This window comes from Colossoma macropomum, unplaced genomic scaffold (genome assembly GCF_904425465.1).
Source record: "Colossoma macropomum unplaced genomic scaffold, Colossoma_macropomum, whole genome shotgun sequence".
Lineage (NCBI taxonomy): Eukaryota > Metazoa > Chordata > Actinopteri > Characiformes > Serrasalmidae > Colossoma > Colossoma macropomum.
In genome coordinates, this window is record NW_023494786.1 from 15,323,571 (window position 1) to 15,395,659 (window position 72,089).

A 72,089-nucleotide genomic window follows, 5' to 3' on the forward strand; every position below is an offset into this window, starting at 1 on the left:
GTGGTTAGCAGTCAGGATTTAAGTGCCCAATTCTGTGAATCCTGTCAATCCGGTTAGGCTGAGGGATGCAGGACTGCTCTACAGAGTACTACATAACACAACCAAGAACACACTAAATGCTAGATTTAGGCCTGAAAGCCCATTTAAGTAATCAAGTAATCTACAGTACTATGACTACAAAGCTTAAGAAACATGTATAATTCCGGGAGGCCTTGAGTCATGAGATAAGGCTAATCATTTCTTGAGTACTGGCAACCCTGGGGGTCGGTGGGGGTATAGAGGGAGCGTCCAGATCACCCTTTGCTTTGCTGTTCCCAAGCTTCTCTGCCATGACTTGAGGCTCTTCTCCAGGCTCTAATGGAGCAATGATAACTTGATTGGAATGTTATTAGTCACTCCCAGCGCATACTGAAACTAAACGCTGTGGACCTCCGAGCCCAGTGACCCGCACAACTGTGAGAATACAGCAGAAAACATCCTTACAGCACAATCACACTCGTTACAGTGGCCTGCAGTGCACGTGCAGCAGACAGCACAGCAAATATTTGTGCAAACCCTCTACCCCCCCTCCCTTCTGTCTCTCACTCACTTTCTCTCTCACTTTTACAGACTCACAACATACACACAGGCCCATACAAATAAACAAGGGGAGGTGTGTTATTTAGGAGGTGAGGGCTGACTGTTAAGTGCCTGTAACTGTGCACAACCTGCCTGAACTCCAGCTGCTTCCCAGCAGCAGGCCACAAGGAAGTTGATCTGTGCTCTCGGCCATTATATTCCAGCATAATTTTCATACACTTAATCGAATCATGGCTTACACCATCAATTTGGAAGTGCCTAACTGTTGTCAGTTCATTAAGAGTTCAACGCCTCGCATCTGCCTTAACCCAGATTACATTAAACAGTGTTTTGACAAGTGAGAATTAAAGTCCAGCGGAGGCCTCGAGAGGGTGATTGATTAGTGCGATAAAGCTCGGCTGGGGATGTGGCTCAGCTGAAAAAAAGAAATAAGAATAGTGCATCTACATTAACTCTACACACTGGTTAAACAATCACCTTTTATTCCACCAGTTTATATGTTACCATGTTAATGTGTTCCTGTATTGGATTGTTGAAGTGCTACTTCCATCACTGTGGTTAAAAACAATAAAGATTGTTCATGAAAAAAGACTTTCTCACAATAACGACAGGCTGACTTCTGCTGTCACTATCTGAAAAGTCCTACAAATATGAACTGAAAATGTCCGTCCCAGACTGTGCGTCCTCCTCCATCGGTTAAATCCGAGGAAGAGTTATGGCCATTAAAGTAATAGCGGAGACTTTAAGAAAGTTTTGTGTATTCCAGTTTCAGTGCTCCTGCTTAGCGTATTCTTTCTAACTGAGCAAAAGCAATTAATAAAGCAATTAAGTTAAATTACAAAAGTAACTTTTAGTGGTAAGTTTAACAAAAGAATTGTTTGTCTTGGACACACAAGCCTCATATTGCCTCATACACCACGAGTGTTTGGAGTGGTTTACTCGTTGAAGGGGAATTCCACCAAGTTTTCAGAATTTCTGCATAATACTGTCAGTGAATTAAACAGTCTTTCAGAGTTTTGACCTAAAATGGTGCATTATAGAGGCATCAGCTCAGATATTCCTCATAATAATGGTGAGAGGGGTTGTAAAAACAAAAAAATAAATAAAACAGTGAACGCTCTCATGTCTTCTGAGCTTTTATATGTAATGTTGATAATGGCGAAACAGTGGTGATTCAAAACAATGCCCTGGATGTGCCTCCCCACCATGAATGGATTAAAAATATGTTTTAGGCCAACCCTATGTCCCAGGCATCAGGCAATGTATTCATATCCACTTCATGTAATAACTTGCTTTGTTGTAGCATTTAGAGGCAAGAAATACTTTAGACATCTGGTTCCTATCACTAGCACTGTAAATAATTCTGACCTGGCAAGTTTCTCTAGAATGTTGACTTTCACATCAAACCACTCTGAATGACTTTGTTTAGATCTTAACAAGAGAATTATGCAGGACTTTCAAAAAATCTGTGGAATTTCTCTTTAACTCATTCACTGTTCTTTTTTATAGTGTTTGACCTACGAACGACTGAAAGATCTGTCACTGAGAATTTGAACAAGTACAAAAATAACTGACCCAGTATGTAGTGCACTTTTTCTGTAATAGGGAGCAATACTGCCATTTAGAGTGAATTTGGATATTGAATGACATCTGGCAGAGAGGGTCAAGCAGCACAGCATCATACAGCACAGCATAGCTTTCTCCTCAGCTATTTTGAGCTACAGTGATCCAAAATGTATTTGGACACTTTACGCATTTAACCACTGGTAAACTTTAATGAAGTTCTTTAGGTTGCTGCACAAAATGTTCAACAAAATTAGTATAATTATTTGTTTCAGAGAAAAACATGTTTAGCACATTAAACTGATGGTTGAATCGCTGTTTGGAGAAAGCCTGGAGAAGATTTCCATCCAGATTACACTGAGGCTACTGTACAACACAAAGGTGGAAATATTTTAAACTCAGAAGTGTAAAAAGACATTATGGGGCAAACCTACAAAAAACTGCTCAAATATTACCACATTTGAGCATATTTGAATAATCACAAAGAAAAGTAATGACATAGAACGAAAATGACAGTCTTAGAAAGATCTGTTTAAAATAAATGCCACTTGGTTTGACATTTTGTTTCCTAACATTTTTAAGAATGGTACAAACACTTTCTGGGCCCGCTGTATCTCTAACCTCTGTTTCTGTCATGTATAGGCCTATGTACGGCTTACACCACACTTTTGACTTTAAAAGTGAACTGAAAAACAGCCAGGTGCTGGGGGGCGCGCATCTGTCCTTTGTATAGCTCTGCCTATCTGTGTCGCTGAGGTTATCAGCAGTTCATCAAGGGAAACTGGAAGTGAAAGACAATACCTCGCCTTCTCTTAAGCTGGACTGCTGTGACTTTGACCAGTCTAATGAAAGAACAGCATCTCTGTCTTGAGTAATTTGGAGGGAAAGGCCCTGGAACGGATATCAGTCAGCCGTTAAAGAGATCCAAAGGTCAGGGGCAAGCAGTGACAGGAAGAAGTGTCTGCCAAGGTGAGTCTCTCTCTCTCTCTCTCTCTCTCTCTCTCTCTCTTTCAGTGACCACTTTTATCTCAGTGCTGAACCACGAACTGTACACAGTTAAACCAAGGAAAAATGAAATTTCCACTACAAATGTGTGACAACTTCCACTGTACTGGACCACTTGGCTGGAATTGCAGAAGCCTGCCTGAAGTGCAGAGTTATCTGCATCACTAATAACTACACTACATTTCATCAGTAACACATATTAGTGTTATGTAGATGTACAGACTGATCTATGTGTTGGCTTATGTTGAAAAGTGCAGGTTCTTTTCGGTCAGGAAATAAGAGCGCTCAGTGCTACTCAGTGTGCAGGCCATCAGGACAATGTGTGTAGCTGATTCACAGCTCAGGTTCATTTAATAAGGGCAACATAGCTACATTAATGAGTTCTATAACAAAGACAGTTGGAATGTGTTACCCCATTTGTTGAAGATTACTACTTATTAATAAACATGCTTTCTGATACTGTCTCTTGATGACCACAGCATGCTAACTTAACGGTCCACCCTTTTATTTCAGACCACCAAAGAAGTGTCGCTTCAATGGATATAAAGCTCATAAATTGCCAGAACAGTAGCCAGAAGCCTGACTGCCAAATGTTTAAAAGCTCATAGTTTATAAGGTCACAATGTAGGTTACAGTGAAAAATAAACAAACAAACATATTAATCTGCAAAGTGTAGGACATTCCTCTTAGTTCTGGAAAGAAGTATTTACAAGGAATTCTATTTGTACGCAAATGTTCAATGTTTCGATACAACAAAGCTGATACCTTGAAAATAGTTGTACTGCACTAAATATGTTCATTATTTGGCAATAATAACCAGTTATGTTTAATATACCAGTTATATATAGCAGATAAAAGTTCATGTTTGCATATATGTTCAGTTATATATATATGATTTTTTTGTTTTGTTCCAAAACTCATTATAGACCACTTTCCAGATTTTTCAATACATTGCTGGAAGTGGGCTTTACACATATGAGAAATATCACTGCTATATTATGATAAATACAGATGGATATACATTACACACACACACACGTATTGTATGTATGTATGTGTGTGTATATATATATATATATATATATATATATATATATACACAAATGCATTTCTGGACTGTCTGTAGTGTGTAGTGGATCTATTCTCCTCCCCACAGGCCGTTTGTTCACCGGTAGGTGTCGCTGTCTGCGCGCTCTGCAGCTGCAGCTCCGGTTGGTAGCGCCGCGCGCTGCGTCCCAACACGAGCACGACCGACCAAGACGCGCTGTAGCACGCGCAGAGTAAAAGCTTATGAGGACAGAGAGGGGTGAGAGAGAGAGCGAGAGGGTGAGAGAGAGAGAGAGAGACACAGAGAGAGAGAGAGAGAGAGAGAGAGAGAGAGAGAGAGAGAGAGAAAGAGAGAGGCCCGGGGCTGGAGTTCAGGGGGACAGCGCGCGGACAGGCTCTAGGGCAGAGAGCTGTAAAGGAGGTGAGCTGGATGGGGGAGCCGCGCGGAGAGAGAACGGAGCAGAGCGCGCGGGACATCAGACATGAGTCCGAGGTGGGTAGAGCTCGGGGGGCGGGGTGTTTGAGGGGGGAGGCTGTTTTATTACCTGCGCCGTGTTCAGGTGCGCTCACACACTCACACACACACACGAACACTCGCGCGGCTCAACACACGAGACGATATGGACTGTTTATTATTTAATTGTTAGTTTGTTTGTTTCTTATTACACATTGTACAGTTACGTTTTTAGGCCTTAAGCTTTGTAACAAAAGTTTATTATTATTATTATTATTATTATTATTATTATTATTCATGAATCATTTTCACTACAAAAAAGCCAAAAATAAAAAATATCCAGTAAGCTGCTAGAGATGTTTTAATTATTATTGAATTACTTTAGTGTGGTAATAGCTGTTTGGTATAAATCAGACATAGTTATTATATCCTAAGGTAGGCCTCCTACAAAGCCAAAGTTGTGAAATTAAATTAGATAAAATTCACAGCCCCGATGAGTCCAGCTGTAGATGACAGGTAGACTCTTCAAAACAAGAAGAAACGGTGCACTAGAGTTACAGGATACTTCTTAATTGTCTTACTTACAGTACAGTGTATTAACACTGACTGTGCGTTCAGCACTACAAATCTACAGGATGAAGCAGTGGAGGTTCTCAAACTGAATATAAAACTACTGCAGGGGAAATGGATGGAGTGTCACAGCAGATGTGAAGAAAGGCCTTTATTTCACCAAAGCTCACCTTATTCATATTCATACTGTGCTTTCACAGCCCAGTATGTGTCAGACAAACACGTTAATTTATACGCCCAGCACTCATGAGTGCGTCTCCCTTTGGAAACGTACAACCGCTGTGGACATTCACTCGGCCAGTAGATGAGAGAAAGTCAGGTGAGTCAGAGACATAACCCTCCAAAACAAACGGACTCATTTTTAATAAGCTCACAGCAACAGCCAGACATTAATAAAATAATTTCCTTTGTTTATTATTATTATTATTATTATTATTATGAATGGTTATGAAGAACCTAATGTGGAGCAGAGACTAAAGAAGTTATTTCTGAACCTTAGTTAAGCTTAAAACCTCAGTTTGCTTAAGTTGTTTTTGTCTGAAATACAAGGAATGCAAATTTACCTCACACATGAATTACACAGCATTTTTGTTTTGTTCCCTCATGGAGCTCCTCTGTTTGATTTTCTGTTTAGAAGATATTCCCTGATGTCCTCCCACACAGATTTACAGCACCGCTTTGAGTTTAAGTAAACTTATTTTAATAGGCTTTTCTAACTCGTGTTAAATGAAGGATTTATTAATAAGCAGTAAACTCTAGGCTCCCTGGGAGCTTTGTCCCGGACAGGTGAACTGTCCCAGAAATTTATTCAGTGGCAGTGAAGAAGAAGAGGTCTCACCAGCACGGGGCTTTTATTTTTTTATTTGATATTTCTCCACGCTTTTCTGCGTTCCCCTTGTAAAACCTCAGGCCTGTGATATACACTAAAACGCCTGTCTCTTTAAGACGGAGCGACGTGTTGTGCAGTTCAAGTTGAGGTCACTGTAAGTTCCTGCCCTCGATTTTACCTTTTAGTTTTATTATAGCCTGACATCACACACAGGGGTTGAGTTATCATCATCTCCACTCGCCTCTTAGAGCTTCCACACCGACCAGCAGCCAAGCAAATCACAGATATATAGGAAGAAATCGAAGGAAACTGATGCTGGAGTAAGCACGGTTTTTTTAAAGGAGGAGTGAGAGCGGAGAGAGAGAGGTGGAGAGAGAGAAAGAGAGAGAGAGAGAGAGAGAGAGAGAGCGAGAGAGAGAGGAGGGAGGGAGGAGGAGGAGGAGGGCGAGCAACCAGAAATTCGTCGCAATTAATAATAAAAAAAGAGCTGGCAGTCGTGCTCGGAAAACTGGCATGGGTTTTTGGAGGCTGGCAGTTCAAAGTTGAGACGTCAGAAATGACTGCAGAAGAGAGCTGAGATGATCATGAAGGGAGACTTAGAGCGGATGGCAGAAGAGTTCGGGCATCCAGGTAAACTCCTGCAGCACTTCTAACACGGCTTACTGCGATACTTTACTACACTTTACATCACTTTTACGGACGCTTTATAGACGCTTTGGCTGAGAGGGATCTGCACTCCGCCGATAAACTCATATCTCAGCCTACACGTTCGTTTTCGACAATATCATGATTTTTTTCTGTGTAGCCTAAAACCAAGTAAGACGCACACAGCAGCCTGCTAGCTGTCATTCGATACGAATTACTCCTGTCCTAATTACTTTCTAAACGTTTTTAGATTAGTCTGCTTTTTAGGCTTTGCTTTTATGTCCAGACTGAACGCTATAGCTCGCTCTGTTCCAGACTAATGGTGTAACTAGTTTAAGTTTATGATTGGGTTAGTGGCCTCCAGCTAACCAAGGTGTTGGGAAAGCCTCTTTTGGAGCAGCTTTACTCCGCGGCGTCTGTCTGTAGTCTCATCTCTCCTCTTCAGCACTGGGTCAAGGAGCTGGAGCGGTAATGCATGAATTTTGCACATAAACATAAACGTACACATACATGTTCATGAGGAGTCTGGAGGGAAGCAGAGAGCTGAACGGCGCTTAGGATGCGAGCAGAACTGACCTGTTGATGTTCTCACAAAAATACATTTGGAGGAACAGAAGAATTTTTCCTTTTTGTTTTTAAGAGTGCACTGAGCTTATAAGACTACCTTTGTTTAATTAAACCTGTGTAAAATATAATAACTATTTTTGCTGCTTAAAGTTGGTCTTAAACCTTATTTTAGAGATTTGAGGCGTCTGGAGATGCGACACTTCGCTGAGATGTTAATCGCAGTCTTGGTGTAATAAATGTACAGTTTATGGGCCTACATGCAAAATTAAGATTATTAATGATTTTCCTGTCGTGGTAGTACATGTGTGGGATGTGAGGATGGTGCAAGCAGTTTAACTGCATTGACGAGAAACAGTTTTTTTAAAGAAGCGTACAGGCTGGTGAATCTTCTGTTTACCACAGTGAGTTTTTAATGGCTGAAATTAGCACGGAAATGTCCTCTGGTAGCACATCCATCTCCTCACGGGTGACTGGAGAGAAAGTGTGTGTGAATGACCCGGCTCTGCTCAGGGACAGTGTGTGTATGAGAGAGAAGAGACTGACGTTCTGCTCTCTCTTGCAGTCCGTGAGGGTAAGATTTGTTAGCTGGTTTTAGACGAAGACAGCACAGGATATAATGAGTTTGGGCTTTTATTTACTTTTTGCCCGAACCGGTTCGAGCCGCCATCGCTGACTGAATAGTTCAACCGTTTGTAGCACTTCTGCTTCACGTTTCGAGTAAATAAGCCTTCGTGGCTAAATAGTGTTTTACATTTCATTCACAAAAACCCTGAAGCTGTACTTTCAGGGAGTCAGGCAGGAGTTTCAGTGCAGATGAAGAGCCGAACACAGTCTGCTGTTGCTCTTAATGCTCAGACTACTTAATCGTTTCTGCAACACCACAGCCATTTTTCGTTAGAATGACAACGACTCATTTTTTCTGACGCCTCAGGGGAACAAATGAATTATTGACACAAGACTTGTCTAAAGAAACTGCACTTTTCGGGTAGACACGCTGTCACTGTGGTGCTGTCAAGGGCTCCTTTAGATAGAGAACATAACTGTACCATGCTACACTGAAGTAATATATTTTTTTTAAGTTGCCCCATATACCTAATCTCCGAGCTTTTCATTTTATTTTTCTACTTAAAAAGGTTATAAGTGTACAAAATGCTTATTTCATGAAAGTGTGAAAGAAGTGTACCTTTACAACTCACTGAAGGACCAATGTTATACTTGTGGGTACATTTACATTATTTGGAAGGCCAAAAAAATCCCCCCCTTTTCTGACAGTGTAGAAACCCAACACATGCAGCTGCGTTGGAAACACACTGTCATTATGTGCTGCATTTTTAATGAACTTTTTTTAACCCCATGACCTGTACTTGTGCTTATTTCCAAGATATTCATTTCTTATTAATAAGTAACTACAACAAATCACTCAGCAAGTGCCACGAAACTGACAGGTCAGGTCAGTGGTGTTGTTATGAGAGGGAGGAATCGAAGTGAGGAGCCACATGCGGGTGCACGCAGTGCAAAGGGTTTTAAATGCAGTGACTGAATCGTGAACTACACGAAATGTTATTTCCATAGGTCAGAGTTAGATATGACGCTGTGCGCGAGCGAATATGTCCCTCGGCGGCTCAGTAAAGTTAAAGCAGACTTAAAGAGTCTGAAGCTGAGAGGGAGGGAGGGGAAGAGAGAGGAAGTCCCAGCGCTGCTCCCCAAGACGAGCAGAGACCCCCGTTCGCCTTAAAGCAGCGAGGTGACAACGCAGACAAAACACAGGGCTAATGAGGAGCAGTCCGGCTTCAAAACGCGAGCCACGCTGCGCCTTAGAGCAAAGAGCCACGCAGCAGACCAAATATAGCAAAGCCACACTCACAGACAGCCGAGACATGGGCACTCGCATCTACACTCTCAGAAAAAAAGGGTCCCTGGGGTGGTACCCTGAAGGGTTCGTCTTCAGTACCTTGATTTGGGGAACACAATTGTAGTACAATCCATTGCAAGTATATATTTAAAGTTGTTTTGTTAATTTTACAGTTCTGTTTTAAAACATAAGGTTATGAAAAAAGGTGCAAATTTGGGTAAAAACTTAAGGTGCACAGTTGGACCTTGAAACCATTGTTGAGGATACATTCGTATTGTTTCTACCTTGATGAACGAGAAATCTATCTGCACAGTAGCTTTTTTCAGACACTGTAGGCTACTTCACTCTCGCCCTGATAGGACTTTATTATAGTTCTTAAATGAATGCAGCTCTATTAGATCTAACCTGCACAGCGAGAGCTGTTTTGTATAGACTTTGCGTTTAGATAAATGAAATGGAATGGTAAAGGTGACCTAGGAAGGGCTAATAAGGGATTATTGGGATTATTGTGTTTTAAATGCATTAGTGTTGGAAACGTGATTACTGATGCTTTGTTTATTTTAAGCCACAGAGGAGAGAGCAGTGTTTGGGTAAGACGTGGACAGAAGTGTTAAAGTAAAGCTTCTAACGTGATTTACTCGCGTTAGCGCAGCGTTAAAGTGAAATACACGCTTTTATTACTGCTGCTTTAAGCATCAGCAGATTTACTGCATTTATTTGAATCTTTGAATATACAGTATTTTATTTTTTTCTGTAAGCAGCAGAATAATCTGTATAGGCAAGAGTTTGGCTAAAACTCTGAGCAACACAAAGAGTAAGGCGACCGCTGTCCGTGCATGTGGAGATGATGAAGCTCAGACAGGAAGGTTTTGAGGCAGAAACGGTTCTTTCACCTTAAATCCACCTGCAGGTGCTGAGGCGTGTGCGCGTATGGTCAGTCCGGGGGGAAACACCGAGCTGCTCCTTGTTCTTTATACCGTCCTGCTGTGGGAAGCCTCCAGTGCAATAAATTTAACCAGAGCTGGTTGAGCACCGCGCATTCAGTTGTGTGCAATGATGTAGCCTCATTTGCTTAAATTATTCGGTATGCTTAAGCAACATATTACCTAAAAAATAACAGTAAAAAAGACTAGTCTGTAATGTGCACTCTCAGAAAAAGGAAATAACTATCATTAGGGCTTGTCACTGGCGTGGTACCCTCAAGGGTTCGTCTTCGTACCTTTAGTTGGGGAACGTAATAGTACCATGATCAATTGCAGTTATTTTTTTTTAAGTTGTTTTGACTCCACACACCCTGTCTCATCTCCATCCTTATACTGTTTTAAAACAATAGGTAAAAATATGCACTTTTCCTCTGGGAAAATTTGACTGTAACGCCATTATTGTACTTTTGAGGGTAAATTAAGATTGTTTGCACCTTAATGAACGAAAATGTACCTTTACAGTAGCTTTGTTTCTGACACAGTGGACTGATTTGGAGCTCTTTGGTGCAGGTGCATTACTAACTGTCTTCAGTCAGGATAGTGTGCGCTACTCCACCAAACAGAATTTCCACTGTTTTTTATGTGATGATTTTATAGTAGTGCTAAAAGAAACTTTGAGAAACTTTAAGAAGGCTGCGTAATACTTTTATAAATGTCTGTACTGTTTTCGCCTCAGAGTATTCCCGCTGCCTTGTAGTAATCTATAACGCTGGTGTAGTGTCCTGTAGTAAACTATTGTAATTGTCTGAATTTACAATGAATTCTTTTAGAAATCCTGTAGAAATTCCTGTAGGTCTTTTTCATTGGGGTATTACTATAATTAACATGACAGAATGAAATATAAAAATTTTTGTTCATTTGTATTTTTTATTTTTTTGTCGCCAGTTAGCTGTAATCTGAACGATCTCACCGCTCAGAGCGGACTGTAGTAAATCCTCTGCAGCAGCGTCTATAGTCCGGTTGTCGCGCGAGAGACACGAGAGCGAGCGCGACGTGCAGCAGCTCTCCGATCTGCAGAGAGAGAGAGAAAGAGAGAGAGACGAGTTTGTATAGGCACACTGCTGTTATATCGTTCTGTTCTTCATTTGACTTGCTTTCAGATCGACTAAATAAGTTAAATCCGTATTTCCTCATGTCCTACGACAGATGAACAGGGTTGTGGAGTGCCAGCATGAAATAGTGTTTGAACAATACATCCTGGTAAATTTGTACAGTTTGTTATGTTTGTGTTAGAGGGATTAGAACATCCGACTTGGAGCTGGAACCTTTGGGGCGTTTTTTTTTTCTTTTTTCTTTTTCTATTTTTTGTGGACATCCTGGGTAAGAGTCAGCATTTACATTTAACCATGATGGAAGATTGGTTTTCAAGTCACACTCCCGAGCCCCAGAGTTTTGATAAGATTTACAGTAAGTGTGTCTGTAGTTCCTTATTTGACCGAGCTGAAAGGGAGCTGAGTGTCCTATCTTTTATTGGACACATTTTTGTCCCCACTGGTTTATACCTGCTGTTCATCACACTTGCAAAACCTTCAGTCTGACTTTGTTTTAAAACTTCGCACACCACCTCTGGAATGCTTTATCAGGAAGACAGCAATATGAAAACACATTTATATTGCATTTTTTTTTTTTTTTACATTTTGCTCACTTCTTAGCGTGTCTTTTCAACATGGACTTAGGATTACAAAACTACTACTACTCGTGTTTAAAGAGCTGTTGCTGATGTGTATTTCGTTGAGCACACATCTGAATTCTTTCAAAGTTCCTCTTAATCTTATTCTGTAAAAACAAGGAAAGTAAACTGGGGCTGTGTTGGAGTTCAAGATGCAGTGTGTGTTTTTCACATCATTCTGCTGTGCCAACCAAAGACCCACAGTAGATCCTGGCTCAGGTGCTCCTATCCTTTTCCTGAGTAATGTTCATAGTTAGTCATTTGTTAGAACAACAGTTATTGAAGTGGACAGATTGGCACAACTTTACCTCCTGAACTCTAGTGTCAGTTTACTGTGCTGCTTTCCAGCTTTCCCTCAGGGTTCTGCAGGATTTCTACAAGGTTGTTTTGTAATGCGGGCAATTAAGCCCACCTGAAAACCCAGTGGTGGTCTTGAATTCACATAGAGATTGTTGCTTAATGTTTCCATTTCTCTTCCTGCTGTTTCAGGTGGTGGACTGAAGACGATGCTGGATGCCATGGAAGTCCCAAGTCATGCTAGGCACCTCCTCTTGCAACTGAACACGCAGCGCACCAAGGGCTTCTTGTGCGATGTAATCATAGTGGTGCAGAATGCTCTGTTTCGTGCTCATAAGAACATTTTGGCTGCCAGCAGTCTTTACCTTAAGTCCCTTGTTGTCCATGACAACCTCATCAACCTGGACCATGAGATGGTGAGTCCAGGCGTCTTCCGAGTCATCCTCGACTATATCTACACAGGACGTTTAAGCGAAGGTGACCCCACCTCTCCCACAGAGCCCAACATAGGGGCAGTGCTGGCAGCTGCCAGCTACTTGCAACTGCTGGACTTGGTGGCACTGTGCAAGAAAAAGCTGAAGAGAAATGGGAAATACCACTTACGACCCACACCTGGGTTTTTGCCTTACAGTAAAATGGGTCCCAGCGGGATGGTGGGGGGTCGGCTGCGGGTGTCCACCCCAGTGATCCAGCCCTGCTTTTCGAGTGGGGTGATGACTGCCCACGGACCACGAGGCCCACCGCTGGAGGATCTACCGCCCCACCCCATGGCCCACCATGCAGGAGAGCTTTATGCCCCAGGCTCTACCCAGGGCCCACAGCCCTACCCTCCCACACAAGCAGCTCTGCCCTCACAGCCAGGCCTACGAATGCCCTCTGCTGATAGGAACTGCTCACCAATATATGGACTGGACCTATCCAAGAAAAGCCCCTCCCAATCCCAGCAGCATTCTGCCCACCCTCATCTGAGCCACCATGATGAGGAGCCTGAGGGGGAACTGAGCCACCGCACAAGCCCCATGCTCAGCCCAAGCGAAGGTGCCGGGAAAATGGAGGCTGTACACCGAGGAGGCTCTCTCACCCCACACTCCTTCCCCCTTCTCAATCAGCCTCTTGCATCTCACCTCCCACACCTGCAGCGTTCCAACTCCCAGGGCCAGGAGCCATACCCGTGCCCATCCCAGCCCGGAGCCCTCCGAGGAGCCAGGAGAGCGCAGCAGGGACGGCCCCAGCATCTACCGCTGGGTGAAGAACGAACCAATGCCCTACAGTGTGGAGGATGAAGATGAGGATGATGATGAAGAAGATAGTGGGGGAATGGGGGAGCAGGAAAAAGAGGTGCACCAGCACATGAACCACCACAAGAATGGCGAGGAAAAGATGAACCTGAGTGAGGGAGGCTATGGTAGGGGAGTGACTTGCGATGGAGAGGATGAGAATGGGACGGGTAGTGAAGAGACAGGCAGCAGTGAGGGCCGGCCATCTCCCCCTGGAGCCCGCGGAAGGTATCATATGCCCTATGAGCCAGAGTCCTTTGGAGATAACCTGTATGTATGTATCCCCTGTGACAAGGGTTTTCCTAGCTCAGAGCAGCTTAATGCCCATGTTGAAACTCATGCAGAAGAAGAGCTCAACCCTGCGGGAGAGCTGGACAGCAGCAATAGCAACAGCACAGGCAAACCCGCCATTGCCAATGGTCCCGCAAGCTTGAACAGTACTGGCAGCCTCCACAGCCCTTTCTTGGAGAGCAAATCAGGGCAAAACCTGCATCCCATGGGCATTGGAGAAATGATCCGTCCATATCGTTGCTCCTCATGCGACAAGTCCTACAAAGACCCGGCCACCCTGCGGCAGCACGAGAAGACCCACTGGCTGACACGCCCATATCCCTGCAGCATCTGTGGCAAAAAGTTCACACAACGTGGCACCATGACCCGCCATATGCGCAGTCACCTTGGCCTGAAGCCCTTTGCCTGTGATGCTTGCGGAATGCGCTTCACACGGCAGTACCGGCTCACCGAGCACATGCGCATCCACTCCGGCGAGAAACCCTACGAGTGCCAGGTATGTGGTGGCAAGTTTGCCCAGCAGCGCAACCTCATCAGCCACATGAAGATGCACAGCAGCGGTGGGGCTGGTGGGGGGCTTGCAGCCGATGGCAAGCTGAAGATGGACTTCACTGAGGGCATCTACCCCCTGAGCAAGTATGCAGCTGAGCACTTGGGCCTGAAGCAGGAGAAGGCTTCAGAGCTTCTGGCGCAGGCCTCCCAGCATCTGTTGGCTGATGCCAAGGCCATGGAGAGCCTGTATCCACTGTCCAAACTGACTGCCGAGCACCTGGGCCTCACCCATGACAAGATGGACGTCCTGCCACTGCCACCCGTCCCCCAGCCTCTCCCCTGCAGAGTCCCGCACCATTGACCGCTACTCCCCCAGCTAGGCAGAGGAGACTGCCGACCCTGCCTTCAAATGCCACGGCTCAGCTGGCCCAGCTACGACACATCACTGTATGCTGCCCACAGTATTTCAACTCTCACCTCAACTTCATTTGAATCTGCACCTCAGACACAGGAGGCCAGAGACAGTTGGCCGTGAAAATGCACACAGACTGCATTGACTTCTAAAAGTGCCTTTCTCTGCACATTTTGCAGTACTTGCTTTTTTTAAAAAATATTTTCCTAAAAGGAGAACTGCGTTATTTATAATCCGCTCCAAGCCATGGACACACTCGTGTAACAGTGCAGTATTTATAAAAAAAAACAACTTCCTTTTTGTTCAGTCGCCGAGCCAAAGAATCAATCGAAAACCAAAAAGAGATGGTTTTTATTTATTTTCTTTGTTTTTGTATGTACGCAAAAGCCAAAGAAAAGAGGTTTCAAAAGAGAGTTGCAATCATACCCTAAACCTGTGTACTAAGTATTACTAGTGTATGTAGAATGAGAAAAAAAGCACATATGAACAATTTTCAGGGCTTCTGTCCAGGATGGAGAAGGGATTCTGGACTAGAGAAAAAGCCACATCTTTGGGATTTTATAGTGATTTGGAGGACTTTAAATACTTTTTGGAATACTGGATATCTCCTGTATCTCAGTTTCCTGCTTTGCTGAGTGGCCCAGCTTTTCCATACAAAAGGGAGCAACTAAGTGAAGACAGTGTTTGTTCCAGCACTTTGGTAAAGTGATCTAAGCTTTTCTATGCATTGATGCAGTGATTCCCATCAGTGTAGTGATGGATATCCAGAGTGTCTTATATAGACTGAATTATTTTTGCAGTCAGCGGCCTTCGACTCTTTTGTATTTTCCACTTCCCCCTCAACCCGACATATTACTTGATATCCAACCAAGTGTCTTGAAACTTGTTGTTCAGAAAGTAGCACAGCATAGCCCTGTGAGCTCACATCTGGGATATCATTGCACATACTCTGATCATGACACAGTAATCCGTGTCCACGACTTTCTGTCCATATGGTGCGCTAGACTAAGCATGGGTGTAGCCCAAAAATCGGGTAATATTTACAATGCAGCCCAAAAGTCTTCTCTGGGAAGACACAGTGAACGCATTAGAGAGAAAGCAGCCAATCTTCAATAGCACTCACAACCAAACAAATAGCAAGCGGAACAAAAGCGCCCTTTCTCCACATCTAGTGTATATAAACTCTTTCCAAGTAGCCCACATCATTTGATAAATGATTAATCTACCAGCGTTCACAGTACGTAAGCTTCCATATTCGTAGAAAAACGTCACAGAGAGCTGTGTAGATTCCACTGTGGTGCTGTACCATCCTTGTTAATGGCTAAAGAAGCGTCACTGCCCCATGCCCGCGCACACAGAGTTGTTAATGTGACAGCTATGAGGATTAGACGCGGGGCACTCTCTCTGACACTGAGAGCACAGATAGGGCTCGGCACGCTCACTGCAGCTGCTCCACTCAGGATAAGCTCTGTGAAATCCCTAATTCTCTCAGACTGTTCGCGCTGTCTGTCGGCCTGATCCTAGATTTCATGGCTGCTGAACGGTTGCTGTGATCTACATGCTGCCAGGATAAACCCCTCTCCACCTGCCCCATAAGCTACAAACAGCACACACCCAATTGTCCAAAGCCATATCATGGGATTCTGCTTTGCCACATTAGTGAAAATAATGCCCTAAAATAATGTCATTTTGTGATTATGTGGGCTGTATATTTTAAATGGCACCCTTAAGCTTATTTTTTTATACTCCCCAGAACATAATGGCCTTTCTTTTTTCCTATTTGCATCGGAGGGGAGTTTGTTGACCACTAGTGACGATTACAACCTCAGTAGGTGAATGTGAAGACTTTAAGCCATGAATGCACTGTGATAGGACTAATGACCCTTCCAGCCTTAGTGAATATACTGAACATGTTACAGATTTTGGAGGCTTTTGCAGAACTCCAGAGGCTTTATTCTGTAGCACATTGTCATATCAAGGTGTTCTTTTTTTATTATTTTATTTTGGTCACATTTGACTTTTTTAACCAAAGCAAAGTGAGACTGGTGCTTACCTCAGGACCTGACCCATCTTGGTATGGGGACACGAAGCTTCAGCAATAGGTTAGCACACACACACACGCACACACAAACACACTTGCACGCTCATACAAACACAGGCAATACACAAACACACACCTTCTGAAGGGAGAGTTGTCCTTTTTCGAACCTGTGGTTATTTCAAGAATATGAAAAATTATGTTCATGTTGTCATTTTTTTAAAATGGTTATGTGATTATTAACAGTGTTTCTTTCTGAGTAGCTTATTCAACTGTCTTCTGTTCATAAAGTAAAGAAATGACTGTGGTCAGGTTGTAATATGAGAAATTTATTTTACATAGTTCAATCGCCATCCAAGGCAAACTGAGTAATTAAACTGCTTTCTTGATAAAAATCACTATTTCTATAACATCCCTCTCTGTACACCTGTAAGTACTCCAGTGAACCCAGCACAGCTTTGAACTGACACACGCACACACACACTCCCAAGCAATGGCAGACGGCTACATCGGTCCTCGATGTTAATGTTATGCTGTATATAAAATGCTATGTGTTTATCAATAATTCCCCTGCAATGATAAACACTGGGTTGAGTTGGTAAGGGAGAAGCATAGTTTGGAAAGTTGATTGACCCGTTTGTTCAGGGTGTGGCTGAAGGAGCTTCAGCTGAGGCCTTGGCAGAGGAGCACTGAGGCTTTGTATACACTGACTATTAAACCACACACAAGGAACCAGCTTGTTTGGGGCCGAGACAGATGCTGCGATTTCCCAACACTCTTTAAGTGGATAGCAGAGATCCAGAAATTCCTCCCGACTTAATTTCGCAAAACACACACATGCGCACACAAAAACAGTCTGGGCACATGGGTTTGTTTGTATTCAGAAGAAACCCAGAGTGTAAACGGGATACAAATCTACAGCCTCGAGGCTCCGAACAATATTACCCCTATCATAACAGCGCAAGCGGCGACCGCAGACGTATTAATACACATCGAGGAGATGTGACAGTCTATTTGAAGTGGATTTCAGTGGTGGGAATATAAATCTCACACTCCCCTTCTCCGCCATTCATTAAGTCACTCTGGTGGAGAACCTCGCTCTCTCTTGCTCTCTCTCTCTCTCTCTCTCTTGCTTTCCTGCCTCCCTAAGACAAAACAAGATAGAAAGAGGGAGAGAGAGCGAGAGAGAGAAAAGAAGCAGCTAAAAAAATTTTCCACTTCTGTTCCAGATCTGTAGAGGAAAGAGTACGAGAGCTGTTTTGTATGCAGAGCAGTGATTTCTAATGCACCTGAGAATGTGCACAAAAGAATGTGGCATATGTTCGTATATGGAGGGTCTCATGCTTGTGTCTTTCTCTACATTCTTAAAAAATAAGGTTTCTAAATTGATCTTGACTTTTATGTACAGTTCTTGGAAAAAGCTTCACATTTTGTGGAGGTTCTTTAAATCTTTACATCTCATTTATAAAAATGGAACTTCGAAGAACCATCCACTGGAAAGTTCTTTGGAAAATCAAAAGTAGTTCTTCTACAGCAGAGGTCTTTAAATCTAGACCTTGAATCCAATTTCCGGTCCTGGAATTTGTAATAATTCGTGGGTATGACTCTACGCATTCAATTAGTTACAATAGTTCACTTAACTACCAGTGAATACAAAATCCAGGACTGGAAACTGGGTTCAACTCTGTTCTGTGGCATTGCTCCAAAGAACCCTTTCTGGTACCCTTTTTTAAGAGAGTATGGGAGCTGTTTGAGTGTGTAAAGAGCGCATGTGTTAACGTTGAGCTTGAGGGAAAGAGCGGACTTGAGCAGGGGAAGTGAATTTTTGGCTCAGTAGTAGCAGTCCGCAGGATGTGCGGTGTGGTTCTGCTCAAAGCCAGATAGGCAGATGAAGATAGGGAGTGAGTGAATGAGAGCGAGAGAGAGCTTAGCGGTGGGACTCCAACTGTTCTCCTGACTGTGGAAGATTGGTCTTAAGACTCCTCTCCATTCAGAAAAGGAATGCAATGCCTGGCCGCCTTATGCTAGCCCGTCATTACTGTTTTCTTCTTCTTTCGCTTCTTCTGCATCTTCTTCATGCCTTTTTCCTTTTTTGTGCTCGACAGAGACAATGTTTGACAGTTTACAGAGAGTTGTTAACCCTCTGGTCACCCTTTGCGTCCTCGGAGTGGGCCAAGTGAAGAAAAGCAAAGCTTGAGAGATGAAGTGAAATATGTGGAACAATATACTGTACTAACCATACTTCATGAACTGGTCCAAGGGAAATATTCCTCTCAGTCTGAGGAAGCTCCCTCAGTCAGAGCAGAAACCAAAGCTTACTGAAGCCAGCCTTAAAGTTTATATTGATGGAATCTACTCAGCGGAGAGTGTGTTCACAGAACATATAAACAGCCAAATCAAAAGCGTATTACTGCATTACTGCTGGTGTTAAAGGACGGCCATTGTGGTCCCACAAGTGGCTTGATTTCAGTTGGTTAGGGCTTCAGTGGTACAGATCTGAGGTGTCAGCTTGAGGATGAATGCTTGCATGCTGTTAAGATAGTTTTATCTTGTCCATAGCCTAGAGATTCTTCAGAAGTTTCTTATCCACAATCATGCCTCAAAACCACTCACTTCCTTGCAACAGTTGGTGCAATCTACGTTTCTGCTTGTTTTGCAAGCTCCTACCACGTATAGATATTATGTATAGATAATGAACTGTAAGTTTTGACTGTTTGAGGACTTTCTTAATTGAGTCTTCTGGGCCGGACGCGGTCTGGGCTTTGCCTGCATGAAGCTTGGCCATTTGGGAAATGACCTCTTATGCACCTGTCCATCTGCCTGTCTTTCCTTCTCCCAACTCAGAAGGAGAGAGCATGTACGAGAGAGCTTGCAAACCTTGACACACTCAGCGCCCTTTATTGCATTCAGCTGTTTCACATTGACTCATAAAGAGGGCACATTTCTGGAGAAATCATCGCCTCATGATTGCACTCTCCCTGCAGCCGTTGAGCTCTTACGGTCTCACTCTTCTTGCGCCGCTCCCTTTGCCTCTGCCCACTCGCCATCCCTCCTTCTCCCAGTCTAATTCAGCATTCTTTCTCGAGCTTCTCTGTAAGCATCCCCTGAGTGCCCCCTCCCACTAGCTGACCCACTGCTCTGACCACTAGCCCACAGCCGCGCCTTCTGATGAAGTGGTGTCCAGCTGTTCTTCATGCTGAAGAAGACAGTTGTCTAAATGTTTACGCGAACAACCACTTTCTTTCCCTTCACGCCCCGATCAAGTTCCACGGTGAACTCGAAGGCATGTGTTCCTATTCTCTATGGGGCAAGAGTGGCCAAATAAACAGCAGACAGGCCTATTGTCTCAGACTTAATAACTATAAAAATATACCAGAGCTAGAGATAAAAGAGTTTGTGATTAAGGAAACGCTTGATGATACAAAGGGGAAACTGACAGGGACGAGAGAGAAAGCACTCAGAAAGATGCTTAGGGAGGACAACACATAGCCTTGCACATGTCGGCTGGTGCCGTAGCTTCATTACACTCTTAAAAATGAAGGTGTCAGAATGGTTCTTTGCATGGACATAGGGAAATTTGTGCACTGGTAACGGAGCTTTACATAATGTGGAAGGTTACACTTTTGCAAAAATGGTCCTTTAAAGAAGTTCTTTAGGGAGCCAAAGTGGTTCTTCTATGGCATCTCTTTAAAGAACACCGAGAAGGGGCTGAGTATAAACTTGTCTGAACTCTAGAGAAAGACCAAGTCCATAAGGAGACAAGATTAATGCACTTCTGTTTTTCAGCTTCAGGGACAGGTTTGGACTCTTCACTGGGCCTCTTAGTAAATTTTAAAACAAGAGCCTGGTTCTTTGTTAGAGGAAGGTTCTTTTTTTTCTGAGTGGCGTTGAATGACAGCGTCATAGCGAACTGGGTTTTACATTTCCATTTTAAAGCTTGTGCCCTGAGCGTGGGTATCGTGTTACCGGGCCCTCAAATTATCACCCCATCTTCCCACGCAGGGAACAGGCTCTCTGTGTGCCTGCAGCGAGGAGCCACGGCCACCAATGCTTTCTTCAGTGTGTTTAGATTGGCACTTCCAGCTCTGTTGTACCCTCTCCAAGCTCTGAAACGGACAGAGCAGAACCCTGACCAGTAAGATCAGGAAATGTAGAGCTGCCCATAAATTTGTTTGTGCTTGTGTACCGGCTTTAGAGCAGCTTCAGTTCGGCCAGCCGAGGAATTCGAGCAAGCATGTAAACAAAAAGGCGAAGATTAACACTGAGAGAATGGCAGAACGGAGTGGCCGATGTTATCGAGAGGCTGATAGTCATGCATGACCGCGCGCACACACACCACACACACACAGCTGGATGGCAGGCTGCCTTGTCACTGCACCCTGTTCCAGATTAGGTCAGATTTAATTAGGCTGCCCAGCTCCTTTTGGAGTGTCGCTTTGAGTTGGAAAAGCCATTACTAAAGCGCAGGCTGTGTTACTGATGGGCTGAAACAGAAAGGACGCTGGCCTGAATATCACTGAGGTGACTGAATGGTCTACAAAACACACATAAGTACAAACATGTACCGATACACCCACATGTACATATACACATTCACAAAAAGTCCAGAAGAAAAAAGAACGGGAGAGAAGTGGCAAGATGTTCAAAGAAAAATAGAAAAAGGCGAGCCAGTATAGAAAGCAGACGTTTGAAAGTGGACCTGAATCAGAGGCATTCATAAACAGTAATTGTATTAGGACTTTGAGACAAAAAGGAAGAAAAAACCTCAGCTAACTGTGGATGTTCCCACTGCCTCCCAGCCAACCAACACACCAGCGCTTCTGTTTTGATTTCAGTGATCACCATTACTTCTTGTTCTGAACTTATTTCAAATATAATACAATTTAATACACCACTTTCAAGTGCTTTCTTGCAAGATTTACGTGACTTCGAAACCAAAAACAAGCAATACAAATAAAACCGAGCAGTATTTTTCTACATTACATTGTCAATATTGTTTTCATTGTTACAAATTGCTTTTTAGTGAAATGAATGTATTTATTGCATGTCAAATGTTTTATAATTTTTTTGTATAAATTTCAATTGTGGGGTATTAAAAATTGTGTTCTTTTTGATTAGGCTTTTATTTGTTTTAAAAGCCGTTGTGAAAATTAATTTTTTTGTTTGTTTGCATCTGTATTCTAAATCAACTTGGCAATAAAATTAATTGCATTATGGTTTCACAAATGCAGAGTTTTGTCTACTTAGTATTGCAAGAACCAAGTTCATTTTTCCGTTATTTTACATAATATGGTATATATACTATCATATAAATGGAGACGGACAAACTTTCTCCTTCATTCTTTATTTGGGATTTTTTCCCACAGAGTGTGACCTGTGAACGAGGGCTTGTCCTGGAATCTCCTCCAGCCAGAGCAGTACAGTGAGAAGGCCATTCAGGAATGGAAAGGGGAAATTTTGAATGAATCTCATAAATTACAAAAGGTCTACATGAAACATTAACCCGATCAATTACTCTGTCAGCGGGGCCCATGCAAGAACAGCTCCAAAACTAGTCTGAGGACAGTATCTCACCCACATCACACACACACAAACGTTAACATTTCCTGATTAACTATGCGAGAGGACTGCAGAAATATTTAATGAAAATATCAGAAACATAATCACATCCAGGACCCTGCCACGTGTAGCATATTGAGCTGAGAAGAAAGAAAAAAAGAAATCGAGAAAAAACTCCAGTCCAATTTCAAGAGCTGTAATGAAGTCATAAAAAGTTTATAAAAACAAGCAGGGGCAGACTGGAGGAGAGATTCCAGGAGCTTCAGCAGAATAAATGTTACAAAAACGACAGCACTTAAAGAGCCGCCTGTTTCAGTGCTACAGCCAAGAGCCTGAACGGCAAGGGTTTAAGCCTGTTTAACGCAGATTAGAGCGGCTGTTTAGGAAACATTCTTGAAACATACTTGCTTATTTGGATGCTGATCAACTCATGTGCTATGAACGTGTGGAAGAGAGTTTATGAGGATTTGTCTTTAAGACAGACAAAACATTTAGGTTGTGGCTGGTAAACTTTAAGTAGACCTTGTACAGAACAGAAAAGTGTGTTCAGTATAAATGCAAAGTGAGAACAGGATGTGAAAGAATAATAATCAAAAACTCAGAAAATTAATTCTTTTAAAAATTCTATTCCATTTATGGGTGAGACTGATAATGGAGTTACTTTCTGCTCATGTGACACTGTGCTAGATTGGTTACAGCTGTATAACCAGCTTTATTTAATGAATATATGATATTGCTGTTATAATGAATCACTAATTTACAAAGGATAACGAAAGGAACAATCAGCAAATTGGACTGTGAGAGGAAAAGGAGCAAGGAAAAGTGACGTTTTGTTTAATACTCTGCTTAACCACCAGTGGGCTGCCTGGAAAATGCTGAGCAAAAAGGCCTCTTGCCATCTGAGTTGTTGTGCTTTGGATTGTTGTATGCTGGTCAACCAGCATAACCATCCTGGGTGATCAGCTAAACCAGCACCAGACCTGCATAAACCACCTTTGACCAGCATGGAATTCATGCTGTTTCTTGCGGCTTTTTTCAGCATGGAAAAAGTATTGCTCTGACAAAGAGCTGAGAGGCTGACGCAATCAAATAAAACATTTCAGGATATTGGTGCATTTGAAGCGGCCTCTAATTAAAAGCTACATTTTGGGTAAAATCTTTGTTTAGCTAACTTTTTTCTTTTAATCAACTTTGGAAAAAGTTTTAAAGTTAAAAAGTATTAAGATGCTTAAGATGCAGCTAGCTAGCTAGCTTAGCTCTTCCTCATGTCATTAAAGCAGCGTATTATGAGTTACAAACCTGTTTTCTGTAAATGCGGATATAAATCTGGCTAAAAGAGTAAGAAATAAAGTTTCGTATGAAACTACTACAACACCAAATGGAATAATTTACAGTTGAAGTTGTTGCTCATTGGTTTGAGTGGTTGTAGCCAGTTAGCGCACAGTTTAGCATGCTAACTTCACTATGAGGCTGAGAGTGGCATGGCAGAGGGCTGCTCCTCTGAGTGCCCAGGCTGGCTCTGTGCTTTAGCGGGGATTGCACTGGCTGTGAGCCCATTCTGCCACTGGGTGTCATCATCCTGAATCAAATGCCAGAGGTCTGAGGTATCTGGTGTCGGGCAGCGAGCGGTGCCACTGCCCACTTCAATCTTGCTAATGTCAAAGGGCATGAAGGGAGACTGGATGCCCATGGAGCTCTCATGCCACTCTGGCTTGTCAACATGTGAGCTTCATTTGAACACTTCGGTAGTGCACTGGTGCAGAGAGCACATGTGCGTGCAAGACAATCTCCCCAACATGTATACATAGATGCTTCCAAAAAGCACATTTGTACTCATAAATGTTTTTTTTTATCAGAAGTAAAATATCTGTCATTGATGTCATGCACTACTTTTTTGCACTACATTAAAAACTGACATTTGCACTGTGTGAAGATTTGAGGATGAATGGATCAATAGAAACTGCCCAAAATGAATCTTAGTAAAGATACTTTTTCCTATAAAGTTACCTTTTCAAAGAGTACAAGATAGTAGTGTTTGAATAGTTTGAGCATTGTAGCCTATTTTTAGATGCTAATCTTAATTAGCTCATCATGTTTTTTTCCTTTAAAACCATCCATTTGAAAAAAGTCATTTACACTGTGTGAACATTTTATGATGAATTGATCAATAGACAAAAAAGAAGTACCATGTCAATCGTATCTCTTTACATTAATGAAAATTTAAGTTGAGAATGTTTTCTTCTTTTCCGATAAAGTTAGGAGGTCTTGTGCTGATAATAATAACAATATGTAAATACATCATTGTGCTAATACACAGGTCTTCTTCAGCCTGCCCTGAGAGTGGCAGGGTGTGTGTGTGTGTGTGTGTGTGTGTGCGTGTGTGTGTGTGTGTGTGTGTGGTTTCTGGAGAAAGAGCAGATGACCCACCACTGACAGGCAGCGGGGAACAGGGTGGTGGAGAAGGGCAAGGGTGCGTATTGTGCTGACGGGGCCATTACCCTCACAGCAAGGGGCAGAGGCTCCATCCGAGCCGAGTGAAAAGGGTACACACATCCTGCCAACACAGCACATGCTGCATAGCTACAGCTCAAAGACATGGAGGGTGTGGACACATGAAATATCTTAAGCAGGGCACTGAAGGCTTTAGCTCTTGCCCCAAACTAAATATATGCTATTCTCTTGCTCTCCTGATAGTAACAGCTTTATCAAGTGTTGTCCACATTGAACGGGTTCCCTCTGTGTAAACAGGTTGTCTGTTAAAATGCTGTACAGCTAACTAAGCAAGCTTATGAGTTATGCTTTTCCCCCTAAGAATACATCGTAGAGATGGCATAAGGGCATCGATGGGCATCGATGTCAGGCTGATATTAGCAGAAAATGCTGGATTGGATATCAGTGGGAAAAAAGAATGACTGTGATTGAATCCTGTAACTAATCTAACCTGAAATAGCACACAATCATGTTGTATGATGTCATGTAGTCAGCTATGTATTTCTTCCTGTGGGGTAGCATCATAGCCTACTTATCTTAAGCAGCTCATATCATGGAAAAATATTTTCCAGTTTTTTTTTTTTTTTTTTTATAAAAAATAGTTTAATAATTAGTTCAAAAAGTACTATTCACTCCCTAGTCCATACAGTCCAAAAACAGCCTGTTTCGAAATCATTATTTTTGCGATGTATTGAAAACCAACACATTTACATATACCCACTTATTGAGTCTACAGCATTTTAGCCCCGCCCATTCACACTGAAGTTATACGGAGTGTTTCAGCCTGGGATGCTTTTAGAAAGAGGCGCAGTACAGCGCAATCAATTAAAATAAGGTCATTTACATATCATCACTGTCCAAAGAAAACCACGTATCTCCATTTTTGTTGGTTTTTATGTTTCTACATGATTTCAATCACTTGGAATAAAACCTCTTCATGATGAGTGTTTTTGCCCTCTCTTGTAAAGTTACTATTTTGGAGATACTTGTTTTTCTTTAGACAGCGACGATATGACAGTCTTTACGTATCAGTAACAAAAACAGCCTGTTTAAATCTAAAAGGTAAACAGAGGTACATAAAACCACACAACACTATAAGTGGATTTCAGGGGAAAAATATAAAATACAAAAAAAAACATCTAGATTATGGGTCTGTTAAGTGAAGTGCTCCAGTTAAAAATAACTAATTTTAAAGCTAAGTAGTGTGCAAAGAAAAATTATTGGTATCAGTGTTGATTGATGGAAGGTTTCAATATCAGCATCAGTATCAGAAAAGAAAAAGAGTTATCGTGCCACCTCTAATACAACTTGTAGAAGAAAAGCATTCGTAAGCATTCGGACAATTGGCTGCAGAATTGTTGTTGGCCAGTTGTTGCCTGTGTCAAGGCAATATTAATTCATGCACAATTGAGCAAAGAGAATATCTAGAGTCCAGATGTGGCATTTGCATCTGGAGTCTGTTACTGTTGTCTCTCAACATGAGGACCAAAAAAGTGTCAACGTCATTAAAGCAGGCCATCTTGGATATAAAAGTCAGAATAATTCAATCAGTTGTGCAGCCAAAACAATACATGGGTCAAAATTAACTTCATGGTAGGTTACGAAAAAAGCAGATTTGCACTACTGAGCGTAAGAATGACAAACATTCTGGAAAACAACAGATGAGTAGTCGATGACCAAAGAATTCTTTCATTAAGAAAGAATTACTATTTAACAGATAAAGAGTGCTATTGAGATTGAAAACTATGAGCAAGACTTTCGATATTATGAACATGACCTCAGAGATATTACCACTGATAAAGAGACTTTACCAAGATACAAACCACTGGTAAACCTCAGAAACAGACAAAGGTACATTTTGTTAAAAAGCACGTAAAAATCTGTAGAGTTAGAGATGGGCACATGAAGTACAGCATGATCCAATACCTTGGTGAGCTGATTTATGGAGATATTTCAGCCTGCTGAGCTGCTTTACTGCTTTACTTATACTTCTTTTGTCTTCATATTGAGAGACACCAGCAATAGAGCCAGTGCAGAGCCAAAACTGCAAAGACTGTGTAGCTGTCCACTTTACTCTTCCATGCTCTGTGCAACAATCTGATCTTTGGTACTAACCGTTGCTTTAAGGAACTATGGAAAAAATCATATTTAATCTAAATGCAGTGATTTGCAGGTTTGGTCAAAATATATACATTATTCACATCAGACCACCAGAATGTGTGTTTAGTGTTGAGTTTCAGTTCAAAATGCTATGCAACAGAGCTGGACAGTGTTGTTGTAGCTTACTGAAACTAGGCAGGCTTCCCAAAAGCATCTTCATGTTAAGATAATCTTAACTGCTTGAGAGAGTGCTCAGTGTAATGCTCGCTCTACCACTTAAGAATCATCTTTGTACTAAAATTCTTTTGGGAAACCCAGCCCACACTCTTAGCAAAAAGGCTTCCAATTAGTATAAAAAAAGGGTTCTTTGACTTGTAACAATAGTGGAACCCTTTCTGGTGCTATATAGAACAATTTTCAAAAATGGCTCTATATAGAGCATCTACTACACACTCTCCATCAATCTGAAGAACGTTTTCACGATGCCAAGAACACTTTAATCATGCAAAGTGTTCTTTGGGTGTTCATGGTTCTATATAGAACCGTTTTCTTTACTAAAGAAACCTTGAAGAACCATCTTTTTTAAGAGTGAGGTTGGAATAGACAATGACAGAACTTGCCACCATGCTAATGTTGACTTGATTACATGACAAAGAAACTATATATGATGAATCCTAACAGTATGACCTTTTACAAGCATACATAATAAATAAGATGTGAAAACAGTAAGATACTCTAAACTTTGGTTCTTTGATTCTTTCTTTCTTGTCACTTTAGCTTCTCATTAGGTTGAATGTGATTTTTACCAATATTCTGTAAAGCTTGTCTAGTCTTGCATCAGTTGCTACAAAAGATCACGTTTGTGGGTGGAGCATGAGTTGCATGCATTATACATTTCCAGTGTCTTTGAATGCAGCAACTCTGAGCACTACTCAGTCATTGCTGAGAAATGTGTTTACACTGGCATTTGTCATCTCAGGTTGGTCTTTTTGGTCACGTAAATAAAAAGTGAGAAGTTTTTCAGAAGTTTTGCTTGTATCCATTGTTTACAGCGTAGCATAGCTTCTCATGTGTGGTTTGCTATTTGTTGTCTTGTTGTCTTGTTTTGTAGTGCTTTAGGAAAGTGTGGTATAAATAAAGGTTTTCTGACACTGGACTTATAGCTGTCAAACCTAAGAACACATTTTAATATCAAAAGATCTATTACTTATAGAATGCATTATATAATCAAGTGTCTATGAATGAAACCCCTCAGAACACTAGATGAGACTGAGGCATTTGTTTTCTGTGGCCACTCTTTTTGTAAATAAGAGAGTGTAATAAGAGTGTATTCATTGTTCACAGCACGGATTTATATGCGCAACTTCTTGTGTACCTGGTATTGCGATTTGTTGTCTTGTCTTATTGTACTGTGATTCTGGCTGTTGTCTGCTTTGGGAGAGCGAGGCATAAATTAAGGTCTTCTGGCAGTGGACTTCTACCTCTCCAACCAAACAGCAATTGTTACGAAAGTGTGCATTTTAGTAGACAGATAGATTTATAGGACAGATCAATTACTTACAGACTGTATCATATGTATCCAGTGTCTATAAATTCAGACTGGTCACCACTGAGGGCAGATATTTTAGTTTCATGGCTCCTAAAATGTGGAGTCTGCTTTTGACTCTCTTCCTCTAAAACCCATCTTAAAAAACTCTTTTCTTAATATTTTCATTCTTTTTGTACCACTGTATAGTACTGTGAAGTTCTAAAATAACATTTCTGTTATTGTTATAAAGCTTATTATTATTATTTTTATTGTTATTATTGTGAAAACCGCATGGCATAATGTTCAGTAAAAGGACTCTGTTACCCAACTGAGCAGTAAACAATGTTAGACTGATAGCAAGCAGCCGTGATCACTTCAGTTTCAGCACACAGGCAGGAAAAACAAGCGAGCAGAAGCGTCAACTCTTCTATACCTCTCTCTCTCTCTCTCTCTCTCTCTCTCCCAGGATGCAATATATATTTCTGTCCTTGAGCTGGATGAAGCCATTCCTTTTGTTTTCGTGTGCTAAGCCATATGATTAAGTCATGGCCCTGCAGCCTCCCCTGCTGCCAGTTCAGTCTTGCCAAGGCTGCATCTGGCTTAGACCAGTGTAGCCAAAGCCATCAGGCAGACAGAGAGATGGAGAGAGAAAGAATGAGTGGTTGAGAGCAGCAGTGGATGGAGATCAAGAGATCAGCAGTACCAAGAAACTTTTTGAATGAGGAAAACTGAAAGAAACTAGTGATGTGTCACTTTTCCTTACACAACCTTCTGTTATTAAAGCTTACATATTTTAAGAATAATCTGGAGCATGTATGAAGTTGCAGTCTGGCATACAGTAATAGACTAACACCTCTCTTATGCACTCTTATGTTTATGCACACTTCATCTAACTGATGTACACTACATGTCCAAAAGTCCAAAGATTCAAACATCACATCTACATGTGCTTGTTGCACTTAAAATAATGGACTTTATTATGGAGGTTCTCCCCTATGCTGCTAGAACAGACTCCACTCTTGTGTGAAGGCTTTACATTCGATTTTGGAACATGACTGTAGGGATTTATATCCATTTAGCCACCAGAGCATTACTGAGTTGAGGTGGTTTAATTCATCCCAAAGGTGTCTGATGGCTTCAATGTCCAGGCTTTGTGGAGGCCAGTCAAGTTCTTCCATGGTAAACTCGGCAAACCATGTCTTTATGGACCTTGCTTTGTGCACAGGGGTGTTGTCATACTGAAACAGGAAAGGGCCTTCCCCAAACTGTTGCCATAAGGTTGGATTCTCTAGAATGTCATGCTGTAGCATTAACATTTCCCTTCTCTGGAACTAAGGCCCCTTAGCCCAAACCCAGAAAAACAACCCCTGACGACTGATTATTTCTCGTACACCAAACTTTACCACAACTTGACACTATGCATTCAGGCAGGTAGCAACAATCCCTGTCTGCTTTGTAGCCTATTGCTTCATGGCTAAGCCGCTGTTACTCCTAGATGTTTTCACTTCACAAATAAAAGCACTTACGGTCTGTTTTTGGCTTGATCAGCCATGATCAGTGACCAGCCTATCAGTCTCATATATTCAATGAGACCCTGCCAGTTAAATTGACATGCATGTGCCGCACAATGGTTCACATCACACAACAACAGGACAGACACAGCCACACACAACATGTCGTCAGCGTTGAAGTTCTTCACAGTGAGTGAAGAAGACAACAAGATTGCAGTTTGCGATACCTGCAAGACCAATGTGAGCCAGGAACAACTCCAAAAACCTTCAGAAAGACATATTTAATTAGACACCCCATTGAATAGATATGTTTCTGTGCAACATCAGCACAGAGATGTACATGTAACTAGGGGGTGTGATCTATTGTGTCTATATTCCTGCGTGACACACGTGAATGGGAAGGATTTGGATTCTGCCGGGGAATCGGAATTCAGCACAATGCCTGCCAGCAATTTTCTAAAGTCAAGGACAGAGGTTTCAGAAATTTCATTAATTACCTAAGCCCAAGATACACAATACAAAATAGGTGATGCTTTTCAGACATTATGTTACCAGAATTATTTTATCATGTGTCATGCCACACACACAGCCTGCTACAAGCCGATTACACAGCAGCAATTAGTTTAACAAATGATATTTGGACATCTAACATAAGCCTGATGTCAATGTTGAGCTTGACTGCTCAGTGGATGAAGATTTCCAGTTACACCATATTTTTATTTGAGAACCTAAAGGTGGCTTGTTATAGGCTATTCTTCTGTTTCTATTAGCTGTTGCACCAGTTTTCATTTGGAAATATCCAAATACTGACCTTCATTTTTAGCTGGAGGTTTGTAAAAGAAAAGGTGTATGTAGCTATAGCTTTATTTTGAGATGTAAGAATTTTAAGATGTGAGAAAAGTTATTTATATTTTTATGTGAGAGTTTCCCATAAAAGAAAAGCTAAAATGTTTGTATAAGATGTCAGTTATAGTTCTTAGAAAGAAAGAAAAAAATTATAATCGGCCAAAAACGAAATCGGCAGGTCAGACTTTTAATTAAATCAGACGTTGGAATCGGCAAAGAAAGTTGCAATCAGTGCGTCTCAACTTACAATTGACAGGGGCAGCTCTAGCAGGGCAGATATTTGATTTACTGACTTGATGGAATGAGGCATCCTATAACTGTGCCACACTGAAAGTCACTGAGCTTGAAAGTACCATCTATTTTACTGACGGGGCAGATTAATTTGGTCCCCTAAATCTACCAAAATATAATCAAATCAGGAACATTTCACAGACAATATGTAAATATAGTAATAAAGAAGCACAAACGATAGCAAATGTGAACACACCAGAGAGATTAGATGGATTGCCCTAACACTTTTTCAACTGAAGGAATTAAATTGCTTGAATTTAACTTTCAATTGAATACACAAAACAATTCCACATCTCAGTGCAGCCTACTGCCAACCAGCCAGTAGGTCTTTATGACCCAACTGACCAAGCAGTAGATCTTTATTAGTCCTGTCAACAAGCACACCATAGTAAAACAAACCAGTAGGTTTAGAATATACAAGAAACTTTGGGAAATCATTGAATGGCAAAAAGAAGTACAACAAGAGCCTGTTCACACCTTGCATTAACATGAAACCCTAGTGTGGCCAGATTAGATCTGATTGTACTTTTCCTGCTTAAAACGTATGTGAACACGTTGTTTCTGTTTTACTTTTGTTTACTGTTTTCCTGTTACAAGTGGACAAGCTTGGCTTAGTTGCTTTCATCAACCTGGAGTGCAAGAAGGCTTTTGGGTCAGGACTAACTTCAGCCTCTTGTGTTCGCTATCTTTCGTTTGACTGTTAATTCTCTCACCTACTAGTCAGTGTCCAGCAGATGCATTTCTGCTCACATAATTGTATATGAATAATGAAAATACGTTCCATTGACATTTACGTGAAACACGGTCGAGATCTGTCTCTGAGTGACACTGAGTGCCGTTTGAGTGATCTGATTGTAATCTACTCACAGTGCATGCTGGGTTTGTTTACACCTGGCTTTTCAGTCAAGTGAAATCCGACTGTGAAGCTGATCACCAAAAATAAATATTAATGTAAGGTGTAAACAGACATGTTTCTGAGACAGATTTAGGTAATCTCTCTACCAGTTATATTGTGCCTGTGCGCTGCATGTGCAGAGGAGACACCCAGGGACAGACCCTGTTATTCAGTTGGGGCTCCACTGTCCTCGATCCACTCGGGCTCAAAATTCATTGTTTAAGTTGTGCACGCCGTGTATTTTTTCAAATAAAGTGCTTTGTTTGGACTCCCAGCAGGTTTGCCTCCCTTCATTATCACTTCTTCCATGCTATAATATCATGTTGAATGACTTGTCAGGCATCCTGCCAAAACAAGTAGTTGTTGTTTTGTTTATTTATGGTCAGCAATGCTTATTCTTTGTGTTTGGTAGCCAAATGTTACTAACGCTGTATTCAAGTGAAAATGGGGTGGTGGTTTTTGCAGAGGAGGAACCTGTTCACCCGCTTATGTTGTTTCTGTGAGCAGTGAAAAAACATGGAGGTTGTGAAATGGTTAATGGCATCTATCAATTTTTAAGAGTGTTTTAACACAATCGTGGTGGAAACAACATGTGGTTTATGTGCACGCATAAACAAATGACTTTTTACAGTTTTGCTTTTTCACAATGCTGTGGGGGCCCTCTAAAGCTTGGGGCCCCTGGAAATCAGCTATGTCTACTGTTTATGACTGTGGAGACTGCATGGAATTAGTGATGAAAGTGTCTGAAACAGCTGAACCCTAATTAAAATTGTCCATATAATTTTGGCCATGTATTGAATTATCATCATCATAAATGCTGTTACATAAAGTTACTCTGAGTTACACATTCTCCTGTAAAGTTACTTTTTTGGAGATGTGAGTCTTTGTTCCACTAATGACAATATTCTTTAGCTATTTTGGATAGCCGTAACTGTATGAGCAGTATAAAGTAACCACTCTCACATACTTGAAGTTTCAGAGGCTAAAGGGCACGTAGGCAAGTGAGAAGTGAGAGTTTAAGGTGTTTGTGTCTGTATAAGGAGGGTAAGGTTGTTAACTGAACCATGCCACTTCCTGCCACACAGCTGTGGGTATCTACCTAACTATAACCACCCATCCTGTGCAGCAGAGGTGTTAAAAAAAACGAGGGCACTGCTTCTTAGAAGAACAAACACACTTGCGCTCACTCACTGTATGTTATACAGTCTCAGTGCTGACATTCTGTTTTTTCAAATCACAACTTGCTGCATCTCTCAGCTAGAATACCAATGAATTTTTCTCTCTCACACACATATCCTCACTCCGTAGTGAGAGAGGGTGATGAATAAGTGATGTGAAATGCTGGAAGCACTGCTGAGGGTGCAGTATAGAGGGAGTAGTGTAGAAGAAGGAATGAAGAAGTAGAAAGGAGAGAAAGAGAAGGGCTGGCCAAAGAGCCTGAGGACACAGGAGCCAGGGGAAGCCCTGCTTGGGTGAGAGAACAGTAGCCACATGCTGTCTTGCACACACACATTACAGAACAATCCTTAGATCCCCATCAAAACAGCAGAGGCTGCTCACAGCTTGAGGGCTGAGACGTGACCAGCAAGCAAAGAAGAGAGTAAGTTGGAGTTAGATGTTGTGTGTGTGTGTGTGTATGTGTGTGTGTTCTGACAGTATCACTTTGAGACAGGGGAGGCCAGTCCATTTAAGCAAATGACGCACTGTGTAAAGCTGCACTATGTATTTTTTTTTTTTTTGTTAAAATTTAAATAGCATTACTGAGTCATAAGGAAAAAACAAGCTAAAATATGGTGTCTGAAATTTAAATGTTCATCAAGTTGGGCAGTTTTTCGGACCACGTCATACATCTTTATGTATTAATGTCACATGCATAGGCTCAAAGAGAACGTCCCGCTCGATGTTTAGGTCTCAAATGCCAAAATTATTCCTTTCTTGGTTCAAAATGCAGATGCCAGAGTTCTTGCTAGGAGTAAAAGAAGGGAACACATCACCCGCCATGTTGGGGAAAATACTCGGAAAAGTGATGGCTGGATACTGAATACACTATCATAAATGTATTCAGTGATGTATTCTATTACAGTACATAAAAAGTAAGTTATTCAGAATATATTTAGAAAACAAACTGATAAGGCACATGGCAAAAAAGTCCACTGCTGTCCACTTCAGTCCACTGCTGCTCCCACAATCCCTGTGTGTTCAGTACAACACTGATGCTAAATGTATCACTTTCAAACATGTCCAAAAGGTAGGAGATTATTAGTTTATTATCCCTCAATAGAGCTCAGTAATGCTGATATTAATAACTGACTCATCATGTTGATTTATTAGTCTGCTCAGGCTTTAGCAGGAACTTCAGTGTTTGTAAAGAAGCTATTGATCAAGGTTAAAATTTAGTCTAACAGAAATATCTGCTACAGTCTGTTCACTATAAACTATTTTAAATATTTTTTTTATCTAAAAATGTTGCATTTATTTTTTTCATTTAGTAAGTATTCTACAAGTATTCTCCTTTTGGATGTAAAATGTAAAAAGTAAGTACTCTGAACACTGCCTTTACAAAATGTAACTTGGACTGAATACAGACACTTAATTTCTGAATTCTGAATACATATTTCCAATACTTATATTCTGTTACATTCCAACCCTGATCATCCCCATTCTTAAATCCTTGCACTAGCAACCAGTATGTTACAGAATAGACTTTAAGGTACTATTACTGGTCTATAAATCACTTAATTGTGTGGGACCAGCGTATTTATCTGATATGCTGTGGGGATATTTTAGCGATATAATTTGATTTTTAATTTTCTTTTACATGTATTGTTTATAACCATGTTTTAATCATGTTTTTAATTTCTATTCCTCTACATCTTTTAACGTTTTAATTTAAATTATCTTTGTATTTTCTCCCTTGTGAAGCACTTTGAATGACACATGAAACGTGCTATATAAATAAACTTGCCTTGCCTTGCCCTCAGTAGTGTTGATGGAATTTATTTTGATGGAAATGTGTATGATTTACAAAATCATACAAAACCAAATGTTTGCATAGGTTTTCATAGGTGAGCAAGCAAGTCAACATTTATAAAAGTGTTTTTATTGTGTTTCAATCCTCAACCAACATGAAAACCTGCTCTGTTCTTCCAGTGACTAAATATTTCCCCGGTTTCTGCATTTCTTTTTGCTTTAAACTGGCTTCCATTCATATTTTCGCATCTGTCAGAAGCATGTCAGCACTGAAAAATGTGTAAATCCATTTTATCTTTGAATAGTATTAACATAGGTGTCAAATCATACTAAATACAGTTTAGTCAGGACCACTTTGTGAAAGAAGATATTTTGTTTCCATTTGCAGTAAGTTGTATTTGGTAGTATGGCTCTGTTCTATGACCTCCCTTCCCTGTGTAAGGCAGGGAGAGCAACAGAAAGATCTTCAAGATGATACCAGGATACCAGATACCAGGCAAACCACCTGCCAGCAGGAGGATGCAAAAAGGCCTACAGAGGAAGTGGCGAGAACGGGCAAGCTAAAGAAGCTTAAATAAACACCCTGACAAACTTAGCCAATTGTATGCATGGCAGGTGATAAGCTGAGCCATCAGCTGATTGAGACCAGTTGATAACAGCTGGGGATTTGAGATTGGGGCATGTTCTTGACTTTGTGGCCTGACTGAACCACTGCAATGTTCAATTTTTGTCACAATATGGAGGTATATGGCCATATAAAGTAATAAAGTAAGAATTACTGTCTCTAGAGGTTGACACTAATGTATTAAAATGTCTTAAAACATTCTCCTCTTTGGGCTACTGGACTTTAACTGCTATGGATGCCACAGACTCCAGGCCCCCATACTGATCACACATATTTTGTTTCTGCCATAGTGCTTAATTACCCAAACCTGAGCACCACCACTACTCTACTGGTGTAAATTTGAGCAGACTACTCTCCCATGGTCAGTGAAGCAACAAGTGTGGATGGTTTGCGACTGTGTAAATGAAGTTGCACCCCTGAACACACCCTATACTTCAACCAAACATACCAACTAGTTAGTATAGTAGCTAATAGCATATTATTTGGGTTCTCAATGCACTTTGGGCAGTCATAATCCACTGGGGCCATCTTATCTTCAGAGCCTCAGTCTGATGATATACTATGCACATATTCATATATATATAAATAATAATAATAGGAGTAGTGATACTTCACATTTACAGTTTCCCTTTACCCCAAATGTTGTCAATCAACCAGGACATGTGATGTTTGCTTCTTTGGTTTTGCGCTGGAGCTAAGAGACTTTATGTAGCTAACAAGTAACAGAAGCTGACATCCCACCAATTAGCACCCTGCAAACTGCATGCCTAATCAAGTACACTATACAGCAGCCCCAAAAGTATTTGGACACTTTAACTGTGTAACCAATGGTGAACTTAAATGAAGTTGATTAAGTGACTTCATAAAATGTTTCACAAAATATCTGTTTCAGAAAAACACTTTCCGCACAACATCAGACTGACAGTAGTCTTTTTGTGTGGAAAAAGCCTGGAGAAGAATACCAACCAGACCGCACTAAGGGTACAGTACAGCACAGAGGTGGAAATATCTGGGGCTCCTTTTTTTATTCAGTGGTGTTAGTGAGCTTGTTTTCATTTATGGGATCACAAGCTCAGAGGTGTACAAATTCATTTTGCATGCAAACCAGCAAAGAAATAATGATCTTAAACACATCAGCTGCCTTTTAAAAAGAATATTTTGGGAAAAAGATAATTACAGTATTAGAATGGTCTGTTAAAATGAGTGGCACTTGTTTTAGATATTTTGTTTCCTAACACAATGAACTGAATACACTTTTAAGTATGACACAAGTATCCAAATAGTATTTAGGACAATTGTCCAAAAGTTTGTAGACACCTGCTCGTCCAATGTTTCATCTGAAGTCAAAGGTATTAATTAGCAATGCACTGATATGGGAACTGTTGGTCGATTCTGATATCTGATATGTTTTCTGCTCCACAGCCCAATGCTCGGGGGTTTTTACCCCTCTAGTTGCCACATGGCATTTGGCGTAGGTGACTTCAGGTTCATGTGTGGCTGTTTTGGAGCATTCCATTCTATTACCAATGCTTTTCTATGGAGATTAAAAAAGCTATGTGCAACTGAACATCTATGTCAGCACCGAGTGCACCTTAAAAACTCCATTCACTTATTAGAAGGGGTATCTGGATACTTTTGGGCACAAAGTATACTGTAGTTATTTAAAGATGTCAGTGAAACACTGGCTGATTGGCTACTTTTGAGGCAAATGGAAAATGACATAAATTTGACGTTTTCCTAAGCTGTCATTTTAATGCTGTGAAATATTCAGGGCAGTGCACGACTTATCAGCTTCGGTATCTCTCTCGGCTTTCTGGGTGGTGTGGATTTGGGTCCAAAGGGTGTTTGTGTAGGTGCCTCTAAAATGTGTGACTGCAGTCTGGGTGTTACTATGTCAGGCGTACACACAGAGGCCTCCTTACAGGCACGCACACACACACTGGAAGGCAGGCAAAGAGCCGGACACTGTCCGTTGCACACATACATGTTGAGGTCTGTGGGAGAGCAAGAGAAAGAGACTTAGGTTATCTTTCTGAGATCTGACAGAGACGGGTGCGGTGCTGAAATTTACAGAGACATAAAATGTCTGCAATCCAAATTAATACCGTAAATTTTTGGCAGTAAATTTGGATCTCGTGAGCAATTGGAGGACATGTTGCTTTTGAGAATTTCAAGGAATTGGGCCTACTAAAACAAGTCATGAGAGCGTTGAGGAAAGAAAGAGACTCTATGCGTGTATGTGACAATGCCGTTGCCAGAATTTCATTTTAGGGGCGTTGAGGAGAGGTTGAGGGGGCTAACAAGCATTAGGACCCAGAGACATCACCATACTGAAAATAACAACTACCAATTAGCCTACTTCATTATAGCTTAAAACCTTTTTTTGAATATTACATGCAATACACAATACCTTGACTCATGTACCAACTAGTTAGTATAATAGCTGACAGCATATTTTTTGGGTTCTTAAAGCACTTAGGACAGTCATAATAATCCACTAGGACCATCTTCAGAGCTCTGTCTATGTGTAATATATAATGCAAATATAATGTAAAATAAATACATTGTTTGCACTGAGCAGAGGGCAGTAACATACCTTGTGGGTTTCCTCACTCTACCTATTGGTTGTGTGTATATTGAAATGCTGTCTGTCTTTGGTAGACAGCAAAACAGCTGACATTCCACCTTGCCCTTAAGGTTTTAGCCCAGAGTTAAACTACGACTACCTTAGAATGTCCTATTTTGAGAATGAAGGTTGTTAGCCAGTCACAGACCAGTCCTAGCTTAAGAAGGACATAAGTTATGATGGCTGTCATTATGAACCTCCAAGAAGCTTTGAGTTTCCAACTCCAGAGTCCTAACTTTTACAGCATTAGACATGGATATTTATGGTGATTGGCTGAAAACTGCGATGTTATCTGTGTTTTTCAGCAGTATTGAACTTGGTTTTCTTTACCACAGTCAAGTATTACTACTTGCCAGCTAACTAAGTAGCCTACAGGAGCCAGGTTCAGCTCAGGTAAGTTCTAACCATCAGTAGATACACCAGGGCAAATGCTGTTTTTACTGACTAATGGTGATAGTATCCACCGAAAATTGGTGATGATCAAATGAGAGCTTTGTCAGTCTCTGTCATTTATTTATGGTAGAAAATGATACCAGGAATGCAAGAAAACAGTGCCTTTGCTCATGATGACCCTATATTTTGTAAACTTTTCTTTGGCATCTGTTAACTTTTTTAACAATTAAAAATATCACTTTCAGACTCCATTCTAGCTCTACCCTTGGTTTGTGAATGTTTGTGAGTTAGAATAAATGTGTGTCATGGTGAAGGAGATGAGTGCTCCCATTAGTAAGACTAACTGGCCAGTGTTTGGGTGATAAACACTACGTTCCACTATGGATTTGTCTGTACTGCTGATATCGCTCAGCATGGCAGCACACACACACTCTCTCTGAGCCCCAGAATTCAATTTACAACCCTATTTCCAAAAAAGTTGCGACACTGTGCGAAATGTAAATGAAAAAAGAATGCAATGATGTGCAAATCATTTAAACCCTATATTTAATTGAAAATAGACAACAAATCAAATGTTGAAACTGAGAAATTTTATTGTTTTTTGAAAAATATTTGCCCATTTTGAATTTGATACCTGCAACACATTTCAAAAAAGTTGGGACAGGGCAACAACAGACTGGTAAAGTTGTGTAATGCTAAAAAAAACACCTGGTGGAACAACTCACAACTAATTAGGTTAATTGGCAACAGGACAGTAACATAATTGGGTATAAAAAGAGCATCCATGACATACTGAGTCTTTCAGAAGTAAAGATGGGAAGTGGTTCATCACTCCGTGAAGGACTTCACAGGAAAATAACATTTCTCCATGTAAAGTAGCAAATAACTTGGGGATTTCATCATCTATGGTATGTAATAACATTAAAAGATTCAAAGAATCCATAGAAAACTCTCTACACAAGTGAAAAGGCAAAACCCAATATTGGCTGGCCAGATGCATCTTCACTAACCCTTCAAAATTACTATTAAGTAAAGGAATCGCTTGACCAAAAATGCTTTATTTAGAAAAATGAAGATGAAGTGAGAGCAGAAAAACTGAAAAGAGAATTTACAAATAGGGTAATACGTTTCTTATAGTTCTTTTATGCAAGTGTGAATGTTGTTGGGAAGTCTGAGTGGGACTCTCACATTGTGGTAAGTGGTTATATACTGTCCTGCTAAAGTAGGACTTTCTGCCTTTTTTCCTAATAAGATACTGAAGGTGTTTTGCCAGTATTAGCAGAGGGGAACCCTCAGGGCCTTCTAGGCCTACAGAAATGAAAAATAAATGTCTGTATTTTTTTTTTAGAATCAGCCTTGTCATTTGGGAAACAAATGGGTTAATTTCTTGAAATGCAAAACTCTCAGACCAGGATTTTATTCTCCATGGTATCTAAGTGAACATAATTTATTTACGAAGCATCGTTTACAACTAGTTCAAAATGCTGCAGCCAGGATGTTAACTGGTACAAAGAAAAGAGCACATTACTCCAGTTTTAGCCTCTTTACACTGGCTCCCAGTGCATTACAGAATCCAGTATAAAATGGCATTGATGGTTTTTAAAGCTTTGAATGGTCAGGCACCTGCATGTGTTGTGGACATGCTTTATATGTATGCGCCCTCAAGATCTTTAAGGTCTGTGTCTCAAATGCTTTTAACTGTTCCGTGGTCTTGCCTTAAACAAAAAGGGTATCATGCTTTTGCTGTCGCTGCACCAACAATTTGGAATGGCCTCCCAAGTGACATTAGTCATGCTCCATCTGTTTTTAAAACCAAGCTTAAAACACATTTTTATTGATTAGCATTCATCAGCCGTCGAACTGTAGACTGAAGTCTGTACACTGTTGCGTGAATATATGGTAGTGGTGTTCGGAAGGTGGAAGTCCTTTTTGTGTTTTATTGTAAAGCACTTTGGTTTTAAATTGCTATATAAAAAAATTTTACTTACTTACTTACCAAATTGATTGAGTTTTGACATTTATGGCCCAAACTGAAGGCCTAGCTCTATTAGTCACAGTTTGCCATGAATCTTTACAGCATGACCTTTCAAATGCATACAATATAAATGAGTTGAGAACAATATCACACTCTATATGGGTATTTTGAGAAATAACAAGAGTTTTTTTTCTCATTAGGTTGGGTGGAATCTGTAATCTTTAATGGTGAATTTCGGAGAATGAATAGGTGAAATTTATGAAGTGTTTTTCACGCAAGTGTTTGACTTCTGTTTTTCTCACTCTGGCATGTGGCCTGCTTGTGCCCTTTCCTACAGCGCACCAACATTTACTGTGCCAGCCATAGCTTGTGCCTCACTCTTTCGCTTTCTCTCTCTCATCGCTTCCTGACGCTCTGTCTTTCTCCTGTTCCCAGGATCACATGTCCCACAGTTGATCGGTGCAATACTGGAAAAAACACACCACACATTCGAGACATTTTAGACAGAGGAACAACATCAGAAGCTGGGCATGAAACAGGACTTCACATGCTCTCTTTCTCTCTCCTGTGTGACATGAAAGGAGAGAGGCAGAAAGAAGGAAAGAGAGAGAAAGTGAGAGTTGAAAGCGTTAGGGAGAGATGCTAGGAGCTGAAGTGTGATCTGTGGCTGTGTGTATGGGGGAAAGTGTGATCTTTTCTCTCATGTGCTAAATAAAAGCAGTGAAAGAGGGCCTTACAGCTTATGGGGAACTGTGCCGTTAACTCCAGTATCATATTTAGTAATCGTAGAATGTACGAGAATATTATGAGTCACTAGAACATCCATCCACGTTTTTAGCCAATGGTGAGAACATCAATAACTGGTTTCTGAGGGTGTCACACACACATGTTTGCGTGGGTGAGGGGGTATTTGTGTGTAAGTTAATTCAATGTTATTCAGTTTTCAGGAGATTTTTCTGAGGAGATCAGATATAAGATAATGGAGGTAAGATAAAAAGAAAAGAAGTAAAAACAAAAAGAAGTAAAAACAAGACTTTCCAAAGTTGGAGTTCAAAAATGTATTAAAGGATATAGAGAAAATGGCACTTCTAACAACTGTGCAAGACCTGATAGATGACAAAGACTGTTACCACCAGAAAAATAGCACTAAAAGCCTTCATCTTTGAGAGACAGGAGAAAATAAAGCTCCACTCTTACTTTAGATCTGAAAAATCCACAAAGTGTTTCTGTCCATCCTTCCACTGTGAGAGGACAACTCAACACTATGAGTCTGAAAGGATGTGTAGCTGTCAGGAGACAGGAGTCCAGACCTCAACTCACTGAATGTTTTGGGATTAGGTGGATTATTGTGAAGACCAGATAATGCAATACAACCTCTGAGACTGAACTTTGGAGGTGTGGAAAGATATTTCTGGAGATTTCTATGAAAAACTGAAAGAAGGTCTCCCAAAGTAAATGAATAAATAAATAGATAGGAAGCTGTAATAAAGGCAAAGGATGAGCACGCTAAACACGTAAAATGTTAATATTATATATTATAGTTGTTGAGGCTTCTGTGTAATTTTCTGAATATGATTAATTAATCGCTTGTACTTAATGGACATTTAGACTTGTAATTAAATAAATGAAGGGTGGTCTCTGACTTTGCACTGTACTGCATGTGTGTGTTTGTGTGAGCATCTTTGGTTGCTCTGCCCCAGTTTACTGGCAAAGGCCCCGATGTCTGTGCTACGAGTCACGTCCCGAGGAGAGAGAGGGGGAGAGAGAGACAGAGAAAGAGAGAGAGAGAGAGAGAGGAGTAAAGCTGCAAAAAAGAGGGGGAGGAAAGAGGAGTGGGCGTAAGGGGCATGCAGAGCAGGACACAGGAAGTGGATGAAGAAGAAGAGAGTGAAGACAATGAGATGCTAGTGCGTATTGAAGAGGAGGAAGAGGAGGATGAGGAGGAAAAACAAGCAAAGAAGAAGAGAGGGAAGATGGCAGGATGAATGTGGGAAGACTAGAGTGGGTCTGGAGAAAGACCAGAGGGTGACTGTGTGTGTGTGTGTGTGTGTGTGTGTGTGTTTGGCACTAGAAGGCAGAGAGATAGTGCGGGTTCGGCTGGCCGGACGTGTGTGTTTGTGTTTGACTGAAGAGGGATGTGAAACACACAGACCCCTCACTGGCTCAGCTCATGGCCTGGAATGGTGCCATCACCACGATGGACCCGGACACACACATCGTACAGCATGCGCACACACTTAAACGCACACACACACACACACACACACACACACACACCACACACACACACACACACACACACACACAAGTCCTGATATTCTGCCTTTTAACAAACGATCACGACTTGTAGTCACACAGATGCATCTTCACTAACCCTTCAAAATAATTCTTAATTAAAGGAATAACTTGACCAAAAACGCTGAATGCTAAAAATAACTAACAATTACCATTATGCAAATAAAACCTCACTTTTGGCCACAGTATCTCCTTAAAACATGTTAGCCAGCAGCAACTATTAAGTGTGTAATAATTTCAACATGGTATTAATTAAATTGAAAAAAAATCAAAACAGTGTATCTTGGTCTTTCACTTACAGTGTCTCAGTATTTTTTTGGGGTCTCCTGTTTTTCATGGAAACCGCTATCAATAATCATAACTAGGTATCTGGGTGCATCATATCATGGCGGGTGCTTGTTGCTAAATCGTGGTTATAAAATGCATATTTTCTGCTGCAACCAAGGGTACAGCCCCTCTTAAACTCCCCCCAGATTCCCATAGGTCATGCTCTTTTAACATCCAGAGTACAATCATTAACACAAGCAAAACAATCTAAAAACAATCTAGCTAGCAAAACGTTAACAGGATAGTTTTTGTCCTGCAAGAGATAAGATTTTTTAACGCATATAATCTGTTCTCTGCACATGTGACAAACATGCACATACTTAATTGAAATTTCTGGGAGGACTTTTTTAGCTATGCTAATTTACATTACATCCTTGGGCTAACGACAGGCTTGCTATCTGTTGGACAATGTTGATGAGCGCACATCGCCCCTTACTGTGAGCTCCGCCTTCCACAATCTATTCGGTTGGTTTAGAAATGTAATATTCAGATTGCTTCCATCAAATTTAGCCCAAATGTTTTCTTGGTTGTCCCTAGATGTTTTCAGTACAAGGGGACAGGCCCCTATTATGTGCACACTCGTGCCCAAATGACTTATGCTCATAAATTCTACAGTTTGATTTAAGCCAAGCTAAAACTATGTAGTATATAATTTGAGCTTGGTAGAATTAAGACATTTTAAACAATCTTTTAGCAATAATTTTGATAAGATACTAAAAAATTAATTAAATTTTGACCCCCTATTAGCTGCAATGAAACTAACATTGTGGCGGACAGTGAATCTGCCCCTTGTGTGAACATGTCATGATGAATGAACCAACAGAAACTGTCCAAAACTGCTCTGAATAAAATGTTTTACATTAACTTACAGCCCTGCGATGGACTGGCGACCTGTCCAGGGTGTATCCTGCCTTCCGCCCAATGACAGCTGGGATAGGCTCCAGCACCCCACCGCGACCCAGAAGGATAAGCGGTTTAGATGATGTATGTATGTATGTATGTACATTAACTTACAATAACTTTAAGAATGTTTCTTTGCTTCTCTTCTAAACATGCCAGCAAGTCACTATATTGGCCCTATGAAGTTTTAATGTGACAGTAACAATGTAAGTTGCGCAGGTATGAGAGTGAGGAATTGAAGTGTGAGGTGTGAGTCCACCTTCTGGATTTAATGCAAGAGGCAATAGGTGGAGCTGAGGGTGGTGGGATGGTGGTGTGAGATGAACTTGTTTCAGGGTCCAAATAAAGAGCAGAAAGATAACAGCTGTCTGTTTTGCAGGCCAACGCAGGAAAATGAAATTGCTCAAGGTCACGGCAGCATCCCAAAACAGGATGACCCCTGCTTGAGTTCAGCCGTGCTATCTGGCAGCTCCTGTGCAGTGATGCCCCGCATTTGGCACCAGGAAGCTGCAGGCCGTCCCGTCCTGTCAGAGCCACTCCTAAGGTACAGGGGGCCGGGGAGCCAGCGGCCAGCTCGTGACTCATCCCTCACCTATTTATAAAAAGGCCATTAAGCAGAGAGCGCTGGAGCACAGGAATGTAAACGTGCCCTGCTACAGACCTCCACTTCCTGCCCCAGCGAGGACAGTCGGCGCTCCGTTACGGCATCATGCCTCTCCGAAAACGTCAGATTCTCCTCCAGCCCTCCGCCACTGGAGAATTCCTCTGCTCCGAAAGTCACTTCCTGTCTCCACACTTCAGAGGATGGTGTCCAGGCAGCTACGGAGCAGAGGTGAAAGAAGTCTGACCTCAAAATTTGATTACAATTCAATGCATCGTGAAATGACCCTCAGCTCAGAATCTTAAATAATAAAAGCAATATGCCATGCTTATTGTATTGAATATTGTTATAATCAACAATAGTCACCTATAAAATAGAAAGGATGAGCAAAATAATTGTCTTTATGGCAGTGTGTGTTCTCTCTAAAGGTGACAGATGAATTTCATATTGTTATGACGTACGTTTGAGCAATTGCTTTGCAGACTTCTGCAGACTTAAAGAGGGCTTGACAATGCTTGTAATGGAGAGACAGGCAGTGGTCAAATCCAAAAAGGGTCAAAAAAACACAGAAGGCAATGTACAGTCAGAAACACTCAGTAGCTCTACAGAGAGAAGCAATGCCCCACAAACACTCTGTGCTAAAGCCTGGGCCTGTATACTAAACTAAAGCTAGTCATATGACACACATTACAGGTGAAACAAGTTAGTATTCAGGTGAACCGGAATGTTGATTGTGGATTGTGGAAGTTCATGGGTCATGTGATCTCTCAGTACTGGGAAATGGAGTCTTTATGAATGTCACAGCTGGGAGGATGTGTGACAGTTTTGTGCAGTTCATGATCCCATCACTGAACACAAGCTCCCCAACACCACTGTAAGGAAAAACAGCCCCAGACCTTTAGGCTGGCTTTACACAGTGAAACTTGCATGTTGTGAGTTGCTTGTAACATCATTTCTGCCACACTAAGCAATTCAGAAACAGAGCTGCACACAACAAATTCATGTACGCAACTACTTAGCCAAATTAGCAGCTTGTATTTTTTATCACACCATATCATTTTCACTATAAAGTCATCTGTGAGGTGTAATTTACATAATTGCAGAATTTTTATCATCTTGGTATGTTTTCCCAGCTGTCATTTCAGTTCTTTGAAAATGAATGTTTAAGCAGTCATTAACATCAAGTTGTCTCACTCATCCTGTTCTAGAAGCACAACTGTGTCTCACTCTGTCCTTCTGTAATAATTTTCATCAATTGCTTCCCAAATTAATGTGACTAGTGTGTAATCAGGGGGTGTAAGAAAAGAGAAAAACAATCTGTAGATCACGGAAATGGCAGACTAGAAGAATAAATGCTGACACAAGCAGTTTAAATACAAAAGTGTTAGTTCTGAGAAGCTTGTGTTTGGCTCAGTTTGGGGGAGGGGGTCTCTTTTTCAACTACCCATTAAGCCGTCTTCTGTTTTGTTTTCATATCCACTGATCCGGTGAAATCAATGTATTGAAAGTATGTCGTTCATTTTAAACACAGGCATTTTTAGCATTTTGATTGCTTGTTTCATGAAACTTGTTCCACAAAGTTTGTGACCCGAAGACTCTTGCAACAGTTGTGACTGGGTTTAAAATGAGTTGCAGGATGCTTTACTTTATGCAATTCAAGTGCAATTTAGGTTTAATGAAGCAAATTTCTCTGATTCAAATATCTTTTTCTGAAGTATTTCACTGCTTTAAACCTTTCAGATCCTTTACATTGTGATAAGGAAATCACTAAATGCAAGTACTAACCAGCAAGGATGAAGAATCCTAAAGGACTCTTAACTTTATTAATAGTTAAATGGTTAACTGTTCAAGCACTTTTTGGGGCCACTGTATAAATAGAAACGTCAGTTGAATTCTGTATTATTCTATGCATTTGGAATAATCTTTGATTGTTATGTTGCTTGGCAACATTATCGTCATTATCGAACTACAGTGCTTGGTGGAAGAATTGTTCATTGCGATTATTTTTAATAATAAATAAAACTATTTATTGAACATTACGTAGTGGCTATGCACCCCTTAACCATCATAAAATGATTGTAGGGTAAAGTATAGCCTCTTGCTTTATTTTGACCTTCCAAAATTGATGCAGTTGAATTGGCACCTTCAGATGATTTACTGATACATTTTTACATTCCTATGATGGAAGTGTCACAGGGGGGCCTGGTGTCTTTCCTCAGTGCATTCCTGAGAGCTGGCCAATCAGCTGCAGCAGGGGCGAACAAACGGGCCTGACCGTTTGTGGGTGTGGTGGTGGTTGGAGGGGGGGGGGTTGTTACACAACATGGGTGCTGCTCACCATTGTTTCTAGTGTGGGAGGCAGAACTGCGTCTGTGGGGTGTGTGTGTGTGTGTGTGCGTTAGGGGTGGAGGTGTCAAGGGCAAGTTATATTTAGAAATTCAACACCAAACAATTTGATGCGCACCTTGTCTTGTTTGTTCCTGTGATTATGGATACACAACAAATTGGATGCGTGATTAATATGCAATTAAGCATCTGAAAACGGAGATAACATCATTCTTGCTCTCCAGGCAAGCGCTCTTTCTATCTTTAGCTGCACGCTGTGCGCACATGGCCTGTCTGCAGGGTCTTAGTTCCGGCAGCAGCTTATGTGTGTGTGTGCTTGTACTGTATGTTTGTGCTCGCGAGGCTGGCAGTGTTAGGGTTAAGTCCGCCCTTTGCAGGGCCGGAATGTCTTGGCCATTTCCTGCGGGCTGCCCAGCCCTGACCTGCTGGCCCGAGCCAGGCCGCACACACACGTAGACAGCTGACCCGCGCTTCCTGTCAGACAGCAACACCCCCGCGGCTCCTCACATACACACACTCACACAAACAGAGTGTCCCCAGAAGCATCCTTGCTCTGCTCTACTGAACCCAGCCCTTTTGTCAAGAGTTCAGTCCAGTCTAGCCGCTCCAGTGCTACAGGTGCACCACCCACGCCCATTGATTCGTATGCAGGTCAAAGGTCACCCAGGCCTGCTGCCTGACCGAACCTGCCTCCTGTCTCCTGTGTGTTTGGACGCGCTCTCAGCGGGCGCACTTGTTCCAGTCTGTGGCCATCTGTGTCCGAGCCCAAACGGAAGGTGTCAGGAAGTCAGACCACAACAATAAAGGTGAGCCCGTCTATTCTACTGCTCGGGACGGCCTATTCGAACTTTCCTCTGTAGTCCCTCGTGTGTGTATGTTGTTGTTGTGAGTCTGGTTTGTCCATCAGGGCCGCGCTGCTGTGTCCTGGCAGCCTGGCGTGTGCTACGTGTCTAGGGGTTGTGTGTGTGTGTGTGTTGCGTCTGTTGCATGTTGCGTATTGCGCTTCCGCCTATACATGAGGCCTGATGTCAAGCTCCGTGGGGGGCGTAACTGGAACCCTATGTGGGGGGAATTGTTGGGGGGGGGGTAGCAGGAGCTAGGAGTCATGTGACCAAGCTCATTTTAGGAGGATTTGGGACAGGGATAGATCTATCTATCTCTGCCTACTCTTTGGTAATAATTGTTATAATATTGCCAAAGCAAATCATGAACAGAAAAAGAAATTAAACAACAAAAATATAAGATATTTATTATTTGTCATAGGTCCATTTACTCTGTCTATCTCTTTTTCTCCAGTCTACAGTTTTTTTGCAAACTTTGAAGAAACCAGCTTCTTCTCAGCTTCAGTGTCATTCATCCATTCCTCTGTGTGTGCAATATTTCCTGTACCACTGGCTGCCACATAACACCAAAGCATATAGGACCCACCCTCATGCTTAACAGTCAGCAAGGTGTTCTTTTCATCAAATGCTGTTTTTTCAAACATACCTTTGGTGATAGTGGCCAAAAAGGTCCATTTTTACTTCATTAGTTTATAGCACTTGTTTCCAGAATGCATCTAGATGCTTAACTAGATGTTGTTTTGCATACTTCAGACATTGAATTTTGTGTTGAGGTTGCAGATGAGGTTTTCTTTTGATGACTCTTCCATGCAGATCATGTTTGTGTAGGTCCTTTTCTGTCATATGGGGGCTTCACTATGCCTTTCTGGCCAACATATAAACAGTTCTGTCTGAATTGGTCTTTCAGATTTTGCCTTGAATTACACAGTTCCCCTTAACTGTCATTTATTAAAGACATTACCAACCATAGAAATTAAGAGCTAGAAGTGCTTTGATATCTTTGTGTAGTCTTCTCCTGCTTTATAGGCATCAATTAGCCTAATGTTCAGATTCTCATCCAGTTGTGTAGAGGATGGTTGTTGAGAGTTAGTGCAATGTTTTAAAAATTCAGCTAATATATTGTCATCATCTGTCATTGTCAGCAATTTTGACTAACCAGTGCTAAGGAGTTAATTAAGGCCTAATTGAGACATTTTCACAAGCAACATTTAAGATCATCAGATCTAAAGTAACTGTGCATTTGCATTTGCAGATAATTTCTCTTTCTTTCTCTCCTCTCTCTTTCTAGATCAAGTCAACAATGATTTATTAGTATGAATGTTATAATATTGTCAAAGCAATTACCAATAAAACACATTAAAAAGGAAAAGAATGAGCAATAGAATAAAAATAGAACAACTGAAAACGCAAAAGTTATTTACAATATTTTTTTGATAGGATGTTGACACTTTGCTTTACTGGTTGCCCTCTAGAGCAGATACAAAATGCCTCTTATCTAAAAGAAAATACAATATTTTGTCAACAGAATAGATTTTTGGCAACTGCGAAATGAAGTTCACAGTAATGAAAATTGCTGCCTGTGTGATCAGTCTGCCCTTCTCTCCTATGTTTTCTGTATTCTAGGACTCTAGAAACTCAATGGAGATGCTGCACTGTTTATCTGTCTCCCTTTTTTGATCTGTCTCTCAGTCTCTCTATCTCTCTCCATCAGGGGCAGATCTACGGCAAAGAGTGGCAGCTGCCACACCCTTCGTGGTGCTTGTAAATATATATATATTATATGTGTGTATATGTGTGTATAAAGCTCATAAGACAGAACAAATCGAGGTCCACTTCTGTAAGCATGAGATCCATCTCTGGACAGTCATAATGCAGCACTATAGATCTGTTGTTGGAGTAAAAATATAGCTGGAGTAGAGTGAGCGCTTCATCTACAAAGGTGAGCTGTCAATGTACACTGAACAATGTCTTCACACTACTACATACACAGTAGTTAAAAAGTTTTTTTATCTAGCTAACTTGTCAGCTACTAATTAAATGAATGATGATAGCTACAGTAGAGCTGCATTTGTTCATCAGTTCATGTATTCCTGACTTAAATTGCAAACATCAACTGCTTTTAAGCTAAAAACTAGCCTATGAAGTTCTTTTGGTTCTAATATAGCTTGCAGCCTGTTAATATTGCCTGTGGGATGTAACCGATTACTTCTGACTATTACAGTAGACATACTAGAAAGGATTCAGTGATACATTTGGTGCAGTAGTATAATCAAGTTCTACACAGTTGTTATTTTCCAAACACCGTTAATCAGAACAGATACATGTTGTTTTGCATTTTTTTAAGCTTTGATCAGTGATCAGATACATTATACTATATAGTTAACTACATCAATCTGTACTAAATACATCTGTACCACATGTATACATATTTTCCTGCAAGTGAAGTTTATCTTAGCCATACAGCTGCTGGCACATACAGTCATGTGCAAACGTTTGGGCACCCCTAGTTAAATTACATGATTTTCTAAGTGAAAATAAGAACATGTCCTTTACACACTTCTGCACATTTTAATCCTGTTTAGTTACTGAATTTAACGTATTTGGCCTGCGCAAAAGTTATGGCACATTTTTTTATTGCATTCTATTTCAATATGTTAAACTTAGCAAATGAAAAAAATGAGCACAACAATTTATAGAAAAATGAAATATTTAGGTTTGTTCCCTGTAGAAAATCAACAAAACATGCAGTTTGACTGGAGTCAAAACATTAGTATACAGCTGTACATGAAGTTCGCTCAGATACTTTGATATATAAATCTGTGCTAAATTGATGTGGGCTATTTAAATAGATATCATCCTGCTGTTACAATACCCCTAAACCCCTGGAGCCACATGAATATGCCATCCTTCTAAAACTTGCTGCCACCCCTTTTGCCACCCACACACACACACACACACACACACACACACACACACACACACACACACACACACATCTTCTAAGCTGCTTATCCTTCTGGGTCCCTTTGCCACTCCTGTAGAGGCCCTTGCCTCATTGAGCTTAGAGCTACTGCTCTGCAGCCCCTGATTCCGCTGCCGTGTTTACGGGCTTCACATATTAACACTCGTGTTAAACCCAGCGAGGGGTAGAACTTGCACAGCAGCTTTTGGAGCACACTTTACTAACTGACCTCACATCTAAATGCCACACTTAAACGCTCGCAGCCAAAACTGAGCCGAGTGTCACCAAGAAACAGCTTCAGGCTGTAAAACGGAGCCTCGCTCTGGGAGAACGGCCTGCACAACACTTCCACAAGCACCTCTTTTACCAAACTATTTGGACTCAATTCATTCGCTCCACCTTTTTTTTCACTATAATACAATCCCATACTCTCACTCACTCTGCCACCCTTTTGGTCAAGACCTACACGCTTATTAACCTTTACCACTGAGAGCCGCTGCCTGGACATGATAAATAGGTTTGGGTAATGTGTGACAATTATCAGGCGAAGACCAACCTGAGTGCAGAACACCAGAGGACGAGTGTAAATCTACCTCCATGTTTTAGATGACACTGGGCCCTAGACGCCCCGTGTGTGTAATTAGAACCAAATGCTGGAGCGTGTGAGAGTGTGTGTGTTTGCTCACTCCTCCATCCCTAATCAGAGAGCCCCCTGGAGTACGGTGTGAGGGGGCTCACACTCTGCTCATAAATCTTACTGCCTTGGGAGGACCCGTATAAGACGCATGCTGATAAGAGGGCCGTCTGCACAGAGCTGGCTCACACACTCGCGCACACCGCTAATGCCACTTACAGAACATGCTGTACTCCACTGAGAACTATAATTTGGCTTCCATCAAGTTCATGTGCATCATGAAAGGGATCTTTTGATTTTTCTTGCAATTTTTTTTTGCAAAATTTTCTTCTGACAGCTCCCTTAGATTCCAAAATGTCCCATTAGAGATCAATAAAGTTAATCAGTTTACAGATATGGGTAGAGCAGCCTAACTCTACATTCAAGTAAAAGTATTGCTACTTCTGTGAAATCATGACTGAAGTAGAAGTGAATGTACCTTTAACAGCATCTTGAGAGGAAGTAAAGAAAGTACCAAGTACTGAAGTCTTGAGTGACTTATAGAACTGCGGTGGAGCATCTTAGTACATCCAGCATCTATCAGCACAAGAAGTAAAGTCTGTTTGATTCTGTTCTTCTCTTTTTTAGATGTACTCTTGGTCTAAAATGAAATGATAAAAGTCAGAGGTGTGACCACTCAAAAAAGCAGTACAGACAATGAAACTAGACAGATAAAAGAATTAGTAACTCCTTTGCTCATAGACATACTTAAGTCGAAGCAAAAGAACTGAAAACACTCAGGAAAGAACAAATTCATCAAAGTGAACTAGTTAATCAAGTTCATTTGCACCAAGCAAACAGAACTAGTTACTACCCACCTTTGTTTATCTGTCTATACTTGTTAAATAAACAAAAGTGCTTCATTTAAAAAAAGGAAAGTGCTGTCACATATTTTTTGCTTTATGTAATAAAAAAGTTATATTTGATGCCATCAAGAATTTCATGTGTATCTCAAGCTGAGTAAACATTTTCTTTTGTCTTGCTACCAGACTGTTCTATAGCCCACTGAAAAGGGTGAAATAACAGCCAGAATTTATAGATAATTAATTAATATTGTTCAGTTTGCTATAATTCTTGTCTCAGCTTACATAAGAAGTTTCCATCCTCTATGCAAGAACTATTTTAACACTTTTGTTTATAGATCTGTGTTTATAGTTTACATGACATATGGATGTTACATTATTTTCAGTAATTAAACTAAGAAAGCTTCTCCAGCTGTAATACTTTGCTGCTTAGGTGAATCTGCCACATTTTCTCCAGTCAGAAATGTTTCCACCTTAATTTTTGCATTATTTCAAGTAAACAATATTATAAATAAATATTATTAATAACTGCCAAAACTTTTGCAACATCAAAGTTTTACATTTTTCACCAAAAGTAACCTGTCTTATGAGATGACCAATGATTGTGACCACTGTTAAGCTTCAAGTTGAAATGCACTCTGTGGTACCATGTACATCACAATGCAACAAAGTGTCCTGGCTCTCTAACCTTAATAAGATGTGAATAAAATAAATAAAGTAAAATAAAAATACTGAAATTCAAAAATATGTGTCTCTGTGTGTAAACTGTGCATATGATGGATGGCAGGGCCTTCCTCTTACTCTGATATATATGTTGTGTAGCTCTGGCAGTGGTGCACCTATGATATCTGATGCCATGATCTTTTAATCATTACTAATTACAAATTACAAATTTCAAATGCAATTCAATTACATTTGTATCTGTATAGAACATTTATATATATATATATATATATATATATATATATATATATATATATATAATTGAATTGATGTGTGTAGTCAGATGTGTCTGTATTAAATATTTTACAACTGCTTCAAATGACAACAAGTCAGGAATTTAATACAACGTACAGCAGGTGTGTAATATCCAGAAACAGATTAGGAGTTCATACAGGGACTGGCAATCATGGGGCTAATTATGAATTGTAACAAAGGTTGCCAGATTGATGGATACCTCCATTTATGGGCCTTGGAGAAGCTCTGATATAGATGTAGTTTAAAACAAAGTAGAGGTGGGCCGTAGAAAAGCGTTTTATTTTTCCTCCTTTACTACCTTTTATTCAACACTTTGGCCTTTTTTTGACAGTTCTCCATCTCAGCCTTGCTGATGAACGTGTTCATCCTTCCCTTTCCCTCTCTCTCTCCATCCATCTCTCCAGAGCCTATCTCTGTTTCAGGCTCGGCCCCTGCAGGACCCGGCCGCTCCCTCTCTCTCCCACATCTGGCCAGGCAGCTGGGGCTGGCTGGGGTTCAGCGCTGGGGGTGGGGGTGGCCGCTTGGAGCACAAGGGTGGGGGAAGCTATCCGTTGCAAAGCCCAGGGCACTGTAAAAAAGGGGTCGAACTCCAGAGGAAAAAGGGGAAAAAAAGGTATTTGACACTTGAAAAAAAAAGCATGCGGCCAAAAGAGCACTGAAAGTTAAACTGAATCTCTCCAGTCTCTCTCAGTCTATCTATCAAAGTGTCTCACTGCACACTATTAAGGTGCATTAAGAAACGGGACAGTGAGAGAGAGTGAGAGAGCGAGAGAGAGCTGGAGAAACAGGGGAAGCGGGAGAGAGTGGTAAAGGCAACAATTCCAATATCCTATTTCCACATCTTAAATGCATTAATCAATCTAACCCAAGGGCTCCCTAAAAGCCAGCCAGAGGAAGAGAAAGAGAGAAAGAGAATGGGAAAGAAAAATACAGACAAGCAGAGGAGTAGGTTGGAACAACATACTTTTCAATTTGCCAAAATTCAATCTAGTCTGCTTTGTTTTAGTTCCTCGGTCTCTGTCCACGTTTCCTTCGGCACCTGAACACAGCGGCGAGCCACTGATATCCACACACACATTTGTTTGGCATGTGTTTTGGACTAAGGTGGCAGAGCGTGCGTCCCGGCAGGGGCACTGGCAGTAAGAAACGGGTGTGTCTCGTCACAGGATGTACACTTCTCGGCCTGTGCGTCCGACCTCTGTTTGGTGCCAGGACGACCACAGAGAGGTCCTTTTGTTTCAGTCAAGAGTCATACGACCCTTTCTCTCTCTCTTTCTCTCCCTCTGTTCTGGCTGCAGTTCGTGACCCCTGCCGAAGTTCATGTGGGGACAGCGTGTGCTCTCCGGCCGCTCTGGGTGCTGCAGCCTCCCAGTGGCCTGGAAGTCTACATCAATATGGAAAAGATTCCTCTCCCGGGTTTACAATTTCCAACTTGCTTCACGGCAGCCTCAGCCAGTGGGAAACCAGGGAAAAGACCTAGGATGGAGGGGACAGATGATGCTAAGAAGATACATCATTCTGTCCTGTGTATTATGCTATCAGTTGCATACTTTTCTGCCCTTTCGATTGATTTCTAAGCCTAGTTTGTATTACGTGCACTTATTGTACTGTAATGTATTGTCCTGTCATATGTAAAAGGCCCAGTTTCTACATTAGTTTTTATATTTTATTGTTGTCTCGGAGGTCCACTTACAACGTTTTTCTAGTGTTATGTAACAAAAACAGTCATAATTTATTTTTACAGCACTTATAAGACTGACATATGTAAATCACCTCTGTTCCTACTGGCTACTCTTTATTGTGCACCATTCAAAAAGCAGTCCAGGCTGAAATATACGGAGCAAACTGTTAAGTTCAGACTGAAATCCACAGAGACAATTCCTTTCAGATTTCTGGACACTTTGAAGGCTTCAGTGATACATTTGCTTCCTGATAGCCTAGGAACAGCAAAGCGTTCAGTCCATTTCCCCGATATCTTCAGCACCGATAACTACTGACTGAAACTGCAGTAACAACACTCTTTGTCATTTCAATGTAAATGGGTGGGCTGAACTGCTGCAGGCTGAATGGATGTTCATATATAAAAAAACATAATACATTCAGTTGATTGTTTTACTGCTTAATGTCCATATATGGACTGTTTTGATTGAGGGCTGCCCAAAGTGTGGGCTGGATGTTTGATAAGGCCTACCAAAAGCCCCTTATCCAGTGAGAGAAGAAGTGCATGTTTTATATAAAGTTTGGTAAGACTTTATTTGGAGTGGTCCTTGATGATTAATAAACCCTTAACAGTGTATCAGTAACATCAGTGAAGTAACAGTAGTGAAGCTTCTGAATAGAAGTAAACCTAACCTTACCAACCTTACTCAAAACCTAACCCTAACTCTGGCCCTAATCCTAACACTAACCTTAACCTCAACCCAAAACCTAATCCTAACCCTCATATGTTTTTGACATGTTACTGAGAGTCTGTTGAGTGTTTGTTTCATCTAAAAGGACCACACAAAATAAAGTGTACCCATGAGTTCTTATTTTACTTTTAAGATTTAATTTTTCAATTTTTTCAGAAAAATGTAAATTTTTTTGTAACAAAATGTATAGTGTAATGTTCTGAAATATATAAATATATATATATATATATATATATATATATTTTAAATCAATGACCCCACCACATAGTTATCACTAACTGCAACACAGATGTAACAACACATATGTAGCTAAAAGTTATGAACTAATGATAGAAATGGTCAATGGTCATAACAGAGAGTGGCAGATGGACAAGAAGAGATTAAGGGATCACTAGCATGAAGAATGTCTTTACAGTGAATTTAAGGGCAGGCAATCTTCATCATATGTAACAAAACTATTGTTGTATTTAAAGAACGTTTGTTGACATTACGAAAGCAGACATGCCTGAAATTTTTCCATGTATACTGACAACTTTGGCCCTCCAAGACAGAAAGTTTGGGTATCCATGGTCTGTACTATACAAGGTGTCATTCTGCACTTTCCTGATCACTCATACTGTAAGTCTGCATCAAGGCCTTGGAAGAGTGTTGGTTTGTTATACTGTAAAGCTGTGCATGGATGAGATGACAGAGTTCCTCTAGATTTGATTTGACTTGAGGAGGAGAGGAGGTTACAGGGTGAGATTGAGAGGAAGTGGGAGAGGGGAAGACAGCCAGTCAGAGGCGAGGGGTGTGGGAGAGGGGAGAGAGAGGGAGAGCAGGAGTGAGCGGGTGAGTGTGTGTGTGGTGTTAGGGAAGGTGAACCCTGGCTCCTCTCGGCACAGGAAGCCCCTGATTAGCGCTAACGAGAAGAGCAGGCCGTATTAATGCAGCCACACACCTCCCACCCTCTGCCATCTGCAACAGCACCTCTCACTGCCAGACAGCAGGAACACACACACACACACACACACACACACACACACACACACATCTACCAAGAAAACGCAGAACAACACACACAAAGTAGAAAACCAGCATACCACACACATGCACCAAAAGATGCAACTATTCACGCTTCATGCCAAACATAAGTAGGGCAGACACTATCAGTTATATTAGTAATCAGATAATCTAGTGATTATTTTGAGGTAAATCAAGTAACGTTTTGTCAACATTTAAGACTGGCCATGCACGATGGAACTTTCATGCAACTAGTTGCATGTTGTGAGTTGCCTGCAACATAATTGCAACTTGACAGTTACACAAAGAATTCATAAATTCTCAAAGTTGCACGCAACTTGCACGTCAGTCTCTCCTTCTGTGATCATTTTCATTCTTTAGATCCCAAATGAATCTGAGCTGTGTACAATTAGAGGGCATCAGAAGAGGAGCAAATGAATCTAGCAACATAAATCATGAGATCAGCATGCTCAATAAGAATAAAGGCTGGCACAAGCAGCTGTTAAACAGCTGTTAGCACTAGCTGGCTTGGTAAAGCAGCTGGTTTCAGAAATGTAACCCTTGAGAAACTCATATTTGCTGTCACGGCTCCGAAAAATTGACCAAATGAAAAACTAAGAATGTTGAGTCAGTCTGTGAGGTTCCTTTTTTTATAATAGGCTTTGCAACTTCCTCAAATGTTGAAAATATATAAAAATAAGAATTCCTAGAAATAAAGAACAAGAATATAAAATAAACTGATGATAACATCTAATGATGTTTAACATCATCATTCCCTAATGATTAATATGACAGCCTACCAGGCTATAAGTCACTGTCCTACCTATGTAGGTTCTTAGCCTAAGAGCTCTCCCCAGCTACAATGTCGTGAGCATGCCTATTTCTTTGAATGAACAAATGAAGAAATATTAAGAGATAATCAACATTTACACAAAGGGAAATAGCAAAAACGTCATTTGTTTGACTGAAAGACACTGAAGGCTAAAAATGAAGAGGAAAACATCGGTTTAGCTTATTCATAGAGGCTGAGAAGTGAAATGTCCCTTTAAATACAAATTGGTATAAAACACTGAAATAACTTGCCAAATTGATGCTATTACAATACTTACAATCCTAAGGCGCCCCAGTCAAATTGCATGTTTTGTTAACACGTCTTCTAAAGAGAACACAATTCTGCACATTTTAATGTTCAAATACTATTTATTTGTTGAATTTAACATACTGGGGAAAAAAGTATATTGCACATTTTTAAAAATATTTTTCCCCCAACATGTTTCACTTAGAAAACCAAGAAAACATGTAATTTTATATGTTCAAACTTTGCATACATCTGTATCTGTGTATATCGCTACCGAGCGAGAATTATGTCCACCTACAAATATTCTTTCACTTGCTATTGAACATGAACTTGGCAAGGTGTTCATGCTTTGACCTTACGTCCATATCTAGGTCAGCCAAAATCCTTTTAGACTCCTTTATTCAGCACTCAAAAAGCGACTTGAGTGCTGGTAGCGCCCCCTTGTTGAGAATGTTCAAACTGCTGAACATGGCTTTATAATGGCCTTCAGATCCCATGTTATCATTCAAATTGCAAACTAATCATTAAGCCTATTCACAGAGAATATACATTTTAATAGATGCGTTTTTTTAAATGGGTAATTGTTTATAATTGAGTAATCATGATTGCCCTAAACATTAATTCAGACACATAAGGGTTCTTACTTCACACCTTCCACACACACACACACACACACACACACACACACACACGCACACACAAACACACACACACACACACTACACGGCCTGAGTGCCAAACACACTAAGCCATCAGCTCTGAGGCCACATGTGGCAGAGCCTCCCGCAGATGAGGTGCTGAATATGATTTGCATTGCGAGTGGCCGGATGGGGATCAAAGTGGGGTGAGTATGTGAGGAGATGGTGCGATGGAAAGTCAAGGATGGAGAAAAGGTCTGTAGGACAACGCGCACACACGCACACACTATTAACGGCTCCTGCAGATGGAGAAGCAGGGCGTTCTCACACAGTGAGACATGGATACCCTCTCACATTCTCTTCCCTCTCCCACCCACACATTAACATGTGTTTCACATTCAAACAGGCCATGTGGAAAGCTCCAGCCACCCCTTAACTCACTGTACCCCTGGGCTCACCATGGCCAGCCCTCCATCCGCACACACACACAAACACACTGGTTTGTTTTTATCCAATGTCAGGACGAGGGCTTATGCGTACACTACTGAGAGAATTAGAATTTGTTTATCTGGGCATTAATCATTTATGTCTTTGAAAAAGGATACACACCAATGTAAGAATAAATACAAATAAACAAACAAAACATTCTGATTTGATGTGAGTGAATTAGGTAGCTTAACCATTTCCCCTTGAGGAAGCTCAGTAATTACAGTTACCATCCACTACATGCTCAGCTAATCAAGCCTTCATTAAATGAAATCATGTGTGCTGCTGATAGAATTTAACAAATCAATCATACAATGAGTTTAGCGCACAGAGACGTCAGGAGCCCAACCTGTGTTCTTCTAATTGTGTCCTTCCAACTAACTTATTAATTTTTAAAATCTAACTTAAAAAAAAACATTCTTGCTATGTTTTCCTGTGTTTATGTTTATTTGTATTTGTTTCCAACTTATATGCTGTTTTTAGTGGTAAAAATACTCACTTAGTGCTAAGATAAATAGTTAGATCAATAAATAGCTTTTACTCAGTATATTATGTATATTGTCACTATTTTGATAAAACATTGCTCCTCCAAAATTGTACATTTACAGCAGATGGAAAAGAACGTTCTTTAGTGAAATATATATGTGAAAAGACTTTAATTCAAGTATTTTTCAGCATTTCTATTCGTGCATTATAAATAAATACATAAATAAATGTTTCAAGGTTTTCAACTGACAGAGACAAGCTATGTGTTATAAGGCATATAGATAATCAGACTGATATATTCAATCTATAATTTTCTATATTTAGATATATTTCAAATATATATCTGTATTTGTAAACTGTTATAGATCATATAGATATAAAAAGGACCTAAACACAACCCTAATCCTAAACTCAATCTCAGCAACAAAAAAGAAATGCTTATGCCTTTTCAGTTTTAAATGAGGAAAGAGTGCCTTTACAAAGCATTACTGGTCCTGACATTGTAGGTTCACCCTTTTTTCTCTGTTTTTCTCTTCTCTAGATTTGTTTGTCCCAAAAATGTATGAAAACACACATGCACACACACTCACACACGCACAGCTCCTCTCTTGCATTTGTAAATGATGGTCTCGCTGAGGGGATGAGGTGATCTTAAATTAACTGTCCCAGGAAAACACTGTCCAGTCTGGCTTTTCCCATAGAGCTCATATGCTTGGCACAAACAAATGATATAAACTGAGAATTCATGAAGCGGTGAGGAACATGGACCATGTGAATAATATGAGCCATACTGCAGATATGATCAGATTGTTTGGCGATCAACTTAGTTTAGATCAGTTTGAAGTTGCAGTTTGACACTTCAGAAGACTTCTTCACTCAAAACAAAGTGTGTGTTGTGCGCTTAATTCACTTATGCTACACATTTCCATGTCATCAGAACAGAATGGGCATCTACAGACTTTGTTATTTTGTTACCTGGAATTGACTTTTCTGGGATTGTATTCACTGAAATCTACAGTCATCAGTGTAAAAGAGTCACTCAAAGACAGACTGTGGATAGATTTTCAGTTTGTGAAACAACATGTTTCTTCATGAAGTTGGTTCATTCAGTGATGTGAGGAAATTAAGGCAGCATCAAAATAGATTTGAATTTATAACCCTGTTGATTAAGTTTTAGGTGATATTTAATGACACAGTAAGCATGAATGGGTGTTTGTGCTTTTTTGTTTTTGCGACAATTATGTCAGACACATTTAAGTGCATCAAAATTGCATTGACTTATTGTTTTCCCACAAATAAAACTGATTTGGTTGGTACATGTGTGTGATTTGTTTTTTTTTTTTATTAATAAATAAATATCATTACTTTTTCAAGCATTAAGTAAAACAAAAGCAATGGTGCATATATTTGAGTATTTTACATAATTTTTAATTTTGTCATGAGTTTAGTTTTGGTAATGTGTGAGGTGGGATGTTGGATGATGGAATGACATTTTGTGTTTGTGTTTGTGTGTGTTTTCTCTTTTAAAGAGAATTCTGCAGATTTTCTAAATTTCTGCATAATTCAATGTTTGAGATGTAAACAAAGCCATTCCGAGTGTTTGGGTGAAATTGGGTTATTGTACAGAAACTTACTGACTCTGATTTCTTTATAATGGTGGTGAAGGGAACCAGGGGTTGTGCTGTCTACAACACAAATACAGCCATTTTATTTACTATCTAAAATGGCCAGTGAACCTACACTTTTGGGCACAAAAAAATTATACTATCAATTATACTATCAGTAAAATTCTCACTGATGGTTTTAACCAGGTCAGAGTCCAAGTTTAAACCACATGTTTGGTATCACATTAAACACAAACTAGTTTAGCAATGTTGATCAACTGTTTGAAGCCATCAATGCTGAGTGTAACAATATTGACTCTCCGTAAAAGCTTGTCTACAAATTTACACACACTTCAACATTTAAAGAAATTAAAGGGAAAGACTATCCCATACTGACTAACTTTATCTCTTTGTTTAATGATTTTTTGTTTTTTTTTTGTTTTGTTTTGGTTCCCTAAAGAACTTTTCAATGGAAAACCGTTTTTGTAAAATTAGATATGCGAGTGTGAGGAACCTTTTTAAAGTTTTAAGAACCTCCACATAATGTGAAGAAAAAACCTTAAATTGGTTAAGAACTTTTATTTGTAGGTTCGTTATACATTTTGAAAGTTCAGAGTTCAAAGTTTAAGAGTTTAGTTTTAACCTGTATCTTTATCTCAGAACTATTGTAAAACAATGTCTCAGACATCAGGCAATGTATTTATATCCATTTCATGTAATCAGGTTCTGTAAGGGGGCATTTAGAGCCATGAAATGCTTCTGATGTCTGGTTTCTAACACCACCACTGTGAACAATTCTGACTTGTAAAGTTTCTCTAGAACAGATAATTTTATATCAAATGACTTGAGATGACTTTGTTTACATTTAAACAGAAATGATGGAATTCCTATTTAACTCAAACAAATTATCCCCACAATGATTAGGCAACATGAACTGAAACATTTGACATACTGAAGATATTTATTATGAGTAAACGCTGCCTACTCATACAGTATTCTGAGGCAGGAAGGCATCCAATCATGTCTGTATCCTTCACTGCCTTACATATTCCATAATCTTGTGTGTCAGCACCATTGTGGTTCGGAACAAATAGCAGAAAACACCATCACTAACACAGCGGAGGAGAGAGGAAGGCATTTTTTTCTATCCAAATAAATGACCACCAGTGATTGCATAGAACCATTTTTGGTAATGTCAATATGAAACGTCACATTTGAGATGTTTTGCTGGTCTCCATAAGGGAAAATACTTTTTCGTGTTAATTGTGTGTGTGTGTGTGTGTGTGTGAGGCCCAGAGGGAGGCAGACAGAGAGGATGAGCTGTGAGCACTCTGACAGGAGACGGGAAGAGGAAACACATGGCACAGAGAGCAGAGGTGAGTCTATCTCTAATAACGTTTCTTACACACACACAGACACACACACACACACACACACACACACACACACACACTGGAGGCTATAAGAGGCTATAAGGGGATCCTCTCTCACTCTGGTTTACCCAGCTGGAAGACTGTGAGACCCAGACAGTACTGATGTCACCCCCCACCCAACACACACACACACACACACACACACACACATACACATATTTGGAACTCAATAACTCCCTCACTTCCTGTCCTCGGATCAGTGATGATGTCACAGGCCAGCTGGGGATGTCACGTCCACTCGGCCAGCCCCCAGAGTGACCCGCAGCTCCTCTCTCTCTCTCTCTCTCTCTCTCTCTCTCTCTCTCTCTCTCTTTTTCTCCCTCTCTCTCTCTCTCAACCTCTCATCCCTGCTTCAATCACTTCAATCCCTCTGAGACCCCGGACAGTCACTGAGGCACGTACCACAAACACGAACACACACACGCTTAGATGTACAAAGTAACCCTGAACTCATGCACCCACCCTCAAAGCACAAATACAAATATTCAAATGCGCTCATGCTCCCCACACTGAACACACATGCATGAATTCAGGTCAGATATTCAATAAAAATACCCAAACCTGCACTAGCGTACTTAAATAACTGAGTGTGGTCAAAATAAATCATTCATGACAGCTCCTGCTATCTATATACATCACATACATCAGATTCTGGTTTATTCCATGGTTTATTCAATGGAGCACGTTTGGCACTAAAACATAAAGCGGTCTATGGATCTCTATGGTAATATATGGACTATGGCTGTCACTATGGACTATGATTATTATCAACATATGATTATGATTATTAAAAAGCCAAACAATACAAATAGACTTAACTGCACTGGTTAACTCTATTTGTATTGTTTGTCCATTTGTATTGGTCGAAAGGCTATGCAGTCTGCACTGGACTGCAAGGCCCTTCAAAGATTCCAAAATACTTTATTGGAAAAAGATAAACTAGGAAAATAATGCCATTTTTCTGCAAATTTTAGGGCATCGTTTCTGTTTATCTACTTTTATCAGATTGGGAACAAATTAAACAGACAGTATAACATGTGCAATAACCTTTGCACAGGCAACATTTTCTGTTTTTGTTTTCCAATTTCCCACATTCAGCAAATAAATAGTAATACTGCATTAAAATGTGAAGATATCTGTTCTCTGTGAAGGATGTGAAGCAGAACATGTAATACATGTTTATAATATACTACTGTTAAAAAGTTTGGAATAACTTGCCATATTCTATCATTACTTATACAGTATAGATTGAAATACTACAAGATGTTTTTTGGGAATAGCAAGAAGTTGTTAAATGATAGATAATATACCTTGATGAGTTTTCTGCCTCTAGATTTAATCACTACTTGTTATACATGAGGCATACTGGATGTTAGTTTGAGTATAACCTCATTCTCAGCGTTTTACAGTTTTCTTGGTCATTATGAAATCATTCTGTTCATCATTCTGGACATATATATGTACTACTAATTAGTTGAAACCTATGAAGTTGTAGAGTGGTGGCTTCATAATAAAATCAGGTTATACATGTTTCTTCAACAAATTGGCTTAAAATTAATGAAAAAAGTGATCCCAAATGTCTGTATGGTGATTCCAAACATTTGATTAGTACTGTTTCTACCACACTGTAACTACAAAAGCAGGCCGCAGTCTAGGTGGGCTGCATTTATAGACCGCTGCATGATTGAAGGTTGTTCCAATCAGAAGAATCCTTCAAATACAGCCAAGAATTCCAGCCTACATTCTGACAATTTTCGAGGACATAATTCTGTGTGCACATGTCTGACCAGCAGAAAATTTAAGACAAATGGCAGCAGATGAAGCCACTGCACCTGCAGAGTTTGTGTTCAAATGTAAGATGTTTATACAAGATGCATTTCAAATGCTAGTAGATGTTGAAATTAGTTTAGTTAATGTGCCAGCTTTCTAAAATGTGGATAAAATGTGGAATCAGAATTCAGTTAAGAATGGCTAGCTATACATTGTCCATAGTAATGGTTAATATGCTATGTAAATGTTTAAAAGGTAGTTATGTTACGACCCACCTTTCACAGCTGCAGTTTAGCTTCTGCAACACAGCTTGTGTGGCAAAAATGTATATAAACGGCTGAGAGCGAGACCACTAGGAGAAATAAAAATATGTATTATAGTCATGGTAACTGGCAAATTATCATGGTCAAATGATTGTGAAGGTGCATTATAATTGATTATTTTATAATCAAGTAATGATGACAGCCCTAGTATGGACAATGCGTTAGTTCCACTTGTAGGGAAGACATGTGTCTGTCTGACTGACAAGGAACCACTTGTGGGGACTGTAAAAGCCTACAGACTAAAGTTGACTAATGAAATATAAGGTCGCCAACTTCCACATAATTACATCTCCCTCTTTCTCCTTCGCTTTCACTCGAACTTTATTGGAACTGACACATTTGCTCTGCTCATTAAGGCTGAGTGGCGGTGAATTCCCCACAGCTGCATGGGACACTTCTGTAGCCCCTTCTCTCACTCTCTCTCTCTCTCTCTCTCTCTCTTTCTTTCTCTCTCTCTCTACACATTTCCATAAGAGGTGAGCGAACGTTTACACTAGACTTTCAACTGAGAGGCAGGTGGGGGTCTCTGTATAAGCCCCCCATGGAGAATTCATACAGCTGATTTGATGGTGGATTATTCATGGGGTTCTTGAAGAAAGACATGAAGCACACCTGGACCCAGCAGTGTTGGGGGAGGATGTAGATTCTGCAGGATGGAGCTCAGAAACCCCGTTGCATTTGTCTTCATACAGCAGGATCCGTTTGGTTTATCCTTCAGAATTGTCCGTTTCAGGAGGAGCGCCATTTTTGATTTATCATTATTGAACTGAAGAAAGTGTTTAACCTGTGGTGGGGTGAACAGTGCTGTGGTAGCGTGGCTATATTGGTACAATAAAGATAGATATCTCTCTCCCGCCCACCCTCGCTCCCTCGTTTTCTCCCTTTCTCCGCTCTACTGCCTAGCCAAACCACCACTGCACACACTCCATCTGCCAGAACAGCCACTGTGACTCACCCACCCGCACACTCATCCACTTCTACAAGCTCATCATGCTGCAGCGCTCAGGCAGTCATCCGGTGTAGGTGCACTCGCCCGTTAGAGTTAGCTTCAGTCCTCAACTTATGTCACAACAATACAAATCATGTTTAAAAAGTATTATACAATAAAACTCTTTCCAGGAGTTATGCATTACTAATGTTCTGCACTTTAAGCCCATAGAAGTCTGGTGTTATTAATATGATTTTCTAGTGTTATCACTATGCTTTAGCAATACAAATGAATTGTAATTACATAATTGTTGATATGTAGTTACATAAAAATACTGAATTACAAAACTATATGATGAAATATAGTTACATTCTATATTAACAGGTTCAGATCTGCACTTTTTTCCATTTTCGATGATGTCAAACAGTAAAAAACCATGGCAGAAATGTAACAAATAGTTTTCTGCAAAACAAGACTGTATGCACAACATTAACATTTCATCATATCCAAATATTATACATTGCATAATTTATTGTAGAACAATACAATACAAATACAACAAGACAAAAGAATAGAATCCGCATTTTTGACCAAATTTTCCCCGTTTGTTTCAATAACAAATAATTAATAGACATTTTTCACAGAGTGTATGAAGTGGGGGACCTAGAGGGGTAAAACATGGCATTTTAAATGTAATCGGATGTTTAAAATTGGCTGTTTTAAATGTACTTCTGTTTGTTTATTTATACCTAATTGTTTTATGCTATCAAGTATCACTGAAAAAATAAATCAATTTCGGTAAAACTAGCAGAATATGCAGTCCTTCAAATCAACAACCCTTGAGTCACATGTAAGTATTTGACTAATACATTCTCATTAACAGTGTATGTGTTAATTCTGAAGTTAATAGCAACAGTATGTTCCAAAGCCAGAAACCCAATTTCAACAGTTATTTAGTGAACTCAGTCCGAATCAGTGAGTTGTTTGAAACAGCTGTCCCTCGGTTTTGTACACGCAGTTCCCTTTTGCCTTTAAAATCATTTATTATTTCCAGGCCTTCATTTCATTCAGCCCCTGCATTCGTTCCCACAAGCCATTCATTCACTGCCATGTCTTACTCCACCATTCATTCACCATTTCCATTCAGTCCAGCACCATTCATCCTTCAGCTCAGAGAGTGAAAGTGAGAGAGAGAGAGAAAGAAAGAGAGAGAGAAGGGGGGGCGAGTGAAGGGGTGGGGGAAGTGCCCCCCACCCACACACATACTGTACGTGCTGGACAGCAGGACCCCCCTTGTTGGAAAATGAACACCCTGATCTGCCTCCCCACAGGCATCCCCTCTTCCCCTGCCCTGAACCCACCCTGTCCCCTGCTGGCCACTGTCCTTACCCAAACACACACTCAGTGACACTTTCTCACACACACATGCTGTACAAACACACACTGACACAGGATTAGATTTCAATAACCAACACACAAAACACTACGCCAACAAAACACACACACACACACACTAATGATTACTATACAGTAAGACCAAAATATCCAATGAAAATTGCTTCAAAACCACAACACTTGAAAAAGCACTTCACTTTCCCTGTCTGTGCTCCCTCCATCTCTCTCTCTCTTGCTCTGTTCTTTCCCTCTCTCTCTCCTACCTGATTGTCTACTTGTTTTCCCTGGCGACTCCCGGCTTCCGTTCCCAGGCTGGGAGGTGGGCCTGTGGCCACGGCACACATACTTTCCAGCGCTGAAGGCCAGCGGAGGCTCCTCCTGTCCACACAGGCCTGCAGGAAGCCCTCCACTCCACTGCCACTAGCACTGCCACCCGAAGACCACAGTGTTCAACTTCTATTGCCATTATCACTACCACTAGCTCTGCCACTCTACTGCCATCAGCACAGCCACTCACTGTTGCTCCATTCCACTTCTATTGCCACTAACACTAATACTGCCTGTCTATTTCTTTGTCACCACTTTCACCTCAACTACCACTGTCACTAGCACTTTCATTGCACTGCCACCTGCACTGCTATTCCACTCCACTGTCATTAGCACTGCCACTCTCTTTCTCACAACAGACCTACCATTCTGCTGCCAATGACACTTCAGTCCACTAACACCAGCACTGCCTTTATCGCTGCTACTGCTCTCCACTACATAGCCACTGCCGCTAACACTACTGCTAGCACTACAACTCTACTCTACTGCCAGCGCCACTAATACTGCCAATCCACTTAACTGCCACTAGTGCTTAGCACTACCACTTCATTCCAGTGCCACAGACTCTGACACTGCCACTCCACTGCCTCCAGTGCTATTATTCGCACTACCACTTCATTCCAGTACCACAGCCCTTAACAATATTGCCACTAACACTGCCTCTAACACTTCCATTCAATCCGCTGCCATTTCCAAGCACTGACACTCTACTGCCACTAGCACTGCCACTCCATTCTATTTGACTGCGCAGTGATCAACAGGCCCACAGACATGTACAAAACAAGACCTACAGCTTTAGAGCAATTGTTTGGACAGAGAGAGGGTTAAATATCAGGCAAGTCAATTAAATCAATCAATTAAATATAAAACAGGTTTTCAGATAAAAAAGTTTACTTTTTGTGATAGTTTTTTTTTTTACCACCACAAGTTGTTTTTGGTAGGTACTTGAGTCTTTGTTTCACCAAAATAAGAATACTTTTATTGAGTTTCGGTTTTAGGCTACTTTGCCCACCTGTGTTTATAAAGAACTGCCCGAGATTGCAAGACTCCTAGGAGTACATGAGGCCCTCTCTGAGACTGCTGGGTGAATTTCCCACTATTCTGCCAGCGGATTGCCACACACCATTCTGAGGTTACATGTAGACACAGAGGTGAACCTAACAAACAACTGACTGATCATCGGCCCACTGAGTTTTATATGATCTGAGTGTAATGGTAATCCACACAGATTGCATAATGGCAGTGCGGCACTGATTTCCACATTTGGTGGGCTTTTACATTGGTCTAGTAATCATTTGCAGAGACTTAAAGGTTGTACGGCACACCGCTAAAGCTCAAAAGCAGCTGTGGTGGGCCGAATAAAAAGCCATGGAGGGATATGTTATTAGCCACTGGGAGGTTAACAGGCCTTGTACTGGTACTGGCTGCTGTGGAAAAGCTGATCAGACTGGAGTTTTTGATTCAGCATTCAGTGCACGTAGGCCTATGTGTTTGCCTTCAAGAAAGAAGGAGGTTTATTTACAAGACTAAAGCAGAAGCTTACATAATTTGTGTTATACCAGAAGCAAAGCAAACCATCTTTAGTCACTCTTTATTTGAAGTGTCTGTGATCTATGAGGCACCAGACCTATTTCTTTAATGGATCACACAGTGACTTTGCTTGTTATAATAAGCATTTATTGTTTAACTGAATTTGATATCATTTAAAGGGAGGATGTTGTGAATGGGGAGAGCAGTAGTCCAACACTAGCCTGAAAAAGAAATATACAAGCAAAATAGATATAAACCCCTTAAACTACAGGCTTATTATTCAGTGCTATGAATTAACTATGATGAAATGAACTATGATGAAACTAATGTTGTTATGAAAGTGAGCTACTGACGTGTGGCCACATATGGTTTAAAGGGGTTAAACCAGGGTTTCGGCAATCATTCATTTTTATGGCCAATTCCTGTTTCTGTAACACTTTACTGGAACCTTGTTACATAACATTGATGTGACTATACCTTAAACATGTCATGCCAGATGTCTTATGCTATGATAAGGTGTCATGCTAAATTTTGTTCAGTAATATACCAGTGTCATGATACTATTGTCGTGACATATTTCACTGTGTTTTTGTTATAGTGTCATAATGACTAACCAGAATACACCACAAAAAGTAGCTTGTGACATAATTTGTAACAGTTTAAATTCTTGTAATTACATTACATTACTGACATATTAAGAATTTGATTTCATTTTATTACTGTCTCTAAGAGAACAATATTGCACAAAGTTCCTCTATATAGATTATCTGTGCCTGTCCTTGTACACTATATTGCCAAAAGTATTCGCTCGTCTGCCTTCACATGCATATGAACTTGAGTGACATCCCAATCTTAATCCATAGGGTTTAATATGATGTCGGCCTACCCTTTGCAGCTATAACAGCTTCAATTCTTCTAGGAAGGCTTTCCACAAGGTTTAGGAGTGTGTTTATGGGAATTTTTGACCATTCTTCCAGAAGTGCATTTGTGAGGTCAGACACTGATGTTGGACGAGAAGGCCTGGCTTGCAGTCTCTGCTCTAATTCATCCCAAAGGCGTTCTATTGGGTTGAGGTCTCCACTGCTCTAGAGTCCAGTGGCGGCATGCTTTACACCCCTGCATTTGACGCTTTGCATTGCGCTTGGTGATGTAAGGCTTGGATGCAGCTGCTCGGCCATGGAAACCCATTCCATGAAGCTCTCTACACTGTTCTTGAGCTAATCTGAAGGCCCCATGAAGTTTGGAGGTCTGTAGCGATTGACTCTGCAGAAAGTTGGCGACCTCTGCGCACTATGCTCACTCAGCATCCGCTGACCCCGCTCTGTCATTTTACATGGCTTGAGTTGCTGTCATTCCCAATCGCATCCACTTTGTTATAATACCACTGACAGTTGACTGTGGAATATTTAGTAACGAGGAAATTTCACGACTGGACTTGTTGCACAGGTGGCATCCTATCACGGTACCATGCTGGAATTCACTGAGCTCCTGAGAGCGACCCATTCTTTCACATTGTTTTATTGTGATGATTGGCTATTTTTTCTAAATACATTACTGAAAATGACTATTGAGTTTTCCACTGTACCATTGATGCAGATGTGTCTGGGTTTTACAGAGTAATATAAAAGACAAGTAAGGAATAATTATTTTCCAGGAAAAAATGAATAAAATAATCCCCTTACAGTTTGAGAGAGGTTATTTGTAATTTGTAATGTATTTCTGTTTTTTGAGCAACAATGTATGACAATTACTAGTAATATCATGACACTGTTATATGACTGTTATGTAACTGAATAAAATATGACATCTACAAGGACATGCTCATAGGACCTTTATAACAATGCTATGTCATACCTGGTTTCTTTACAGTCAAATTAGCTGATGGCTGTTTTTTGGGCCAATTTTTTATTAGCAACAATGAGCAACAAACACAATAACTCTGCTGAAATGATTTAAATAGATTGGCCAGTTGCAGACTGCACCCCTCGGTTAAACAGCTCATCTGCTCTGCTACAATGCCATTTGCTAGACACCAGAAGTAATCCAGGATCAAACGGAAATCTCAGTGTAAGAAATACTGAAGCTGATTCTATATCTGTGGTGCTACAATAAACACTGTAACATGAGCAAATATTTTAAACTAGTTGAGTGTAATCACTCTCATATCTGAATACTTTGCGTATTAGTTTCATAGTGGTTACTACATGATTCATAGTACATACTGAATTTTATAATACCTCTTATGATTAATAGGCATACAGTTTATCAATTTATTATTCACACTCCAGATGACAGAAGTAAAAATTAGGTCAATAAATTTATTCATGATGAGACACGACAAATAAACTCCTCTTTAAACTCAGGGTACATGGGACTGAAAGAGTAAATATAAATCTGTAGTCATACAAGTATAACAAAGAAAGTGTAATAAGGGGAAAATGACAGAATTAAAACTGCACAGATTACAAGATAAAGTTTCAGCACTTCAAAGCACATTGGAAATGTATAGTTGCATGCAATAAAAGAACATTTTGCAGCATCATTTGTGCTTGGACCCCTTCCACGAGTGGATAAATGCAATGATGGCAAGTGTGTTGAAAGAGCATTCAAAGAGAACTCTGTAAAAACTTTGTGTAGGACGTGTCTTCCGGGGAAGTAAATTATCTACTATTGTCATTGTATCTTCATCAGTATAATGTTGATTTTGCATTTGAGACCTAAACATTGAGCCGGAGCTTCTTTTTGAGCCTGTGCATCTGACACTAATATGTAAAGATGTATGATGTGGTCTGAAAAACTCCTGCGATATCCGTCCTGACGTCTCTGACTTTTAAATGACTATTTCAGGCTTTACAGGGTGACTCGCAGAAAGTTTTTTCTCTTGACTCAGAAATGCTACTTCTTTCAATTTTAAGAAAACAATCTCACACAGTGCAGCTTTAAAACATAAACAATAATTATATAACATAAACAATCAAAATAAACAAGTAAAATTATTAAGTAGAATGGAAGGAATAAACCTTAAGTAATAATGTAATAATGATAAAATAGTGGACAAAAATAGAAAAGAACAACAATAAAAAATCAACTAAGAAACAAATAAAATCAACAAAAAACTAAAGAAACTAAAGGCAAAATCAGCTAAATCAGTTGTAAGTGGAGATGGTTAGAGATTAGTATTTTAAAATGGTTGAGTGACATGAGCGAACAGAGCTTCAGAGTGTCCTATTTGAGGTGTCCAGCTTGCTGGTGTGCTGTAGCTAAAAGCAGTTCAGTAAAAGCTCTAGGCACTTGAAGGGTGATCCAGTCACTGGAACAAGTTTGATCATTTTCATTATTCACAGTGAACACTGAAGTGATGACAATGACAGCGTTCAGATTTTTTTAGCTTCCACTGGACAATGAACCACCCCCTTACAGAATATTGAACTTCATGTTTATTTCAGAGGACAGCCCTCTTTTTTCTCACATATTAACTATGCGGAGGTTCAGTCATGCAGTATGTGTAATAAAAGGAAGCATGCCGAGCTCTGCAGTTTTATTAAAAACTGACTAAACGTACATTATATTAT

At 40.5% G+C, this 72,089-nt stretch overlaps 1 protein-coding gene across 1 annotated transcript; it reads left to right on the top strand.

The window, feature by feature from the left end:
* The first annotated feature begins 6,193 nt into the window (after window positions 1-6,193).
* Window positions 6,194-21,796, top strand: hic1 (hypermethylated in cancer 1). Its single transcript, XM_036562043.1, is given in 4 exon segments — window positions 6,194-6,677; window positions 12,253-13,238; window positions 13,240-14,435; window positions 14,437-21,796. Coding segments are annotated over 4 exon segments (2,298 nt in total). The 5' UTR covers window positions 6,194-6,625; the 3' UTR covers window positions 14,501-21,796.
* The last annotated feature ends 50,293 nt before the right edge of the window (window positions 21,797-72,089 follow it).